Source organism: Bufo bufo, chromosome 3, assembly GCF_905171765.1.
Source record: "Bufo bufo chromosome 3, aBufBuf1.1, whole genome shotgun sequence".
In the NCBI taxonomy this organism is placed as follows: domain Eukaryota; kingdom Metazoa; phylum Chordata; class Amphibia; order Anura; family Bufonidae; genus Bufo; species Bufo bufo.
In genome coordinates, this window is record NC_053391.1 from 382,981,713 (window position 1) to 383,053,801 (window position 72,089).

The 72,089-nt window shown below is 43.6% G+C and overlaps 1 protein-coding gene across 1 annotated transcript; it reads left to right on the forward strand.

Moving 5' to 3' along the window:
• The first annotated feature begins 10,105 nt into the window (after positions 1-10,105).
• Positions 10,106-57,184, forward strand: UPK3B (uroplakin 3B). The gene is made up of 7 exons (XM_040422280.1): positions 10,106-10,172; positions 17,061-17,204; positions 17,289-17,493; positions 24,176-24,255; positions 34,217-34,346; positions 36,141-36,228; positions 57,002-57,184. Exons 1-7 carry the CDS (start codon positions 10,118-10,120, stop codon positions 57,182-57,184), a joined length of 885 nt encoding a protein of 294 aa, XP_040278214.1. The 5' UTR covers positions 10,106-10,117.
• Positions 57,185-72,089: the final 14,905 nt, after the last annotated feature.

Genomic DNA, 72,089 nt, shown 5'->3' on the forward strand with positions numbered 1-72,089 from the left:
CTCAAAGGTCCAGGAGAAAAAATAATTTGGAGCTGCCTTTGAAGCCAATAACTTGCACCTATGGTATATTTCTTTGAATCAAAACCTATTACAAAAAAAAACATTGCAATGAAACAGAAAAATCTCAAGCCAGGGAATTGTTTTTCTTATGCAGAAATCATATAGTACATGACAAGCTCTTTCTAACAAAGCTAGAACCATCCCTGTATCTCACATGGGTCCAGAGATCACTCCATTCATTGGTCCAATTGCTCTGCTAGATATACACTCACCTAAAGAATTATTAGGAACACCTGTTCTATTTCTCATTAATGCAATTATCTAGTCAACCAATCACATGGCAGTTGCCTCAATGCATTTAGGGGGGTGGTCCTGGTCAAGACAATCTCCTGAACTCCAAACTGAATGTCAGAATGGGAAAGAAAGATGATTTAAGCAATTTTGAGCGTGGCATGGTTGTTGGTGCCAGACGGGCCGGTCTGGGTATTTCACAATCTGCTCAGTTACTGGGATTTTCACGCACAACCATTTCTAGGGTTTACAACGAATGGTGTGAAAAGGGAAAAACATCCAGTATGCGGCAGTCCTGTGGGCAAAAATGCCTTGTGGATGCTAGAGGTCAGAGGAGAATGGGCCGACTGATTCAAGCTGATAGAAGAGCAACGTTGACTGAAATAACCACTCGTTACAACCGAGGTATGCAGCAAAGCATTTGTGAAGCCACAACACGCACAACCTTGAGGCGGATGGGCTACAACAGCAGAAGACCCCACCGGGTACCACTCATCTCCACTACAAATCGGAAAAAGAGGCTACAATTTGCACGAGCTCACCAAAATTGGACTGTTGAAGACTGGAAAAATGTTGCCTGGTCTGATGAGTCTCGATTTCTGTTGAGACATTCAAATGGTAGAGTCCGAATTTGGCGTAAACAGAATGAGAACATGTATCCATCCTCTGATAGCTACTTCCAGCAGGATAATGCACCATGTCACAAAGCTCAAATCATTTCAAATTGGTTTCTTGAACATGACAATGAGTTCACTGTACTAAAATGGCCCCCACAGTCACCAGATCTCAACCCAATTGAGCATCTTTGGGATGTGGTGGAACGGGAGCTTCGTGCCCTGGATGTGCATCCCTCAAATCTCCATCAACTGCAAGATGCTATCCTATCAATATGGGCCAACATTTCTAAAGAATACTATCAGCACCTTGTTGAATCAATGCCATGTAGAATTAAGGCAGTTCTGAAGGCAAAAGGGGGTCCAACATCGTATTAGTATGGTGTTCCTAATAATTCTTTAGGTGAGTGTATATTACGCTGGCAGCTGAAGGGGAGTGTCCTTTCTCAGGGGGCGTGTCTTTCTTCTGCAGCTCTCTCCCCATCACAAATCAGGAGGCAGTTGAAGGAGGAAAATGAGCAGTAAGTAGGACAAAGAAATAATAAAAACAAACAAACAGCAGGTGGCACTATACCTTTCATTGAATACCTCAGTGGCTATTCTAAATGTTTAATTACATGCAGTTACAAAAGTATTTAGACCCAAGTGCTGGTGTGAATACTATAGAATATTTTTCGTGGGACAACCCCTTTAAGACTACACCCTGTACAGAATTATTAGGCAAATGAGTATTTTGACCACATCATCCTCTTTATGCATGTTGTGTCACGGAACCATGAACCAGACGTACAACAAGAGATAAGTGAAAATAAGAAGGCTTTATTGAAAATAAAGCTGTAAAGCAAAAGTCCAAACGGATGGTGAAACCGAGCAGAGTCTTTGCGAAGCCAGAGGTCAGGAACCAGAAGGGTAGTCAGACGAAGCCAGGATCAGGAACCAGCAGGGTAGTCAGACGAAGCCAGGATCAGGAACCAGCAGGGTAGTCAGACGAAGCCAGGATCAGGAACCAGCAGGGTAGTCAGACGAAGCCAGGATCAGGAACCAGCAGGGTAGTCAGACGAAGCCAGGATCAGGAACCAGAAGCAGCAGCAGTCTTAGAAGCATGTGAACACAAGAGGACCAAGCAAGGAACTGAAGCCACAGACCTCCTATATATATGAGCTAGGCATCCAGCTCCTCCCAGGGGAAGGAGGAGCCGCAGGGTGGAAGGCTACAAGAAACCCAGAAACCAAGATGGCCGCCAGCACATGTCAAACGAAGGAGAGCAGCAAGCAGGTAAGACCATGACAGTACCTCCCCCTCAAGGGCCCCTCCTCCGCGGAGCACAAAACGGTTTCTGAGGGAAGCGTGCGTGGAAGGCTCGGAGCAAGGCAGGAGCATGGACATCTGCGGAGGGAACCCAGGAACGCTCCTCTGGACCATAACCACGCCAATGGACCAAAAACTGCAACCGACCGCGGACCAGGCGTGAGTCCAGGATATTGCTCACCTCATATTCCTCACGATTGCCCACTTGGACCGGACGAGGCCGAGGAACCGAGGAAGTGAAACGATTACACACCAGAGGCTTCAACAGGGAGACATGAAACACGTTGGAGATCCGCATGCCAGGAGGAAGCGCAAGGGCATAGGCTACCGGGTTTACCCTGCGAAGCACTCGGAAGGGACCAACAAAGCGAGGCGCCAGCTTGGGAGTGGGCACTCGAAGGTTGAGGTTGCGGGTGGACAACCATACACGGTCTCCGACCTGGTAGGAAGGAGCAGGCGCTCGTCTGCGATCAGCCTGGAGTCTCTGGCGCTGCGCAGAGACCTCAAGGGACTTCTGGATCTGTACCCAAGAAGCACGTAGGACGGAAAGGTGATCCTCCACAGCCGGAATATCCTGGGGAGAGAATACCTCCGGTAACACGGCAGGTTGGAACCCATAATTGGCCATGAAGGGAGACGTCCCAGAGGAAGAGTTCACCGCCGTGTTCCTGGCAAACTCAGCCCAAGGCAGGAGGTCAACCCAATTGTCTTGGTGATCGGAGACATAGCAACGAAGGAATTGCTCCAAGGCCTGATTGGATCGTTCTGCGGCCCCATTGGACTGAGGGTGGTAGGCCAAGGAGAAGGAGAGATGAATCCCCAACTGGGAGCAAAAGGCGCGCCAGAACCTGGACACAAACTGACTCCCCCGATCCGACACAATCTCCTTAGGCAAACCGTGCAACCAGAAGACCTCCCTGGCAAAAATCGTGGCCAACTCTTGTGCAGAGGGTAACTTCTTGAGAGGAACACAGTGGCACATTTTGGAAAACCGATCCACAATCATGAGAATGACCGTATGGCCTCGGGATGCAGGGAGGTCCACAATGAAATCCATCCCCAGGTGTGACCATGGGCGCTCCCCGGTGGCTATGGGTTGCAGAAGGCCCAACGGAAGGTGCCGAGGGGACTTACTCTGGGCACAAACGGAGCATGCCGCTACATATGCGGCGATGTCGGAACGTAGGGAAGGCCACCAGAACAGACGTGAAACAGCCCAGGACAGCTGATTCTTTCCAGGATGCCCCGCGGTCTTGGAGTTATGGTAGGTTCGCAACAACCGAGTGCGCAACTCCTCAGGCACAAAACATCTGCCGTTGGGTCTCCCAGAGGGAGCACCAGATTGAGCCGCCAAAATCTGCTCACCCAGGGGAGAGGTCAGGCTGGTGCGAATGGCGGCCAGGATCTGATTCGGAGGTATGACCGAAGTCGGAATCGACTCCTCCCTGGACAGCTCGGAGTACTGCCGTGATAAGGCATCCGCCCTGATGTTCTTGGAACCGGGTAGGTAGGAGACCACGTAATTAAAACGTGACAAGAACAGAGCCCATCTGGCCTGACGTGGTGTCAATCTCTTGGCCTCAGAAAGGTAGGTCAGATTCTTGTGGTCCGTCAGGATGAGAACCAGAACCACCGAACCCTCGAGCAAGTGCCTCCATTCTTTAAGGGCCTGCACGATGGCCAATAACTCCCTGTCACCAATCTGATAGTTGCACTCCGCGGAAGACAGTTTCCGGGAGTAAAACCCACAAGGAAGCAGAGGACCCTCTGGTGTTCTACGCTGAGACAGAAGGGCGCCTACTCCCGTCTCAGACGCGTCCACCTCGAGGACAAAGGGCAACCCAGGGTTGGGATGCGACAGAATCGGAGCCGACACAAAGGCGGACTTTAGGGCCTCAAAAGCTCGGATGGCCTCGAGCGGCCAGACCTGGGAATTACTGCCCTTCCTGGTCAGATCCGTGAGAGGCTTGGCCAGCATGGAAAAGTCCCTGATGAACTTCCGATAATAATTGGCGAAGCCCAAAAAGCGCTGCAGGGAACGAAGACCACTGGGCTGGGGCCACTGTAAGACAGCCGAAACCTTCTCAGGATCCATGGAGAACCCCTCAGCGGAAATGATGTAACCTAAGAAGGTTACCTGGGATCGGTGAAATTCGCATTTCTCAAGCTTACCGAACAGCTTGTTCTCTCGTAACCGTTGCAACACTCGTCTGACATCCAGAATGTGGGCCTCCATGGATTCAGAATAAACCAAGATGTCATCCAAATAGACTACCACACACTGCTGCAACAGGTCACGGAAAACATCGTTGATGAATTCCTGAAAGACTGCGGGCGCATTGCACAACCCAAAGGGCATAACCAAGGATTCGTAATGACCGGTCCTGGTGTTAAACGCGGTCTTCCACTCATCGCCCGCCTTGATCCTTACCAGGTTATATGCCGCCCTCAGGTCGAGTTTGGTAAAGACCGTGGCCCCTTTAAGGCGATCGAACAGCTCGGAAATCAAGGGTATCGGGTAAGCGTTCTTGATCGTGATGCGATTGAGACCCCTGTAATCGATGCAAGGCCTCAACTCACCGCCCTTCTTTTTCACAAAGAAAAATCCAGCCCCTGCCGGGGACGAAGTTTTGTGAATGTGTCCGCGTGAAAGCGCCTCCCTCACGTACTCCTCCATGGCCTCATTCTCCGCTACCGACAGTGGATAGACTTTGCCACGAGGAGGAACGGCACCAGATTGTAACTCTATGGCACAATCGTATGGGCGGTGCGGAGGTAGGGCAACCGCGCGCACCTTATCGAATACATCCCGGTACTCCTCGTATTCAGGAGGCAACAGAGAGTCCGAGGAAGTACACAGCAACTTGACAGACCCATGGATGCAACTAGCCCCACACTGCGGTGACCACGAGAGGATCTCGACCGATCTCCAATCGAAAGTCGGATTATGCTTCTGGAGCCAGGGGTACCCCAAGACCACCGAGTAGTGTGGAGACTAAATAACCTGGAGGCAGACCGACTCTCTGTGAACGGCACCAATGGCTATCCCCACTGGAAGGGTCTCATGAGTCACGTGTGGCGGCAGAAGGGGTCTGCCGTCTATCGCCTCAAGAGCCAGTGGGGAACCTCGAGCCTGCAGAGGAATGGAATTGGCGGCAGCGAACACACTATCAATGAACAAACCACCAGCACCAGAGTCCACCAACGCCTGGGTCGTCACCGAGCCCCCGACCCAGGAGAGGACAACAGTGATCAGTGGTTTGTCAACACGGGAAACCGGGGACGAGGAGACTCCACCCAAGATCTGCCCCCGACAGGATCTCAGGGTACGAGCGTCTCCCGGACGGTTCGGACATGCCAACCGAAAATGCCCACCGAGACCACAGTACATGCATCGGCCCTCACGTCTCCGGAGTGCCCTCTCCCCCTCGGACAGGCGAGCACCCCCAGCTGCATGGGTTCACCCCCAGACAAGTCATCCCCAGGAGGCGTGGGAGGAGAGGGAGGCACGGGTGGGACAGCAAACGTAGGCACCAATCTGTTAGAAGACCTCCGCAGGTTCTCCTTAAAGGAAGGTCTCTCCCTGAGTCTGGTGTCAATCAAAATCAGGAAAGAAATAAGAGACTCGAGCTCAACTGGTAGGTCCTTAGCTGCAACCTCATCCTTCAAGGCATCCGAGAGACCATGAGAGAAAGCAGCGACCAGAGCCTCATTATTCCAGCCCACCTCTGCTGCCAGGGTACGAAACTCAATGGCGTATTCAGCTACGGATCGTGAACCCTGTCTGATGGACATAAGGAGCTTCGCAGCAGAGGCAGCACGAGCCGGCACATCGAATACCTTCCGAAGAGAAGCAACAAAACCGGAAAACTCGGCAACCACCGGATTGTTGTTCTCCCATAAAGGGCTGGCCCAGGCCAAGGCCTTGTCCAAGAGCAGCGAGATCAAGAAGCCCACCTTTGATCTCTCAGTAGGAAAGGCATGTGGCAGCAACTCGAAATAAATGCCCACCTGGTTAAGGAAACCTCGGCACTGAGTTGGCTCTCCCCCAAAGCGCTGTGGAAGAGGGGCAGAACCGGTCATACCCCGAAACACCGCAGGCGCAACAACAGGTGTCGGGGTAGACTCTGGCGCAACAACCGGAGCGGCAGTAGGAGCGAGCCCAGGAGCGACAACCGACCCATCGGCAACGGGAGCGAAATGAGCCGTGCGTTCCAGCAGGGTTTGCAACGCCACAGCGAACCGACCCAACAGGTGATCCTGCTGATCAAGTCTGGCAACCAGCGTGGGTAGCGAGGATGGCCCTGTACTGTCAGAATTCATGGCTTGGTCCTAATGTCACGGAACCATGAACCAGACGTACAACAAGAGATAAGTGAAAATAAGAAGGCTTTATTGAAAATAAAGCTGTAAAGCAAAAGTCCAAACGGATGGTGAAACCGAGCAGAGTCTTTGCGAAGCCAGAGGTCAGGAACCAGAAGGGTAGTCAGACGAAGCCAGGATCAGGAACCAGCAGGGTAGTCAGACGAAGCCAGGATCAGGAACCAGCAGGGTAGTCAGACGAAGCCAGGATCAGGAACCAGCAGGGTAGTCAGACGAAGCCAGGATCAGGAACCAGAAGCAGCAGCAGTCTTAGAAGCATGTGAACACAAGAGGACCAAGCAAGGAACTGAAGCCACAGACCTCCTATATATATGAGCTAGGCATCCAGCTCCTCCCAGGGGAAGGAGGAGCCGCAGGGTGGAAGGCTACAAGAAACCCAGAAACCAAGATGGCCGCCAGCACATGTCAAACGAAGGAGAGCAGCAAGCAGGTAAGACCATGACATGTTGTCTTACTCCAAGCTGTATAGGCTCGAAAGCCTACTACCAATTAAGCATATTAGGTGATGTGCATCTCTGTAATGAGAAGGGGTGTGGTCTAATGACATCAACACCCTATATCAGGTGTGCATAATTATTAGTCAACTTCCTTTCCTTTGGCAAAATGGGTCAAAAGAAGGACTTGACAGGCTCAGAAAAGTCAAAAATAGTGAGATATCTTGCAGAGGGATGCAGCACTCTTAAAATTGCAAAGCTTCTGAAGCGTGATCATCGAACAATCAAGCGTTTCATTCAAAATAGTCAACAGGGTCGCAAGAAGCGTGTGGAAAAACCAAGGCGCAAAATAACTGCCCATGAACTGAGAAAAGTCAAGCGTGCAGCTGCCAAGATGCCACTTGCCACCAGTTTGGCCATATTTCAGAGCTGCAACATCACTGGAGTGCCCAAAAGCACAAGGTGTGCAATACTCAGAGACATGGCCAAAATAAGAAAGGCTGAAAGACGACCACCACTGAACAAGACACACAAGCTGAAACGTCAAGACTGGGCCAAGAAATATCTCAAGACTGATTTTTCTAAGGTTTTATGGACTGATGAAATGAGAGTGAGTCTTGATGGGCCCGTGGCTGGATTGGTAAAGGGCAGAGAGCTCCAGTCCGACTCAGACGCCAGCAAGGTGGAGGTGGAGTACTGGTTTGGGCTGGTATCATCAAAGATGAGCTTGTGGGGCCTTTTCGGGTTGAGGATGGAGTCAAGCTCAACTTCCAGTCCTACTGCCAGTTTCTGGAAGACACCTTCTTCAAGCAGTGGTACAGGAAGAAGTCTGCATCCTTCAAGAAAAACATGATTTTCATGCAGGACAATGCTCCATCACACGCGTCCAAGTACTCCACAGCGTGGCTGGCAAGAAAGGGTATAAAAGAAGAAAATCTAATGACATGGCCTCCTTGTTTACCTGATCTGAACCCCATTGAGAACCTGTGGTCCATCATCAAATGTGAGATTTACAAGGAGGGAAAACCTCTCTGAACAGTGTCTGGGAGGCTGTGGTTGCTGCTGCACGCAATGTTGATGGTGAACAGATCAAAACACTGACAGAATCCATGGATGGCAGGCTTTTGAGTGTCCTTGCAAAGAAAGGTGGCTATATTGGTCACTGATTTGTTTTTGTTTTGTTTTTGAATGTCAGAAATGTATATTTGTGAATGTTGAGATGTTATATTGGTTTCACTGGTAAAAATAAATAATTGAAATGGGTATATATTTGTTTTTTGTTAAGTTGCCTAATAATTATGCACAGTAATAGTCACCTGCACACACAGATATCCCCCTAAAATAGCTAAAACTAAAAACAAACTAAAAACTACTTCCAAAAATATTCAGCTTTGATATTAATGAGTTTTTTGGGTTCATTGAGAACATGGTTGTTGTTCAATAATAAAATTAATCCTCAAAAATACAACTTGCCTAATAATTCTGCACTCCCTGTATATGCACGTGATGACCATCTAAAATTTGTGGTCTGCAAACCGCTGATACTGGAGCATTTCCTAATAGAACTGCCTATTATTGTCAACAAAGCAGACAATAATAGGTCATGCTCTGTAATCTGCAGAACGGCCACATGGATGCGCACACAGGTGACATTCATGTGCTGTCCGCATATTTTAGAAATTAATTTGTCTGTGTGCAAACCACTAAAAAAATGAATATCGGGAGTGCACCTAAACAATGGTAGTGTGCAGAGGCTGTGTTTCAGGCCCCAGTCTTAGGCCCCATTCACACGTCCGCAATTTTTTTTCCGCATTTTGCGGAACGGAATTGTGGACCCATTCATTTCTATGGGGCCGCACGATGTGATGCCCGGATACGGAATTGCGGATCCGCACTTCCGGGTCTGCAATTCCATTCCCGAAAAAAATAGAACATGTACTATTTTTGTCCGCAATTTCGGACAAGATTAGGCATTTTCTATTAAGTGCCGGCGATGTGCGGTCCACAAAATGCGGAACGCACATAGCCGGTATCCGTGTTTTGCGGATCCGTGGATCCGCAAAACACTTACGGACGTGTGAATGGACCCTTAGGGCTGTTTCATCCGCAGCGTGAATGAGAGCCAAGACCTGCACTAGACAGCAGACAAACGGAGCACTAACATGATTGATAATGCTCCTTGCCTCTCTGTGATCTTTTTACTACAAAACAACAGTGAGATAAAGTTGTCACCGTGATTTTGTAGTAAAAAGGTCACAGAGAGGCACGGAGCATTATCAATCATGTTAATGCTCCGAGTCTCTGCTGTCGGGAGCGCTGCTTGTCTCTCATTCACGCTGCGGCTGACACGCACAGGATCCGCTAGTGTGAAACAGCCCTTAGGGCTCATGCACACGACCATTGCCTGGCCATGCCCGTATTGTGGCCCGCAATATGCGGGCGCCAGCTTTGTGTTCACCACATTCAATCCGGACGGTGGCACTACGGAGTGCTTCTGTGGGGTTTCTCTCTGTGCCTCCGCACCTCAAAAAAGTAGAACATGTTCTATTTTTTGCTGAGCGGACGGATCACAGACCCATTCAAGTTGAATGGTTCTGGATCCGCCTGCGGAATCTGCACGGATGTTGTCCGTACGTTGGGGACCGCAAATTGCAGTCCCCAATGCACGGAACGGTCGTGTGCATGAGCCCTTAATAAATTCTACCTATAATGTTCTGGCTGCTTACATCTGCCTTCTAATCAGAAATTTAAGAATTTGTAAAAACACAGCAGACAGAAACGTGTGAAGCTTTTCGCCCCAGAGGAGAAAAACGTTTTTAGATAACTAGACAGGTTTGGTGACATTTCAATAGAAACAAAAGAATGAGCAAATGTTAGCCCCTTGCTAACAGGACAATGGCTTGCAGAGAGAAAAACAAGTAAGACGTGTTTTTTTTTTTTTTTTTATCAATGTGAAGCATGTAGAAATGTGAAACATCTTACTAGGCGTGGGGTTATTTTACAGGGAAGCTTTTTAGCATTTATAGTTTAGCCACCGTTACTTTAGTGATTCTGCTCAGCAGGACTTCAAGAAAGAAGATCTGTAAAATGTCTTTCCACGTTCAGCTGTGGCTGCTTGTCACATTATCCACCGTGGCTGCAGGTAGTGTATTGATCACAAATTCTTATCCGCATTACTCTCTTGTGTCTCTCTTTGGAAGGGACAGACCCTACTTTTGACCCAATGTGCTAATTGTAGCCAAGCTAAAATTGATAAAACATCACAGTTTTATCTCGTTTCTCGTGCCATCTTTTGACAAAAGCCATTGAAATACATTGAAAGAGTTAGTTAACGTTTTTGTGCCATTTTTTACTTAACGTGTTAACCATCGAGATTAGCTCTCTCTCATCAGTGCAGTAGACGGAATCAAGACAGGCTCACAGACTTTCAATCAAGTCCGTCTTGCTTCCTCTCCTGCAGAGAGGTGATCAGCACTTTGTGTGAGCTCTTCTGCCTCCTCTTTTCTACGACCAGCAGGTTCTCAGCGCTCAGACCCCACCAATCAAAACCTTTGATATGTCTCTATGACATCAAAAGTTTTTCAAAGTACAGGGGTACTGTAAGTGCCATTGGTGTTATGTTATTAAGCTGTTTAATGTCTGAATTTCATAATCTAGATCAGGGATGTCTAACCTGGGGCCATCCAGCTGTTGCAAAACTACAACTGCCATCATGCCTAGACAGCCAACAGCTATCAGGGCATGTTGGGAGTTGTAGTTTTGCAACAGCTGGAGGGCCGCAGGTTGGGCATCCCTGATGTAGGTGATGTGGATTCAAATGACTAAAAATAGAATAAACTGCAATCCTGATAGAATGGCAGAGGGCACCGATAATTTAGTGTGGCCCCCTCCCCAGGGACAAGTCATATAATGCATGGATAAGTTACGCTAACAATACTTGACAGTTTCCGGGGAGAGTTGGAGGAAAGTTGGTAGAGGATGCTCTTAGAGCTCATGCACACCAATGTTCGCCGGCCAGGTTTTCTAAGAACGGGAAACCCCTTTTAAGGTATTAAGCACATTACACATAGATTTTTCATACAGATTTTTGTGCGAAAAATCCACAGTACAGTTAATACAGTTTCCTGCTAAATAGTTGCAATCATCAAACTCATCTACACGGAGTGGAAATTTTCTCTGTGAGGAAATTGACACCTGATGCAGATTCTGAAATCCACAGCATTTCAAATCTTGATGCAGATTTTCAGTGCAGTTTTCAAAATCTGCAAGTATCATGTGGATTTGGTGCGGAAACACAGAAAAACACTGTCGTGTACATGTACTCTAATAGTCTACGTATGAGTATACCTAGCATAGATGCAAAAAGTGATATTCTACATTCACGAAACATCATTTTCACACTATAAGGGCTTGTTCACACAAACGCTTTTTGCGTTCCGTATACGGTCCGTATACGGAACCATTCCTTTCAATGGTTCCGCAAAAAAAACGGAATGTACTCTGTATGCATTCCGTATTTCCGTTTTTCTGTTCCATTGAAAGATAGAACATGTCTTATTATTGCCCGCAAATCACGTTCCGTGGCTCTATTCAAGTCAATGGATCCGCAAAAAAATGGAACACATACGGAATGTACTCCCTATGTCTTCCGTATTCGTTCCGTCTTTGCGGAACCATCTATTGAAAATGTTATGCCCAGCCCAATTTTTTCTATGTAATCACTGTATACTGTATGTGCCATACGGAAAAACGGAACGGATACAGGAAAAACGGCCCGCAAAACACTGAAAAAGACATACGGTCGTGTGAACGAGCCCTAATTGGTATGTTTTTATTATTTCTTTTAATGCTGGAATTTTGCTGTGATAGAATCCAGCTTCCACAGACGTGTGTTGCTTTTTGCATTGCAGATTATATTAAATATTTAGCCTGGGCAATTTTCTACACAAGAGAATGAATTGCAGTTCAGCTGGTGGTGACATTCTGCTGTGTAGCTTCACTATGAGATCATCATTTGACACCCAAGTCTTAGTAAGAACCCCTCTGGTGGAAGATCCGACCAATTTATTAAAAGGCAAACCTCTTAATAAATTAGTGACATCTTCCGCTGTCCATGCACCAGAACAGTAATTTAATGCACCCAGGAGCTCTGCTGTAATGTGAGCACATGTTGCTAAGGCCTCATGCACACGACAGTATTTTTTCACGGTCCGCAAAACGGGGTTCGGTTGTTCCGTTATCCGTTTCCGTTTTTTCTTCCGTGTGTCTTCCTTGATTTTTGGAGGATCACCAGACAAGAAAAGAGAAAAAAAAATCTAAGTTAAGTTTGCCTTGAAAATGATAGGAAAAAAACGGACACGGATGCGGACAACAATCTTGTGTGCCTCCGTGTTTAACGGACCCATTGACTTGAATGGGTCCGCGAACCATTGTCCGTGAAAAAAATAGGACAGGTCCTATTTTTTTGACGGACTGGAAACACGGATCACGGACGCGGATGACAAACGGTGCATTTTTCAAGTTTTCAACGGACCCATTGAAAGTCAATGGGTCCACAGAAAATCACGGAAAACGGAACAACGGACACGGAACCCAACAACGGTCGTGTGCATGAGGCCTAAATTAGTCAAGCCACAGGAGGAGTGCCTCCTTCCGCCCACACCCTGACAAATTTTTGGAAAAGTGGTGAGGTTGTCGGAAAAAGCTAAATTTTGTTGTAAAACGCACTTGCGACCAACTTTGCTGCTTTTCTACACCAGAATTTATTTTGTAAATGATCCCCTATATACTTTCTGCAGAAGACAGATATATGTCCCTACTATCTATACTTTGGTTGCTTTTCTTCTGTTTCTATTAATGCAGTTCAGTTTTCTATCAACAAGATGGGGGAATGAAGGAATCCTTGTCTGAATTCTAGTTATTAATAGTGTATCAACATGTTGCTATGTAATTAACAATTTCCACTGTTAGAAGAAGTGACACCTAAAAAAGGGACATAAATAGGTCCTGACATCTCTGTTTTAGTAATTTCTTGAATTCCTTGTGAAATAACAATTCTGGAACACATTTTCTTATGAATGTATGTTGTGCCGTTCCTCTATTATCCCTGCTAGAAATGTCTGTGTCACGGCTGTGTCATGGTCTGGTGGTAGTGGACCGTGACACTTTAGCCGCGCATGCTTGTTGCTAGTGGCAACGTGTAGTTTGTAGCATGTTTGGACACTTTCCCTTTAAGCCTGGTTCCCTTCCCATTTCTGGTGTGTATGGGATTAAATTGTGAGCAGGTGGAGCTGGGTGCAGCCTCTTGGCTTGTATAGTACTGGTGTTTGGAGCATGAGGTTTTAGTTAACTTTAGCTTATGGTGAAGCTGGATTTATGCTGCCATCTTCTACCTTTCCATCTGCCCAGCTTGAGGGCCACCTTGTTGAACATAGTTTGTCATCCCTTTTGTATCCTCTATGTTCCCTACCTTATCTGTGTTGATGTTTGGTGTGGGATTATGTTCAGGGTGTGGTGTACGTCTTGTTGTTGTTTCATGTCTGGTCTTTTGGTGTTGTTTGTCCAACATGAATGCAAGGCGTTTCCCTGTGTGTTGGACCTCCACTTTTGATACTGCTTCTACCCAGGTCTCTAAACATTGGGAGACTTTACTTATAGATCCGTATTTAAGTGATGTTTTGATCTCCTGCGCAGCTATCACTTATAGAAGGGGCAGGAGCTTAACCACTTCACATCCGGGCCATTTGCCCCCTATCTGACCAGGCCTAACTTTGCAAATCTGACATATATCACTTCATGTGGTAATAGCTTTGGAACGCCTTTACTTATCCAAGCCATTCAGAGATTGTTTTCTAATGACACATTGTACTTCATGATAGTCAAAAATTTGAGTCAATATATTTCACCTTTATTTATGAAAAAATCCCAAATTTACCAAAAATTTTGAAAAATTTGCAATTTTCAAAATTTTTATTTCTCTGCTTTTAAAACAGAAAGTGATACCTCATACAATTTTTATTACTTAACATTACCCATATGTGTACTTTATGTTGGCATCATTTTGGAAATGTCATTTTAATTTTTTTAGAACGTTAGAAGGCTTAGAATTTTAGAAGCAATTCTTAAAATGTTTAAGAAAATTGCCAAAATCCACTTTTTAATGATCAGTTCAGGTCTGAAGTCACTTTGTGGGGCTTACATAGTGGATACCCCCATAAATGACCCCATTGTAGAAACTACACCCCTGAAGTTACCGTACTTAAAACTTTACAAACTTTGTTAACCTTTTAGGTGTTCCACAAGAAGTAAAGGAAAATGGAGATCAAATTTTAAAATTTCACCTTTTTGGCAGATTTTCCATTTTAATACATTTTATTTTTTAACACATCGAGGGTTAACAGCCAAACAAAACTTAATATTTATTACCCTGATTCTTCGGTTTACAGAAACACCCCACATGTGGTCGTAAACTGATGTAAGGGCTGTGTGCAGAAGAAAAGGAGCACCACATGGTTTCTGGAAGGCAGATTTTGCTGAACTGGTTTTTAGATGCCATGTCCCACTTGAAGCCCCTCTGATGCACCCTTACAGTAGAAACTCCCAAAAAGTGACCCCATTTTGGAAACTAGGGGATAAGGTGCCAGTTTTATTGGTACTATTTTGGGGTACATATGATTTTTTGATCATTCATTATAACACTTTATGGGGCAAGGTGACCAAAAAATTGGTTGTTTTAGCACAGTTTTTATTTATTTTTACAGCATTTCACCTGAGGGGTTAGGTCATGTGACATTTTAATATAGCAGATCGTTACGGACGTGGCGATACCTAATATGTATACTTTTTCTTATTTATTTAAGTTTTACACTATAATAGCATTTTTGAAACAAAAAAAAATTATGTTTTAATGTGTCCATGTTCTGACAGCTATAGTTTTTTTTTTTTTTTTTATTATTTTCTAATGCAGGGGCTAATTTTTTGCAGGATGAGGTGACTGTTTTATTGGTACCATTTTCTGGGACATACGCCTTTTTGATCACTTGGTGTTGCACTTTTTGTGATTTTGTGTCAGTTTTTATCATAATTTTTTTTAGACGGTTTTCCTCCAAGGGGTTAGGTCATGTGATATTTTTATAGACCTGGTTGTTACAGATGCGGCGATACCTAATGTATATTTTTTTTAAAAAATTCACTTTAACACAATCATAGCATTTTTGAAACAAAAAATGATGTTTTAATGTGTCCATGTTCTGAGAACTATAGTTTTTTTTTTTGGAGCGATTTTCTTATGTAGGGGCTCATTTTTTGCGGGATAAGGTGACAGTTTTATTGGTACCATTTTGTGGGACATACGCATTTTTGATCACTTGGTGTTGCACTTTTTGTGATGTAAGGTGACAAAAATGCCTTTTTTTTTACACAGTTTTTACTTTTTATTTTTTTATGGTGTTTATCGGACTGGGTGGATCATGTCATGCGGCAATACCAAATATGTCTATTTTAGAGATTTTTTTCTATTTTTAACAATTTTTTTAAAATTCCCTACTTGGGGAATCCGCCTCAGTGCAGGGCTGATCGAGGTCTGTGAAAGACCCGACAGCTCCTGCACTCTCCCGGCCCCGCATAGCACTTCCTGCTCTGTGTACACAGCACTCGGTGAGCGCTGTGTATGCAGCGATCTAGAAGGCAGGGACACCTGGGAACTGTCCCTGCCTTCTCTCTGGGTTGCCCTGCTGTCACTGACAGCGGGCAACCTGCTCTGCAGCTGCACGATTAGCGTGCAGCTGTGATCTCTGAATGGACGTTCAGAAACGTCCATCCCTTTTGATATGAATAGGCTGGTCTTACTTCCTGTCAAGAATGAGAGCTAGCTAGGCTAGTGAGGAGACAGGGAGCATGTCCATCAGCATGTGCTCCATAGGGCCACAGGACCAGAAATTGTCTTGTCTGTGAGGAACATTGCTCCATTGCTTCAATTAAGGGAAGACATGTTACCACTTCTGATGTGTCTGTTTCAGTCAAATAAGTTTATTCCACATTAAATAGTTTATTCTTTTGACTCTATATTGTGTTATTCCTCTAATATTTCTGCTAGAAGTTTATGAATAAAGGTACAACTGGTTGTTACTATTTGTGTCCCTGCACAGTCTATCACTATCCAATCAGTGCTGCCAAGTGCATGGACAGACTGTCACGGTGGGGAGTAGGGGAACATGGTGCAATCTCTGTCACCAGATGATGAAGTATGGTGGCTGGTTAGATGCCAATTGATGGCACTCAGAAATATGCTAGTTGACAAAGTCCCTTTCTGCTGATTCCCCTCACTATCGCTATAAACTTACGCCTGTGGCCGTAGATGTCTATTATATAACGCAGGCTTTCGGTTTGCCTGTCCTTAACTGTGGTGAACTAGTTATCCCCTGAGCTTGCAACAGGGACTGTACAGCTGTCATAGCTGGTCATTCCGCTAATTGCAACATCATAGCTTGATGGGTTACTGCAGCCCTGGGAGCTTTCTGTCTCTATGGAGCAATGTTCCTCACAGACAAGACAATTTCTGGTCCTGTGGCCCTATGGAGCACATGCTGATGGACATGCTCCCTGTCTCCTCACTAGCCTAGCTAGCTCTCATTCTTGACAGGAAGTAAGACCAGCCTATTCATATCAAAAGGGATGGGGGGAGAGTGGTTAGCTCCATTCTCAGTGGCTCAGTGTCACCCATACACCATCTGCTGGTGTAACAGTGTATGACATAGAAAAAAAAATATTGCAGATACCCAATCTGGAGTATTGCACACCTTCTAATGAAAGCTCAAATATGAAAGATCTGTACAGATTGTTTCAGAAAAATGTGTCATGCAACCAATGGATTCTATGTGGCAGCACATGGAGGTTATGTGGCTCCATAATAGGATGTTGTGCAACCTCCGTGTGCTGCCAAAAAAACCTATGGGTGAGGGCATGATCCTCTGGCATAATACTGCAAAATAGAAGGAAAGATGTTTATCTGTGATTTTTCTTTTTTTTTTAGATTATTCCTTTTATACCCCACAACTGACTGCCAAATCTTTACCCGGAAAGATTACAGCTACAACATTTGTTCTTGACAAGCCACGGTGCGTCTTTAACAAGACTTCAAATGATGCAGTATGGTTAATTGTAGCTAACAGTGCAGGTAAAGAATTCTTACAATCCTCAATAAGAATTGAAAGTTGAACTGTTTTATCATTTTCATTGTTTTGCTGTTATGTGTCCTTAGTTGTAGGTGAATTGACTGATATTAAGTTGTCAGATATTCCTCTTTATTCTTTATCTGCAACTTCGTCCTACTATCGCATTCTTGGAGACTCTGAGAGCACTTACCCCTGCAACAATGAAGCTGAATTCATTCGAGTTGGTAATGATGCATCCTGCTTTGGTATTTCCAACTGCAATGGACCTTTACTTTTTCCTGGTCAATACCAGTAAGTATAGACTGTTGAATGATTGTATGATACTAAAAGGGGTTGTCCTGGATTTTTATATTGGTGGCCTATCTTCACAATAGACCATCAGTATCTGAGACCCCACCCATCACCTGTTCTGCAGAAGCTGGAACTACACAGCTCCTGCTCTCAGCTAAGCGAATAGGAGCAGCTTCTCAGTAACCAGCTATGTCTGTGTTGATGTTTTTTTGGGGAAAACAGCTTTGTTCCTCTATTTAGCCCACTTATTAATGAAGAAGACATTCAAGGGTATCTGTCAGCAGATTTGTATCTATAAAACTAGCTGACCTGTTACATGTGTGCTTGGCAGTTGAAGGCATCTGTGTTGGTCCCATGCTCATATGTGCCCGCATTGCAGAGAAAAATGAAGTTTTAATACATGCCTCTAGGAGCAAAGGGGGTGTTGCCGTTACACCTAGAGGGTCTGCTCTCTCTGCAACTGCTGCGCCGTCTGCACTTTGACAGAGCCAGGTGTGATGACGTTTACAATGCCTGGCCCTGTCAATCAAAGTGGAGAGGGCACGATAGTTACATAGAGATCAGTCTCTCGATGTAAAGGCAACACCCTTGTTGCTCCTAAAGGCTCATTTGCATAAAAATAACACATTGTTTTTTTCAGCAATGCAGGTACATATGAACATGGGACCAACACAGATGCCTTCATCTGCCAAGCGCACATGTAACAGGTCAGCCAGTTTCATAGGTACAAGTCTGCTGACAGATGCCCTTTAAATGCTATGCCCAACAAATTGGCATTATTGAAATGTATCTGAAATTAACAATGAAAGTGATCTTCTTGATTACAAATGTATTCTAGCTTTGTGTCTGTAGCCTCTGCAGATCTATGCCTCTCTGTGGTAACAGCAGTGACGTGGTGTGTGGTCCACCCTGGGTGCCAGCTGTCAGGGGGATGCCAAGCCAGCTGCTAGGAGCGCTTCCATCAAAACTGAAGGACTCATTGGTAGAGTGCAGAGGAGCCGTCAGTCCTTTCATTCATAACTGCATTTCATCTCCTCGTGCTCCTTCTCTCCCCAACTGTGAAGTCATGATGTGTGCCTCACTGCTGTACTGGGCCAGAGCAGAGAAGCAGCGTGGGGAGATGTGCGCATTCAGAGTGTAAGAACCGCCAACTCCCCAGAGCTCCAGCGATGATGGGTATGTGAGGGGGCCACTGGGGGTGATTATACTGGGTGAGGGGGGCCACTGGGGGTGATTATACTGGGTGAGGTCCCCTCACACAGTATAATGACCCTGAGTGACCCCTCCCCATTCAGTATAATGGTCCCCCACACAGTATAATGACCACCAGTGCCCCCTTACAGTATAATGAACCCCAATGACCTCCTCACAGAGCATAATGGCCCCTGTGTCCCCATTCAGTACAATGACCCCTAGAAGCCCCACATATTGTATAATGAACCCTGTGCCCTCTATAGAGTATAATGAACCCCATGCCCCTCTATACAGTATGATGACCCCCAGTGAGGGGGCCACAGGGGGTCATTATACTATATAGGGGGGTACTGGGGTTCATTATACTGTATGGGAGCCACAAGGGGACATGTAAATGTAAAAATATGTTTTTTTGTTATGGGTGGAGGGGGTGCCAGAGAAATAATCCACCCGGGGTGCCAAATACAAAAGAAAACGGTGTAGTCTGATTCTGCAGCCATTTATGCTTCCCTATGGCCCCTACTTCTTGCTAATATACAGAATTTTTATTTGCAAGAGGTAGAGGTTGAATGAAAAGGATTATGGCTGTAGGATCAGATTGATTGTATAGGATTTTTGTATCCAGCAAAGGGATTGTAGACATCCTTCAGCAGCAAATACTATATTTGCTAACTTACTTTATTTTTTATTAGATGTGTTTGGACAATAACATGTATAGATTGCAAGGGTGGACATAGCCATTAAATGGAAAATCCTTTTGATACTTGGGGTACGGCCACACTATCATGTTTTCTGATGCAGTCTTGGAAGCTAAAAATCAGGAGTGGACCATAAAAAGAGAGAAAGGATAAAAAGGACAGATACCACTTCTCCTCTTTTTTAATTCACTACTGGTTTTGGTTTCCAAAACTACATCAGAAACCTGACTGTATGGCTGTATCCTTAGTAAATTAGAGGGATATATATATATATATATATATATATATATATATATATATATATATATATATATTTATTGTGGGGGGTTAGCTCTTCTCCGGGGGTCATTCTCACAGATACGCCTTTAGGACACCAGGTTTCAGGTCCAAACAGTGTATTTATTGTGCAACACCAGCAACAACAAAATGACAAAATAATAAACACTCGCCCGTCCAGGCTCTAACTAAACATAAAGTTTCCTGACTCACCTAGGTCCCAGTTCACACCCTGTGAACTCATGCGGCTTTGTCAGCCAATGTCCTACAGCCTCCTGGCTGTACAGAGCACAGTACGCACACTGTCTCCAGTTCAGTATTTCTTGTGGGCTGGGAGGTGCTTTTATGCCAGGCTGATTACATCCAGCTTGTCTCACCTGTGGTGGAACAGGGGTGTGGACCGCACTATCCACCCCTTCCTTGCCTCTAACCTGCGTGAGACCTGTCACGGTCTCACAATATATATATCTATATATATAAAAAAACAAAAAACTCTGACAACAGAAAGATAACTGCACCTGCACATATCACATAATTCAACTGCTGCTGTTGCTGTTTCTTTTATTGACCTCAATTTGCCTGATTGCAAATTGGGGAGTCTTGCGCATCACACTGATGCTGGGACAGTGCCAGAGCAGCATCAGGTATTCTTGATGCATGCTTATTCCCTAGATAGAGCATAAGGTTTGCGGCAATATGCCTACTTTATGTGGTGGTAATGATTTGTACATTGCTCTTTGCACCTGTTTTGAATGGTGCTTGTCAAAGTCAAGAGATTCTTGTTAATTAGGGGATCTGGACACTTACCTGGCTGCTGTGCTGGAACAGATCCTCTTCCATCCACGTCTGGATCCTTTTCTGCTTCAGTCGCCCCCTGACGTTTATTCCCACTGGTCTGAATGGCAGTAAAGCCCATCCAGAGGATGCAGAGAGTGTGGTCTTGTGAAATATGCAAAATATGCCTTCTCTCTCAAAGTCATGCTCTCTGCGTACTTACTCTAGTGCTCCCCCCCCCATGTATTGTACAGCATCAGAGTGATGCATAAAACTTACAGACAGGGCTGGTGCAAGGATTTTTGCCAACACAAGTAAAGCTACATTTTAGCGCCCCCCACCCCCCCTCCTCGATGCTCACCTGGCCCTGGTCCCGCCTGCAGCAGCTGGCTTCTCCTCTGTGTGGTCCTGGTATCCTCTCTCTGCTTCAGACAATCGCTGGTTTGAGGACCGTATTTTTCGCCCTCTAAGACGCAACTGCCCATAAGACGCACCTAGGTTTTAGAGGAGGATAATAAGAAAAAAATATTTTCCATTGCACCTCAGGTCACACCAGCAATCAGACCCCCAATGTTAATCAGACCTCAGATCAGCCCCCCAATGCCTCAGATCAGCCCCCCATGTCAGCCATCATGCCCCCATGTCAGCCATCATGCCCCCATGTCAGCCATCAGGCCCGCCATCAATCATGCCCCCCATGTCAGCCATCAGCGCAAAAAAAAAAATACCTCTCATGCTTCTGGACGCCGCCGCTCCTCACCACCAGTGCTCTCGCTCTTCTTCCTGGTTCTCAGCTGTTAGCTGTGAAGGCTGCCCTTTACAGCAGACAGCCGAGCGGAGGACCAGGAAGCAGTGAGTACAGATCGTTCACCGCTTCCCGGTCCTCCGGTACTAATGCAAGGGCTAGTTTTTTGCAGGAAGAGTTGACGTTTTTATTGGTACCATTTTTGGGTACATATGATTTTTTGATCATTCATTATTACACTTTATGGGTCAAGGTGAACAAAAAATTACTTTTTTTGGCACTTTTTTATTTTTTTATTTTTTACAGTGTTCAGCTGAGGGGTTAGGTCATGTGATATTTTTATAGAGCTGGTTGTTACAGATGCAGCGATACCTAATATGTATACTTTTTTTTTATCCATTTCACTTTAACACAATAGCAATTTTTTAACAAAAAAAATGATGTTTTAATGTCTCCATGTTCTGAGAGCTATAGTTTTTTTTTTTTCGAGCGATTTTCTTATGTAGGGGCTCATTTGTTGCGGGATGAGGTGACTGTTTTATTGGTGCCATTTTGTGGGACATACGCCTATTTGATCACTTGGTGTTGCACTTTTTGTGATGTAAGGTGACAAAAATGGCTTTTTTGACACCGTTTTTAAATTTTTGGGTGTTTATCGGACAGGGTGGATCATGTTATATATTCTTAGAGCCGGTCGTTACGGACACGGTGATACCGAATATGTGTGTTTTTTCCTATTTTTTATTAGAAAATCAGGGGAAAGGGACGTTTTTTTTCTTTTTTTACTTGAAACCTTTTTTTGCTTTTATTTTTTAACTTTATTTCTGTCTCACTCTGGGACTTCAACTTTTGAGGGTCTGATCCCCTCTACAATGCATTACAATACATCTGTATTGTAACACATTGCCTGTTAGTGTATCACACAGAGTAATACACTAACAGGTTGCCTAGGAGACCCAGCCTGAGACTGGATCTCCTGGGCACCCATAGAAGGCAGGTCCTGATGCCGTGCAAGGCATTGGGTAGCCTGTGCAAGGCATCGGGCTGCCTTGTCACCCATCGAGTCCCCGCCACAGCAGCGCGGGGACCAATAGGCTCCCTCACCCACCGCATGCACCTTCTATGCCGCGGTCTATGCCGCGGCATAGAACAGGTTATTCAGCCGGCATCGGTTTTAACAGCGATGCCGGCTGATATAGTAGGGGCCCGGCTATCAGGGACTGCCGGGCCCCTGCAGTGATCGGTGCCCGTCTGATCTCCATGACGTAATAGTACGTCAAAATGCGGCAAGTCACTTGCCGCCATGACGCACTATTACGTCATATGTCGGGAAGGGGTTAAAGGTGTTGTCTCACTTCAACAAATATTATTTATCATGTAGAGAAAGTTAATACAAGACACTTACTAATGTATTGTGATTGTCCATATTGCTTCCTTTGCTGGCTGTATTCATTTTTCCATCACATTATACACTGCTCGTTTCCATAGTTACGACCACCCTATAAGCCATCAGTGGTGGTCGTTCTTGCACACTATAGGAAAAAGCGCCAGCCTACGTGCACTTCCACGGTCCCAGAGGCCAGCACTTATTCCTATAATGTGCAAGCACGACCACCGCTGCTGGATTGCAGGGGGGTCATAACCATGGAACGAGCAGTGTGTAATGTGATGGAAAAATCAATCAAGCCAGCAAAGGAGAAAAAATTGATTATCACAATACATTAGTAATTACAGTATTACATTGTAATAGCTTTTTTTACATGATAACTGCCACTTGCTAAAGTGACACATAGCTTAAAAAAGCATATCACTTAAAAGGGTTTTCCAAGATTTTTATCCTCAGGATGAGAGGTCATCCTGGGACCCCCGCCGATCGGCTGTTTGAGAAGGCATCAGCCATCTCTCAGCTCACCAAGCACAGCTCCGTATATTGTACAGCGGCTGGACTTGGTATTGCAGCTCAACCCTCACTTCAGTGAGGATGAGCTGCACCGAGTCCACGTGACAGATGAACATGTCGTCACTCGACCTAGGGAAAGAAGCGAGAAGGCCGAGGGGCTACTGCGAGCTCCACTGCCTTCTCGAACAGCTGATTGGCAGGGTCCCGGGTTTCGGACGTCCACTGATCACATACTGATGACCTATTCAGTGTTAATATCTCTGAAAACCCCTTTAAAGTTAAATAAAACTGCAATGGCATAAATATAGGGGTACGGTGGTTGCAGTCTGACTGAGGCCCTTCAGTCTGAAGGGGCCAAAATGTTCCCTTTGCCCTTTATGATTAGACCAGTACTAACTAGTTTCCTGTTATAAAGTTTGGATTGGAGCAATAAATTATGGCTCTCCACTGGTATCTCCACTGGTAAGGATGGTCCTGTTTTCCTCTTTGGCAGCTATGGTATTATTTTAGCAGTAAGGCCACGTGTACACGACGACATGTGTCGAGCAACATTTTGTCGCACCAATGTCACTTGACAATTTTTATAATTATAGTCTACGGTGTCGGAATGCGACATGCGACATGCTGCGACTGCGACGCAACAGTCACAGAAAAATCCATCTCGAATGGATTTTTTGCGACTATCGCGTCGTAGTCGCAGCATGTCGCATGTCTCATTCCGACACCGTAGACTATCATTATAAAAATTGTCATGCGACAAATGTCGTCGGGTAGACCTAGCCTATAGGCTCATGCACACAGACGTATTACTGCTCCATTTTGTACAGAGCCATTATAGGACTGCCACAAAATTTCATGACCCCTCTACTGTACCTCCTTATACCTCTGATACCATACAAAACTCAGTTCAGTATGTACAATGTTTGTTTGTTTTTTATCTCCGAAGCTCCAAACCAGGAGCCATACAGCAACCATGCAGTTGTACTAGCTTTGTGCTCACTTGGTTTCTGGTAAATAAAACAGTATTTGCTCAACATTTCAAAATGTCATAAGAATAGATAACAATAGATGTTTTTTGTATTTTTTTCTTTTCAGAGTTAAGTTTATTGTGGTCAATTCTATAGGGGTCCGAGTAGATCAAACTAGCTGGTCTCCCATAATCACACTCAGCCAAGGTAATATAATGTAATGACTGGCTATGAATATGCTGTATTTATTCTAGCGCACTGTTCACATCACGTTGTAGCTCTACGTTTGCCTTTTGGGAGGGCCTGGGACTTCCTAATATAGACCCAGTCCGGAGGTCATGGGTCATGGAGCTAACAGATCTGAGAATTGAGCATCTGTGTAAGAGAATGCCTGGACATCTTATCTAGGAAGTGCTGTCCTGTGTGCAGACTTATCCTTAATACAAGTAAAAAGGTGTAACGTACTAACCACGTTGTCCGGGTTCAGAGCTGAACCCGGACATACCCTTATTTTCACCCAGGTAGACCCCCTGAGGCTAGCATCGGAGCATCTCATACTCCGATGCGCTCCCTTGCCCTGCGCTAAATCGCGCAGGGCAAGCGATCTTTAATTACAATAACACACTGCTGGACAGAAACTTCCGCCCAGCAGTGTGTTCGGTGACGTCCAAGGCTCTGATGGGCAGGCTTTCCCGCCCATCAGTGCCAGTGACGTCACCGGGCAGCCCCAAGGAGAGCCCCGGTACGTCACCGGATCTCCAAAAAATGCCTTTACCCTGCGCGATTTAGCGCAGGGCAAAGGAGAGCATTGGAGCATGAACTGCTCTGATGCTCCTGTCAGGGGGGCTGCCGGGGTGAAAATGGAGGTTTCTGCTCTGAATCCGGACAACCCCTTTAAATGTTGTGATTTGTTGTAAAAGCGCTTATTTCTATATGCACTGTGTATCCCACATGGTTATGTATGGGCAACAAATAGTTAACACTGGCAGCTTTAGCCTAGTTTCCCCAGTGTAATGGGCTTATCCTGCTAATGGTTAGGGAGTCTTAGCTGAACAGAGCTAGAGGCAATATGTGAATGTGTGAGCCACTGTGGAGTAGACGTTAAGAGAAATCTAGTCTAGAGAACCATGAACTCTGAGATTAAAAGCTGCCTGGATAAGCAGCCGAACTGAGACAACTACCTCTGAGAGAAAGAAAGCCAGAGATCCATAGAAAAGGTGTAGGACCAAGGTCGTGCCTGGAAAGTCAGTAAGGTACTGCACATTTATGTACTAATGGGGTCATTTATCAAACTGGTTAACGTTGAACTGACTTAGTTGCCCATAGCAATCAATCAGATTGCACTTTTCATTACTGACAGCTCCTTTGGAAAATGTTATAAAGATACACTACTGCGCTCCCGTGTGTGCAAATCCTATGTAATGTCTATACTGACAATAATAAGATGCCGCTGCTGGATATAAATGCTGGTCCCCCTGATATGGCCAGAAAAAGAGTGTAATATCTGTATAAGTATTAGTATATCCGCGCAGGCTAGTGGTGACAATACATGCAGACAGTGTGCATCATTTCCTTCCAAATTCCCTACAATTCGCATAAAGAGTCGCACAGGTCTCCTACCTCACACTGTTGCTCTCTCCGATTCCTTTCTGCGAATATGCGCCGGGAGCTCGTTGTGGAGTCCTTCTATCTTCAGCTCAGCTGCTACTTCACGTGCCGCCCCGGCCGATGGCAGACACGCGCGCAGGAGCCACTGTGTACTTGGGAAGCGTGTGACGTCACACTTACTCCTACTGATGCCTCCGTGGACAATTTTCACCAACGCGTTTCGGGGCCTGCGGGCTCCTTCGTCAGGGATGTTCAGCTCTCTTGTCCTGCGGAGTATATAGGCATTCCGTTCCCATAGTAACTGCATGATTTACTGGTGCTCCCTTTGCATTCAATCATTTGATTACAACCAGTCTTCGTTCATTCTGTATCCATTCCTTTTTTATTTTTTATTATTAATATTTAGTGTCCATTCTCATTTAACTCTCTTTTACTCTTCTCGTTTTATTGGAAAGCAAACAGTTCCATTTCCTGATTTAACCCCTTTGGGGCCAGACTATCTAATCTAAAAATCCACTTGCTTTCACTCCTTGACATTTGTTTTATGAAGTCACCACCCCTCATGTCCTTTTTTACCTTTTCTATTCCCCCCAAAAATGAGCCAGCAAATCTTCCATCATGAAATTCTGCATAATGCCGTGATAGCAGATGGTCCTTGAATTTTTTGTGGATATTGTTAATATGTTCATTGATGCGGATTTTCAATAAGCGTTTAGTCCTCCCTACATAGGTTTTTTTGCATGGACACGTAATAAAATAGATTACCCCCTTAGTATTGCACGAGATATAATCCTCTATTATATATCTATCCGTGCCCTCATTTATCTCTAATATCGGATTTAGTTTTTGATTTTTCATACTTTTACAGTTTTTACATATTTTACATGGAAAAAAAACTTTTTTCCTATTCATATCCATATTATTTTGATGTTTTTTCAAATTTATAGAGGGTGCTATTAGGTTGCCCAAATTTCGTGCCTTTTTAAATGTAAAAGTGGGGTGTATGGGAATTTTGTCTCCAATCAGTTTGTCCTGTCCAAGTATGTCCCAATGGTTTTTCACAATTCTTTTAAAGTGGCCTATGCCTTCACTGTAATTGGTTATTATTGGGATTTTAAGTTTAACCTTTGTATCTTGTACATATAGCTGATTCGTACCATTCCCCTCTCTCTTATCCTTCAACAGTTCATTACGGTCTATCACTTTAACTTTTTTTACTATTGGTGTTAGATCTTTTAATTGGTATCCTTTTTCCACAAATTTCTTATTCAATTCTACCGTTTCTTCCTCAAATTGTGTTATGTTGCTACAATTTCTCAGAATCCTTATATACTGGCTACTGGGTATATTTAGTTAACCAAGTGGATAAATGACAGCTATCCAATGGTATATAGCTGTTACTGTCCGTAGGTTTGTGGAACGTCTTAGTTTGAATTTTCCCATTCTCAATAAATATGGTCAAATCTAAAAAGTTGATCTCTATATAACTCAAATTGCAAGTAAAATCTAGATAAAAATCGTTTTTATTTAAATTATTAAAAAACTGTATCAACGTAGTCTCCCCTCCCTTCCAAATAAAAACAATATCATCTATAACTAGAGGACCAGATCCGCACCGAGCTCGCCAGATGGAAAGATGATAGGCTCCTCCCATTTCCCAACATAGAGATTAGCGAAACTCGGTGCGAATCGGGTCCCCATGGCGGTCCCCCACGTCTGGAGGTAATAGTTATTTTCATATTTAAAATAATTATGTGTTAAAGGCCTAATAGTCTTTAAAGCACTGACTAGTTATCTGGGAGATAAGGAAACTCTGGAAGAAAGGGGGAGTCTATTCAATAAATTCTCCAGAAAGACTGTTCAATTTATTATAGATAAATGTAAAAGTGCGCTGAGAAAGAATAATGTGGAAATTATGAAACTGTTCCAGATTGTATGTCCTTATAAAGATCACCCAGAAATAATTAAGATCTCAAATTCAATAAAAAGAAGGATTAGGATAAAGGAAGAAGAAATAAGGGATAGACAAAATAAAAAAATTGAGAGAGACCAGAATATACAAAAAACACAAAAAATACAAACATAATTCAAAATTCACATGATCAAGAAACAACATCAAGAATACACAAAAGCCATTATGAAACTATAGATGACACTATATGTGGGAAAGAAGACACTCGATCATTTGAAATATCAATATACGAGGAAAGTAGTGAGGATATGATCACAGAAGCACCAATGGCAAATAAACAAAATTCAATACCAAGAAATTGAAGTATAGTTAGTAGTAATAGATACGAAGTATTACACTCGCTAAATGAGGAAATAACCAATCAGGAAGATTCAGAACAAAAGGACGATAATCCAAGAGTGGATGACCCAGATATCTCAATAAAAAGGGTTGAAAATGTGGAAACATCAAAAAGGGGGCTAAATAAAACCAGTTATAGCTCAGTTGTGAGAAGGAACATAAATACTCAGAACAAAGAAATAAAAGTAAAAACTAACACTAAGAAACAACCAATGAAAGATGGAAAGAGAGATACCTTGAATATACCATTAAAAAAGACAATAAAAAAGACAGTAAGGAAGGATTTTTTTCAACCAAAAACGTCCACAAAAAAGAAAAAACAAAGAGGAAGGAGGGGGAAGGGATTAAAAAAAGAAAGCAATGACCAAAATCAATGAAGTAGGGGAGCAAGGTATTTTTAACCTTAGCAGATATACTTTAAAAAGGAATGAGGCTTTGTTACTAAAGAAAGGCCTGAAATTTTCCCCGACATCGAAATTTTGTCCCTTCAATGCCTTTATAGGCCTAAAGAAATTCCTTCGCAAGCTAACATTAAAGAAATACTTTTTAAAAAAGGAGTGGAGAGAGAACCACAACAAAAATAAGAAAGAAAAAAATGGAGGAGAAACACAAAAAGAGGTAGATATTAAACAAAGGGAATCATTAAAACAGATAGATGAGGAAATGGATAAGTATACCCATACCCCGCTGAAACCAATATCCCATTTCAATCCTCTAGTAGAATACTCAGATGAATTTATTACGTTCCAAATGCTAGTTTTACGTGATCTAAGGAAAATGAATCTGAAAAGGAAAAGGGGACCGCAAAATTTATCAAATAAAGAGAAAGCAGCTATCACCACTCTCCAGAAAAACAATGAAATTGTGATTAGACCTGCAGATAAGGGAGGAGGGATAGTAATTCTAGATCAAGAAACTTACCATAAGGAAATTATGAGATTACTAGAAGATAAAAAAACGTGTAAAAAATTAGGCCTTAATCCAACTGAAAGCTATAAAAATAAGCTCGGTACATTAGTAAAAAAAGGGAAAAAGAGTGGGATTTTGTCATGTGAAGAAGCCAAATATATAAAAAACCAAAATCCAAGACTACCGATGTTCTATTACATCCCTAAGATCCACAAATGTCCCATTAACCCCCCAGGGAGACCAATAGTCTCAGGAATAGAAGGTCTAACTGCGAATCTCTCTAAATACGTGGACGTTCGCCTTCAGAAATGTGTATTCAAATTACCAGCGTATATAAAAGACACCAAACACATTCTCCAACTATTAGAGAAAGTGCAGTGGGAGGAGGGATACATAATAGGAACTATGGATGTAACATCATTATATAGAATTATAGAAAATACCAAAGGACGGGAGGCGGCCGAGTACTTTCTTGGAAAAGAGGGAAACCTCCCTGAGACACAAATTAATTTTATAGGACAGTGTATAAATTTTATTTTAACACATAATTATTTTAAATATGAAAATGACTATTACCTCCAGACGTGGGGACCCGATTCGCACAGAGTTTCGCTAATCTCTATGTTGGGAAATGGGAGGAGCCTACCATCTTTCCATCTGGCGAGCTTGGTGCGGATCTGGTCCTCTAGTTATAGATGATATTGTTTTTATTTGGAAGGGAGGGGAGACTACTGTACGTTGATATAGTTTTTTAATAATTTAAATAAAAACGATTTTTATCTAGATTTTACTTGCAATTGGAGTTATAAAGAGATCAACTTTTTAGATTTGACCATATTTATTGAGAATGGAAAAATTCAAACTAAGACGTTCCACAAACCTACGGACAGTAACAGCTATATACCGTTGGATAGCAGTCATTTATCCACATGGTTAACTAATATACCCCGTAGCCAGTATATAAGGATTCTGAGAAATTGTAGCAACATAACACAATTTGAGGAAGAAACGGTAGAATTGAATAAGAAATTTGTGGAAAAAGGATACCAATTAAAGGATCTAACACCAATAGTAAAAAAAAGTTAAAGGGATAGACCGTAATGAACTGTTGAAGGATAAGAGAGAGGGGAATGGTACGAATCAGCTATATGTACAAGATACAAAGGTTTAACTTAAAATCCCAATAATAACCAATTACAGTGAAGGCATAGGCCACTTTAAAAGAATTGTGAAAAACCATTGGGACATACTTGGACAGGACAAAATGATTGGAGACAAAATTCCCATACACCCCACTTTTACATTTAGAAAGGTACGAAATTTGGGCAACCTAATAGCACCCTCTATAAAATTGAAAAAACATCAAAATAATATGGATATGAATAGGAAAAAAGATTTTTTCCATGTAAAATATGTAAAAACTGTAAAAGTATAAAAAATCGAAAACTAAATCCGATATTGGAGATAAATGAGGGCACGGATAGATATATAATAGAGGATTATATCTTGTGCAATACTAAGGGGGTAATCTATTTTATTACGTGTCCATGCAAAAAAACCTATGTAGGGAGGACTAAACGCTTATTGAAAATCCGCATCAATGAACATATTAACAATATCCACAAAAAATTCAAGGACCATCTGCTATCACGGCATTATGCAGAATTTCATGATGGAAGATTTGCTGGCTCATTTTTGGGGGGAATAGAAAAGGTAAAAAATGACATGAGGGGTGGTGACTTCATAAAACAAATGTCAAGGAGTGAAAGCAAGTGGATTTCTAGATTAGATAGTCTGGACCCAAAGGGGTTAAATCAGGAAATGGAACTGTTTGCTTTCCAATAAAACGAGAAGAGTGAAAGAAAGAGTTAAATGAGAATGGACACTGAATATTAATAATAATAAAAAATAAAAAAGGAATGGATACAGAATGAACGAAGACTGGTTGTAATCAAATGATTGAATGCAAAGGGAGCACCAGTAAATCATGCAGTTACTATGGGAACGGAATGCCTATATACTCCGCAGGACAAGAGAGCTGAACATCCCTGACGAAGGAGCCCGCAGGCCCCGAAACGCGTTGGTGAAAATTGTCCCACGGAGGCATCAGTAGGAGTAAGTGTGACGTCACACGCTTCCCAAGTACACAGTGGCTCCTGCGCGCGTGTCTGCCACCGGCCGGGGCGGCACGTGAAGTAGCAGCTGAGCTGAAGATAGGACTCCACAACGAGCTCCCGGCGCATATTCGCAGAAAGGAATCGGAGAGAGCAACAGTGTGAGGTAGGAGACCTGTGCGACTCTTTATGCGAATTGTAGGGAATTTGGAAGGAAATGATGCACACTGTCTGCATGTATTGTCACCACTAGCCTGCGCGGATATACTAATACTTATACAGATATTCCTTTGGAAAATGAAAGGTGGAATCTGATTGGTTGCTGTGGGCAACTAAGCCAGTTCTACAGTTTACACCAGTTTGATGAATGGCCCCATTATGACTGCTGGTAGTGTTGAGTGAATCGAGCTTCAGCATAGATCCAAAGTTGATTTGTTCAAACACTTCATTTTAATGCTGTACGGAGACCTGTCTCCGTACAGCATTGAAATGTATTGCCTTTGTGGAGGCCAAATTCATTTCACCCGAAGTCGCGCGAGACTTTGGTGAATGAATTCAGTATTTATTTGTACATCTTTAAAAGCAGTTAAAATTCCGAATCCAAACTTGCTACCGACTGGTGCCTCGGTACCAAACCTCAGATTGTGGATCGCTAATTTGAAATGTTTTTAAAGATGTAAAAATGAATACTGAATTCATTCACAGAAGTAGTGCGGGTGAAACAAATTTTGCCTCCACAGAGACCTATTAAAACGAAGTTTTAGAACAAATCAATTCGCTCAACGCTAACTGCTGGGTTATGTGTCATTGACTTCAGTGGTGCATGTAACCCTGTCCATGCAGAAGGTGAAAGGTGGGAACCAGAAGTCCATGGACGAGAGCCAGGGAACTCGAACAGAGCAGTGGGGAGTGAGTATGGAAAAAGAAACCTAGAAAACCGTTTTAAGTGTGATATTGCTATCAATAATGCTCATATAATATAGTACCTGACTTACAGTAGTACCAACTGCAGTTAAAGTGTACCTAAACCTTTACACATAAAAAAAAAAAAAATCCTAGTAAAATAGGCACCTTAAAAAGGTTGTTTCACTTCAGCACGTAGCATTTATTATGTAGAGAAAGTTAATACAAGGCACTTACTAATGTATTGTGATTGACCATATTGCCTCCTTCGCTGGCTAGATTCATTTTTCCATCCTATTATACACTGCTCGTTTCCATGGTTACAACCCTCCTGCAGTCCAGTAGTGGTGGCAGTGCTTGCACACTATAAGAAAAGGTGCCAGCCTCTCTGGTGGCCGAGACTGCGGGAGCACACATAGGCCGGTGCTTTTTCCTATAGTGGGCAAGCACAACCTCCATTGCTGGATTGCAGGGTGGGGGTTAATAACCATGGAAACGAGCAGTGTATAATGTGATGGAAAAATGAATACAGCCAGCAAAGGAGGCAATATGGATAATAACGATACATTAGTAAGTGCCTTGTATTAACTTTCTCTACCCCTTTAAGTTCAGGTTCCTATTGCACTTAGGAATCCATACCCTGCTACACTGCAGTGTACAAGGTTATGGATTCCCCTCTGGCCGCACTGAGCGCTGTACACAGTGAAGCATTGCTGCTCCTCTCTCTACCAGAGCTGTTCTTCTAAATCCTGGCTGGCATACATGGGTCTGGAAGTGTTTGTAGACCAAACAGCTAACATCTATTTTAGGACTCATTCACGCGACCCTATCCGTTTTTGCTGACCACAAATTGCAGATCCGCAAAACACAGATATCGACTGTGTGCCTACCGCATTCTGTGGAATGGAGTGTCCTTCTCCATGATAGAAATGCTTAGTCTTGTCCGCAAATACAGACAAGAATAGGACATCTATCTTTTTTTGGGGGCCAAGGCACGGACATACTGATGCAGACAGAACACGGTGTGCTGTCTGCATCTTTTGCAGCCCGGTTGAAATGAATGGCTCCGCATCCGATCTGCAAAATTGTGGAGCGGATGGAGACAGAAATATGCGGTCGTGTGAATGGGCCCTCAGTCTGTGACCGATACCTCTGGAAGTCTTTGACCAGTCTCCTCCACCAGCTGCCTAGTAAAATCCATAGCATCCGAGGCTTTAGAAGAGCGGGTGCAGGCAGAGCAGAGATATATACTTCACTCACTCTGCGCTACGAATAGTCTGCAGGCCACATCGGTACAGGCTGTAAGCAGCAGAGAGCAAGCGCAGGGCAGGAGCTTTCATATGAATCGGTGCTCTGCCTGAGCCCGCTTTGCTAAAGCCTCAAATACTAGGGATTTTACCAGGGAGCCAACAAAACCCCTCCAGAGGCTACTATCACACACACAAAAAAAAAAAGTAAGCTTTTTTTTTTGCTGCTGCTGCACAGGAATGGGACAAGCTATCTCGGTGCCTGAAAGCTGTGGTTTTGGAATGGGCCCCCGTCCTTGCATTTGAACATAATGGGTCTTGAATGGATTAACATGGATCTGTCAACTTACCATGCCGTCCTATGTAAGGGCAGCACAATACAGCTACAGGTCCATACTACTAGTAGACAAAACAGCACAAATGAATGGTGTGTTGTTTGACTATTAGGAATGCTGAAACAATACAAAGGTCCCATACTTTGAATTTGGTGTATTCATGTGCAGAATGTTTCCACTGCCTCTCCCCAACCCTCAGGGCAGATATTGATAGGCTGCATACTCAGCAGCCTGTCAGTCATTGCACAGTTAGGCTCGGCGAGCATTCTCCTCTTGAATACAATGTGTCAGGTGTATGCTTTCAACATGCTGAATAGTCATACAGCACAACATTTTTATACTAGTAATACAGACCTGTAGCTGTAATATACTGCACTTACATTTACACCATATAACTGACAGTTCTAAATCATACAGTACAGTACATGATAAAACCGGCTACCGGCAACACCACTAGGGGAAGTTCATTGTATGTGATTTTATTCACAACTATTAAACTCAATGGAAGCTGTGAAAATCCCTATGTGCTGAGCTCCACTAGTGGTGGCTCTATATCTTAAAGCAGGAGAAATAGTATAGCACTGACCCCCTTATCTCCACAAGCCACATAGAAGTTGAGTGGTCTGCATCTATGGTGAGTGTATAGAGGGGTGTATAGTGGCATCATTAATTTTGGATGATTTTTAGTGAACATATATATTTTCTTGTATCAATTATATTTTTTCTCTCTCTACTAAACAGGAAAGGCATCCTCATCAATTGACACATGGCCTGGGAGGCGTAGTGGGGGTATGATTGTCATTACCTCCATCCTTTCAATCCTGTTAGCTACCTTTGTGGTTTGTCTTATTGGGACATTCATTGTGGGAAGGTAAGTAAAGCCTTTGTGCTAAATATTACATTTATTGCATATGATTAATGACAAGAAAATAATTCCATGTGGTAGAACAGCCTCTAAGAGCCAGTTCACAGTTGGCACTGACTTTAGCATATTTCAGCCTCAGAAATCAGTTCCTAAAAATGTCTCAAAACATTTCCATGGGAAGCAGCACTTGCCTATTGAAAATAATAATAATAATAATAATAATAATAATAATAAGTAAGCAATAAAGGCAAGAGCCAGGCACCAGTATAAAGTTTATATAATATTCTGTCCTGGCCTTGTGATGGACACATGGGTGCTTGGCTCCTTACAGTAAAGGTAGGTTCTGCTGTTGGATTTGCCATTTGTTTAAAGGGAACATGTCACCAGTTTTTCTGTTGCTCTAAGGCTGGGTTCACACTTGAGCGTTTTACAGCGCGTTCAAACGCGCTGTAAAACGCTCAACACATGAAAACCAATGCTTCCCTATGGCCCTGGTTCTCACTTGAGCGTTTTACAGCGCGTTTGAACGAAAAAGAAATGAGACCTTAAAGAGGTTATCCAAGACTAAGCTTTTTGAACAGACCTTTTCAGAGTGACAGGACGCACGGTGGGGTTTATACTTATCTGGTTCCCAGCCTGGATTCTGGCTGCATTGCTCCACAGCCATCTCTGCAGGGCTCGGGTCTCTAGGAATCAACAGCCTGTTGCAATGCAGCTAGAATCCAATGGCAGGGACTAGGTTAGTATGAACCCAACTGCAGGTCCAGCCACTCAGAAGAGGACTTTTAAAAAAGTTTAGTCTTGGAGAACCACTTTAAACTTTTGGTATGGAGACATAATAGGACTCTTAGCCTTTGCTAGTTGATAAATGGTGATACAATGTATGATCACTGGGATTCTGTGGTGAGCCCAAGGTCTGATACAGTAATGGACCTGTAATAAAACAGAGTGCCTAAAGGTCTAGCAGAAGGCAATTTCAATTACAGCTGACTTGTGAACCAAATCTCACGAGAACAGGTTTTATAAGTGAAAATAGTACTCACTGTACTTACATAGCCTATTCTCATGAGATTTACCAAATCTTGCAAGAACAGCTCGTCTTCTCCCAATCTGTGAAGCGGTCCACTGTGGCAGCGTCACAGACAGGCAGCGTCACAGACAGGGAGAATAATACACCCCATGAGGAGAGCTGAGGTCTCTTCCTCCCTGTACCTTTGCTATTCATTAGAATATTGCCAGAACAGAGTGGGGGGCATAGCAGCAGAATGAAGAGGCTAATCTAACAAAAAAATTAAAAAAGCAAAGGCATCTGATGGAGGAGGACTACAGATGAAGGCATTCGTTTTAGAAAAAAAAAATCCGGTGACCAGTCCTTTCACGTGGATTTTAGCACCAAAATGAATGGCAATAAACTATATTACAAGCTGATCATTGCTTCTTCAAAGGAATGCTTGTTCTTGACATGTTCTGCTGACAATAGGGTTTTTAGGCCAGCTTAAAAGATATGATCTGCCTTCAAATGCTGCCATGCAATGGTGTCAAACAAGCTTTCTTGTGAATGCCGATTCGGCCAATTATAACACCAGTGTAAAACGGCCACACTCTAAAAACACCAGGAAAGTTTTAATTGGTAGGAAAAAAAAAATCTGTACTACAAGGTGCATCTGATACATTTCATTCATTCATTAATTAGCTTTACTTGAAAAAAAGAAAGCTTTATTACACATGAATGAAATTAGAAATGAAAACTCCATAACTCCTTTGTAAAATTATATTTTTTGACTTCTTTATTTTCTTTAGGAAAAACATAATTTGTTGCAAGAAGACTGAAAACAAAGAATACCCTGTTCCTCAAGCATTGAATATGAAGGATTATAGAACACATAAAGTACCTGAAAATATTCAGCCAGTGGCCTAATTGACAGCTTTACTGACAGTCCCTTAAAGGGGTTGTTCAGCTATAGATAACTATGACCTATCAGAATAAAGCATAAACATCAGATTTGTGTTGTTTTAACACTGATTATCCCATTGATCGGCTGTTTCAGGCAGCCGCGGCCCCAGAAACTATACATTCTACAGAGTTGGAAGCAGACAGCTCCATATACACATAATGGCCATGCTAAGCAGGTAGCAGCGACTGGGAGCTGAGCAGCAGTATGCGAATGTGCCAGAAACTGCACAACGCATGGAGCCTTTTGCTTCCGCTTTGTACACTGTATAGTTTCTGGTGCCGTAGCTGCCTAAATAAGCTGATCGAAAGGGTGCTCAGTGTCAGAACAACACAGATCTGATATTGAGGACCTAACCTGAGGAAAGGTCATCAATATCTGTAGCCCGGACAACTCCCCTAACATTTACAATATGTTCATTTTCTTATAGTGTCTCCTTGTATCTTATCAATTCTTATAGTTGGTTATGATCCTGCATGTAATATAGAAGTATGAATTTGTGCTAAAGAATTTGTAACGTTCAAAACCAAACTTTTTTTTTTCTATTTTTTACTGCTATTTTTACGTTACGTTATATTGAATAAACGATATGTATTCCTATATGAGAGCAATGTACTGTATACACACCTTGTGGGCATCACAGATGTGAATTTGCTCTATTCTTGTCACTTTGGGAAACTGAAAACTGAGAAAGAGACTGCAGGTAGATCTTGCTATAGTGCCAGCCCAAAAAAGGCATTCTATCTTTGTGACTTGTCCTATCCAGTAATTTCAACACCCAAAAAAGTGACATAGCCACATTGTGTGGCCAAAGTACACACAACTATTGGATATATACCAAGACCTCATGCCAGATTTAACCATTTTAAAAACATGTATTTTTTTATGACAATATACTATAATTTATATTGAAAAGGTATTGATCAATTTAAAGAAAAAACAATAAATAAACTCTGTGCACATATAGTACTACTCATATGGACAAGTATCTTGCATACACTCCCTAACCAATGTACTAACCAGTATTTCCCAGTAATTCAAATCTAAATAAGCAGAAGATTAAAAAGTAAAACATTTAAGGAGTTTTTCCGGGAGTTCAATATTGCTGACCTATCCTCAGGATAGGTCATCGACATCTGATCGGCACCCTGCTGATCAGCTGTTTGAAGAGTCTGCGGTGCTTTGGTAAGTGGTAAGGCCAGTGATGTCATGGTGATTAGTCACATGACCTATTTCAATCAAGTGAAGGGGCCTGAACTGCAATACCAAGCAGAGTCGTTATACAAGGTATAGTGCTGTGCTTGGCAAGGTGCAAGGATGCTGCAGCACTCATTGAAGCACCACAGGGTCTTCAAACAAATGATAGGCGGGGTGCTGTGTATTAGACACCCACCAATCAGATATTTATGTCCTATACAGAGGACAGGCCATCAATATTTATCTCCTAGAAAACCCCTTTAATTCAACATCTCAGTATGTTATAATAGTAATTTTGGTAGCTTTTTATGGGTGCTACCTAGAAATATCAACATGAAAGTTCAATAGTTACTATCCGCAATATGTTAAACTTCACCCAGAATATTATTTCAAGCACAATCGGGGCTGTTTTCAGTAGCAAAAGCAATATTTACTGAAAACAATTATAGTAGTGCTTCAAATATCGGCAACATCCAACCTGATGCTGGTGCATACACACTACCGCAAGCATCAACATAGCACCATTCTCAGAACTCATGAGTAAGATTTAATTCAACCACTTGTCAAGCCATTAGGCTGCCAAAGTGGCGCTTTTTGTTGCTTAAAAAATGATTTATGCAACTGACTAACCTAAAGGATAAACTACATCCATAACTTGCTTGTCTACCTCTGCTCAGTGCAAGTATAATCCAGTCAATGGCTTCACGGTGTAGCCATGTAGTATGATGCCATTAATGCATTTGGTTTAATCAGGACTTAAAGGAAAAGTACAAACACAACCATGGTTGTGTGATCATTGACCAAGCACCACCAGCATTCCAGAGTCCAGAATAGGGTACTTGCAAATTGTTCTTATAATTTAAAAGCTATTTAATGGTCTAGTGTATTGTATTGCGCACACATAGTTTTGTATGGATTAGTCGGGGTTAACTATCCTGACTGTCCAGGAAGCTAGGAGAGGAACATAGGTCCGCCCTTAGTTCAGTCTTGTGTTAGCGGAGTAAGTGCGGAGGAATGTGTTCACTTCTCAGAGGACTAGGCCTACGTTCCAGAGAATCCCTATCTCTGAGAGATCCACAGAAAGATCATCTCTGCTTTACAGTACTCAAGAGAGAAAAAAAGAACTAAAAACTCCAGAATCTGCATGGCCAAGCACTGGAGTCAGTCAGTAAAGCATTTGCTGTTGGAAGCTGAGAGACTTTACTGCAGTGAGAGGGACATTGCTAATATAACCTTCTACACTTTGACACAGTCCTGTATCTTAACTCTGCACCCCGCAGTTGGGAATAACAGGCAAGTTTGCCAGCCTTAGATACTGCAAAGAGAGACTTTGGAAAGATAAAAGAAATGAGTACTACAACCCCATTCTTGTTTTTATCCACAGATAATACAACTTCTATTTTCTATTTTCAGACTTTTAGAGACTTCTATTTTCTTGTTGTAAGTATATTCCATTTGTTTTGTGCCATTTTTTCAAATATACTACGGCATTCACCTACTATAGCTCCAATCTTTCACTAAGTGTCAACTGGTTTTAAATACAGAGGGTACATATGCCATGCACCAGCCTGCAGTACGAGGCATAAGGGTGGAGAGGATAGGAGTAGCACACCCTGGACTTTTGCACTCTCTGGGCTGGTGGTGCTGGGATGCCCTTGATAATAAGTAGGAATCAGCAGCATGGTGCAAGGCAGTAGAACAGGAGGCAGATGATGATCCGATATAGAGACAAAAGATCAGGCTGGCTTGATTATAGCAAAATATAGTCTTTCCTTTACTGAATAGATGATAGGAGTTCAGAATACAAATACATGCAGCAGGCACAGTACTGAAGTATTTCACAAAGTAGGCTTTTGCCAAAAGGCAGCTTATTGAAGATGGCTATTATGATGGTAATCCACCCTGAGTTGCTCTCCTTATAGTTACTAGCAATCTTCCAAACATGACCTAAGGAATGCAATTCCTCAATATTTCTATGCAGTACCCAACTGCAGAGTGCAGTCCTAGATCGGATGGCCAGTCCATCTTAGAAGTGGGGCGGGTACCAGATTCAAGTAACCCAAACCACGGACAATAAAGTCTTAAGCAGTTTGACTGCATTACCTTTACTGACTAAATCCAAGCATGGCCTCCATGGTCCTCAACAATCTGCAAAATTCCAATGGTTCCTTCTCTCAGATGCTTAATCCTTAGTAAAGTTGATTTTTCTGGCAGCTTTCAGTCACAGGAATAGCGTTTTCCTGGAGCAAAATTTGCCCTGGCCTACTTGGCAGGAGCACACACCACAGGTCTTCACTTTAGCTTACTAGCAGACTCTCTGATAATCAGGGGAAAATGGGAACAGTCCATAACCCGACAACTGTAACAAAGAAACTGTCAGTTAATTGTTTCCTAACTGATAAGTAGCTTTTTTGGCTTACATAGTGCTTAGATCAGGGTTTCTCAACTCTGGTCCTTGGGACCCACCTATCGGTCAGGATTTGAGAATATCCCACAGAATGAATACCTGTGGTAAGTCCTGATGCATGGACACTAATTATATCACCTGCTCAATACTAAGGAAATCCTGAAAACATGACTGGAAGGTGGGTCTCAAGGACCGGAGTTGAGAAACCCTAGCATAGATTATAGTCAGTATCACAGTGAACACTTTAACCACTTTAGTAGTGAACTTGGTTTTAACCCTTAAGCGGTCAATGTGGTAATAACCCCTTTATTGTCCGATTTACCAACTCTTATTATGGGTGATTTGGACATCCCCATTGATGATCCAATATCCCAATTGGCCTCTCACATTCTTTCTATAACATCCTCTCTTGGTCTCTCACAACTTATTACCTCTGCCTTAACCTCAAAGACAGCAATTTTCTTGCTTTAGCCTTCTTCTGCATCTGCTCAGACTCTGACTTTATGAACTAATCCGTCTTGCTTTCTGACCACAATCTTCTCTTCTCATGACATTCCTACCTTTCACACATACAGAAACCTACACTCCATTATCTCCCAACAACTTGTCAACACAGGTCCCAATCTTTTCCCTCTCTTGTCCAGATCTGGCTGCAAATCATTATAACTGCACCCTCAAAAGCGCCCTGGATGAAACAGCTCCCACTACCTTCTGACCTTCTCAACACAGACTGCAGCAACCCTGACACACACTTGAAAAAACGGTTTCTTCAGTGGTGCTCTAGGTTAGTGAATGTTTATGGAGAAAATCACGAATATCTGCAGAATTTCTCCACGATAAATTTATGCTCCAGACTCCTCTCTTCTTCTCAACCAACCACCTGCAGTAGTGATTCTATTCCCTCACACCTTCTCCAATCCCTCTTCCCGGCTGTCATTAGTAACTTAACTACAATATTTAACCTCTCTCTTCTGGCATCTTTCTGTCTTCTTTTAAACATTCTTTTATAACCCCACTGCTTAAAAAAAAACACATCTCTTGACTTGACTTGTGCTGCTAACTACTGATGTGTCTCTAAATTCTACTTAAAGGGTTTCTATCACTTCGTTGCACATATTTAGCTGTCAGACACTAGCGATCCGCTAGTGTCTGCTCTGCCCAACCATCCTAATATAATAGGTTTTGGGGCAGCCGTTTGGCTAAAAAAAGAACTTGTATTAATATGCTAATGAGCCTCTAGGTGCTATGGGGGCGTCATTCGCAGTGAATGTCTGACAGCTTCCCTGCTCAGACATCTCCACTGCGCCTGCGCGATGACGTCATAGTGCTCCGAGGAACAGGCGCAGTGGAGATGTCTGAGCAGGGAAGCTGTCAGACATTCACTGCGCATGCGCCGAATACAGGCGCTCACAAGGAGGATCGCATTCAGGAGGAGATGGGCGGGCTGGAGGGACGCGCTGGGCGGTGGCAGTTTCTGAAGGTAGACGGAGCCTCTAGGTGCTAATGACGCCCCCATAGCACCTAGAGGCTCATTAGCATATTAATAAAAGTTCTTTTTTTTAGCAAAACGGCTGCCCCAAAAGCAATTATATTAGGATGGTTGGGCAGAGCAGACACTAGCGGATCGCTAGTGTCTGACAGCTAAATATGTGCAACGAAGTGATAGAAACCCTTTAATCTCTAAACTCCAGGAACATTTTGTCTATTCGTGCCTATTAAGTTACCTTTTTACAAACTCCCTTCTCAACCCCTTTCAATCTGGATTTCACCCTCTACACTCTACAGAAACTGCCCTTACCAAAGTGTCTAGTGATCTCCTGACAGCGAAAGGAATGGCAACTACTCTCTACTGATTCTTCTGGTTCTCTCTGCAGCATTTGATACTGTAGACCACAAAATTGTCCTCACCATGCTCCACTCTATTGGCCTTATGGACACTGGTCTCTCTTGGTTTTATTGCCATCTCTTTGGCCGCTACTTCACTGTATCATTTGCCAGCTCTACTACTTCTTCTCCTCATCCCCTTGATGAGGGTTCAGTTCTAGGTCCTCATCTTTTCTCTCTACAGAGCCATTATCAGACAGACCATCAGTGGATTTGGTTTTCAGTATTTCCATCTCTCTGATGATGACGTCCAACAGCGATGTCACTCTAATAGTACTACAAAACACTAATAGTTATCTGGCAGCTGTTTTTAACATCATGATCTCTCTCTTTGGGACACTGAATCAAAAATGTAAATTTCCTCCATCTAATAACCTACCTAAACCTGATATTTCATTCTGTGGTACTATCATAACTCCTGGGCAACATTCCTGCTATCTTGGGCTTGTGCTTCACTCAGATTAGAGATGAGCTAATCGGATCCGTTCATTACAAACTGGGTTTGTTACGAACTTCCCAAAATTTATTCTGGCAGGCGAACCAGATGTTTTTCAAGTTCATTTTGATCAAATCCAGTAAAAAGGCGTGCAGTGCTATTTTACTGCACATGTCGGCGGGAAAATCACTAGTGAGCAAAAAGGAGGATGCTTACATAATCCTAAGAGGAAGTGTGGGGGAGACTTGCCCTGATTGACTCACAGGCTAACAGACAGCATGGATGAGCCAATTAGTACTGCAGCAGGCAAGGAGGTGCCCTTGTAGAATGAGTAGAACGTAATTCTTTGTTCATCTGTGAATGGGGGTGGATGGGTCTATGCAGTGTCTGACAGAAAACGATTTTAGGGACAGTGTACAGTCACTATTCTAGTGTGAGGGACAGTGAAGGGAAAGGCTAGAAAGAAGAAGAATTGTGTAGAATAGGGAAAGCCATCAGGCACTGTGAGGAGCTGAGGCTGGGTGTGCCTGTCAGTATCTTCTAGCTGCAATTACTGCCCTTACAACACAGCTGCTGCAGAACTTCACTTCAAAAGCAGCTACCTGCAAGAACATTTTCCCCCCTATTGTAAAATAAATACTTTTTTGTGTGGGGGGTGTGGGGGGTGTGGGGGGGGGGGGAAGCTCAAAACTGTACAAAATGTTATACTATCCAGAAGATAGATAGCATTTGAAATCTCTGTGAAAACACCTGAAATACTAGTCCAAAATCTGTGTCAGGGCATCTTAAAATTTTTGGCAGGGGTTTGGGAATAAAGCAATATACGTGTGTCTTACAATACAGAGCGTAGCAGTTTAAATCTCTGAGTGAAAACATGGCCTACCGGTTCAAAATCTGGGTCGGTGCATCTCCATACAGTGCAAAATTTATATATTTTTTGGGGTTTGGAAAAATAATCTACGTGTGTCTTATAATACAGAGCATAGCAGTGACAGTGTGAAATACTCGGCCAAAATCCGTGTTGGTGGGGGAATAATCTCATAGTGGGTTGATACTAGGTTGACAACTTGCGTTTTTACACTACCGAAAACATTTTTCTGAATCTGCATATTTGAACCTGCACACATTAGGCCCAAATCCATTAGTGGTGCCGATACTGCATTATTTCCAAAATCAATTGTCTTTAGCAGTGTCTTCAGTGTGTTGGTGGAAAGGGAAAGACATTTTATTGCGCCTCCCTGTCTTTAAAGTCTATGTAAAACTTTGGGGGCAATTTTATTAATTATTGCATTGTACTCATTTTGAGCTAAAAATATATTTTTTTAATTGGTGTGTGCATAGCCGTCATGCTCTAGTAGCACCCTTTGGATTTTCTGTATTTTCTGTCAGACCAGGAGCAGACAGATTCCTTATCTCTGCTCTCTGACCTTATAAACACTGATTACAGCTCAGTTCTTATCTTACTGATAAGAATGTGGCTTAAATAAGCCTTTATGACCTCTCAATAGTTTAGAGATAAGGTTTATTAGATGACCGGCACAAAGTGAAAGTACCAATCAAACAGAAAAACAGTTAACGGTTAGTGACAGAATGGCTCAATATAATTTATAAAGCTGAGTGTATGTATGTGTGTGTGTGTGTGTGTATGTATGTCCGCAAAAGGAATCTGCGCCGTCGCATTTACAATCACGAAATTTGGCACAAAGGTACATCAGGTGTCCGGGAATGTTTTAGACCGGGTCTAAGATCTCTAGGACATACTGTCATGCCTTCAGCAGTTGTTATTGTTAATTTATTCACAGTTAATATGCTTTATAATTCATAATTCCCTGTTCATTGTGTAACTGCACTATCTAGTGGCCATTTTATATACACTGCAGCTCTTCACACTAGAAGTTTGACCCACTTCAGCTTCCATTACTTGTAGCCTATAAACTCTAGTGACATCATCAGCCCTGCACATAGCAGTCATTCACAGCCACCATTACAGATGTATCCACACGGTCTGGTAGTGTCCTGATCCATCCTCTACATCTAAGCTTACAGTAGCACCGCCGGTATGTTTCACATGGTTTGCATCTGTATGCATATTGCATTATGTGTACTGTCTTATGTCAGACTACATTGGTAAGTGCATTATTTTTCTGTTTCTCAGTTTTACCATATACCTTGCAATAAAGACGAAGTTGGACATTACTCCATTGTCAATTCATTGCTGGGAAAGGTTTAGCTGTCTGTCAAGCTATGTACCTTCACACATAAGGAGGACAGAACACATACCGTTCCTGAGATATTCCCAAAAGATGCATTAGCCAATAGAAGCCTGCTCACATGACTCTTATCAGCCAATAGAAGCTTGCAGGCCCTTAGTCTCCACATACACAGTTTTAAACCAGGTTTCCATAACAAACAAGCCATTTTTCTTGACTGCTGTAGGTCACTTTAACTACTTCACATCCGGGCCATTTCCCCCTTTCCTGTCAGAGCCATTTTTTGCAAATCTGACATTTGTCAATTTATGTGGTAATAACTTTAAAATGCTTTTACTTATCCATGCCATTCTGAGATTGTTTTCTCGTCACATATTGTACTTCATGACAGTGGTAAAACTGAGTCCAAAAATTTCATTTTTATTCATAAAAAAATTCCAAATATATCAAAAATTTGGAAAAATTTCCAAATTTCAATTTCTCTACCTTTTATAATAGATAGTAATCTCCAAAAATAGCTATTACTTTACATTCCCCATATGTCTACTTCATGTTTGGATCATTTTGTGAATGTCATTTTATTTTTTGGGGACGTTAGAAGGCTTAGAAGTTTAGAAGCAAATCTTGAAATTTTTCAGAAAATGTCCAAAACCCACTTTTAAAGGATCAGTTCAGGTCTGAAGTCACTTTGTGAGGCTTACATAATAGAAACCCCCCACAAATAGATTTGACAAACATTTTTAACCCTTTAGGTGTTCTGGACTTTTTGTTGACACCATGTCCCATTTGAAGACCCCCTGATGCACCCCTAGAGTAGAAACTCCCAAAAAGTGACCCCATTTAAGAAACTACACCCCTCAAGGTATTCAAAACTGATTTTACAAACTTTGTTAACCCTTTAGGTGTTCCACAAGAATTAAAGGAAAAAGGGAGATGAAATTTCAGAATTTCACTTTTTGGGCAAATTTTCCATTTTAAGCCATTTTTCCAGTAACAAAGCAAGGGTTAACAGCCAAACAAAACTCAATATTTATTGCCCTGATTCTGTAGTTTACAGAAATACCCCATATGTGGTCGTAAACTGCTGTACGGGCACATGGCAGGGCACAGAAGGAAAGGAGCGCCATGTGGTTTTTGAAAGGCAGATTTTGCTGGACTTGTTTTTTGACACCATGTCACATTTGAAGATCCCCTGATGCACCCCTAGAATAGAAACTCCAAAAAAGTGACCCCATTTTGGAAACTACGGGATAAGGTGGCAGTTTTGTTGGTACTATTTTAGGGTACATAGGGCGTCTTTAATATTGATTGTACCCTGGGCAAGAATTTACCTGGGCCCCCTGGATCCCGCCTTCCCACACCCTAGCAGGCAATCACACCCTCCACCACAACACACATACAACCTCATCAATACAATGTACAGGAATGTGCAGTGTGTGAGTATATCATTGCCAACCCACTGCTTTCCCCTTAGGGAAGCATTGGCAGGCTATTGCGCATGCGTGGCTTCATAGAGATGCTTTGAAGCAATGCATTTCTATGAGGAGTGTTTAGCGTGAATGCCAGTGTTGCAAATTGTGCAACACTGGACTAGGAAGCACCTCTAGTGGCCACTAGAGGTGTTCCTTGGCAGTAATGTAAATAATGCCTTTTTTTCTGAAAAGGCAGGGTTTACATTAAAAAGCTTGCAGAGACATGCTATAGACACCAGAACTACTACGTTTAGCTGTTGTGGTTCTGGTGACTATAGTGTCCCTTAATATAGAGAAGAAAAAAGAATCAGCACAAAAGTATCAAATAATATGGCCGTATCATTATTCTAAAAATTAAAAAAGCACAACTTCTGACACAAATATACAGTATTTTTTTTTTACAATGTGCAGATAATACTGTGCTACTAACCCCTCCATCCACTCCTCCACCCACCATCTCCAACCACCCAGCACCCTTACTCACATAATACAAGTAATATATATAATATAGCTTACAGTGACTTACTGTACATACTTACAGTTCTGAAGACACCAGTAGGCTCCGGATGAGTGCTCTGGGCAGCTGGGTTCAGGGCTGGAAGTGGGCACCGCTCTGCAGTTCAGGAAGGAGACCGGGGCTCGGGTCACCCTAGCGTTGCAGTGCCTCTGTGCAGTGTCAGACTGGGGTACTTAGGGCCCACCAGTGTAACTGATTCTTGGGGCCCACCTTAGGGCTCCTGAACACTAACTTATTTTTTTCCCCACGTGTCTGTACAGTTCAATTCACTTCAATGGGGCTGAAAAAAATAAAAAAAAAATAAAGACTCAGTGTGCATTCTGTGTCTGTAGGTCTTTTCCATCACATTATACACAGCACATATTCGTGATTATTATCACCGTGTAATCCAGCAGTGGTGTCCGTGCTTGCATACTATAGGTAAAGGTGTTGGCCTATGAGTACTTCCAGATTTCCCTATAGTGTGTAAGCATGGCCACCGCTGATGGATTACATGATGGTAATAACCACGGATACGTGCTGTGTATAATGTGATGGAAAGGAGGCAATATGGAGTATCACAATACATTAGTAAGTGCCTTTTATTAACTGCATGATAAATGCTATTTACTGAAGTGAGACAAACCATTTAACCCATTTAAAGAGGACCTTTTATGGGTCCAGACATTATAAAATAAGTGGCACGTTAGGTAGGGCATCAAACAGGGATCTAATAGAGCTTACTATTATTCCTGGGCGCGGCTCCGTTCACCGGCTGTGCCCCTGTTTAATTATCGCACCTGGTATGCAAATTACTAGCATCGGAACAAGGAGCAGATGCCAGGGTTTCTCAATTTGCGTCTCCTTCTCCCTGGCTGTAGCGATGTCCAATCACAGCCAGGGAAAAAATACCTTCAGAAACATTACATCATATGTGACCGATATCAGCCGCTCCTCTTATAACGCTCCAGTACTGATATAACTTCCAGAGACATTACATCCTATGTGACCAATATCTGATGCTCCTCTTATAATGCTCCAGCACTGATATAAACTCCAGAGGGCAGGGGGTGATGTCAGAAAGTGAGATGGTTGGTGGGCAGGGATCTGTGATGGGGCAAGGACACAGGGGAACACTAGAGTTGCAGGGGCTCTGTAAGGTCAGGGGGGCACAGAATTGGACTTGAACACAGGTGATAGGCAGCACCTTCAGGACTGACCGCCCCCTATAGTAACTTACCCCCCTGCTGCTGTATGTAAGAAGGAAGCAGGGGCCAGTGAGGGGACTTCATACTTGAACTTCCAGCACCACAGTACCACACATGAGGCGCACTAACGTTACCTGAGGTGAAGCCTTAGAGTCTCTGCAGGCCAGCTCTGGTCTTTTCCTGCAGCCACTGAAGGTCTGGGAGGAGTCCCCGCCCCCTCCTCACACAGACTATCACACTGCAGAGAGGAGGGGGAGCTGCCTTCTCTTGGGGTCAGTAAACTTTAATATAGTAACATAGTACATAAGGCCGAAAAAAGACATTTGTCCATCCAGTTCGGCCTGTCATCCTACAAGTTGATCCAGAGGAAGGCAAAAAATACCCTGTGAGGTAGAAGCCAATTTTCCTCACTTTAGGGGAATAAAAAATTCCTTCCCGACTCCAATCAGGCAATCAGAATAACTCCCTGGATCAACGACCCCTCTCTAGTAGCTATAGCCTGTAATATTATTATGCTCCAGAAATACATCCAGGCCCCTCTTGAATTCCTTTATTGTACTCACCATCACCACCTCCTCAGGCAGAGAGTTCCATAGTCTCACTGCTCTTACCTTAAAGAATCCTCTTCTATGTTTGTGTACAAGCCTTCTTTCCTCCGGACGCAGAGGATGTCCCCTCGTCACAGTCACAGTCCTGGGGATAAATAGATGATGGGATAGATCTCTGTACTGACCCCTGATATATTTATACATAGTAATTAGATCTCCCCTCAGTCGTCTTTTTTCTAAAGTGAATAACCCTAATTTTGATAATCTTTCCGGGTACTGTAGTTGCCCCATTCCAGTTATTACTTTAGTTGCCCTCCTCTGGACCCTCTCCATCTCTGCTATGTCTGCCTTGTTCACTGGAGCCCAGGACTGTACACAGTACTCCATGTGTGGTCTGACTAATGTGTAGTAGGAATATGTTCTCATCACGGGCATCTATGCCCCTTTTGATGCAACCCATTATCTTATTAGCCTTGGCAGCAGCTGCCTGACACTGTTTTTTGCAGCTTAGTTTGCTGTTTATTAAAATTCCTAGATTCTTTTCCATGTCAGTGTTACCGAGTGTTTTAGCATTTAGTATGTACGGGTGACTTGCATTATTCCTTCCCATGTGCATAACTTTACATTTGTCAGTGTTAAACCTCCTCTGCCACTTATCTGCCCAAGCCTGCAATCTATCCATATGGGCTGCCCGATGGGGGCAGCTGTGAGTGGCCGCTATTTTGCCTCTTTAAAGCAGCCAGCAGGGTCCCTGACAGCACTCAGTTACTGCCCTGATGGTGACCCTGCAGCGCTGCTGACATCCACTTGATGATAATGTGGACCTGTCTGCACTGACTACACAGACATCGCGAGCCACCTGCCCCCCTCACTTTCTCATTATTATGGTGACATTGGTTGGTGAGACTAGCGCAGCAGTGCCGGAAGCTTGTGATGTCAGTGTCACATAAGCAAGAAGTCCTTCACTATGCGAGCCATGCCTCTCTGCTCGCATAGTGAAGGATAGGGTTAGGATCGGGACAGGGAGCTGCCTTGGGCCCCCCAGGAGCAACTGGGCCCAGGGCAGCTGCCCCTTTTGCCCCGCGTTAAAGACGGCCCTGGGTACATATGATTTTTGGTTGCTCTATATTACACTTTTTGTGAGGCAAGGTAACAAAAAATAGCTGTTTTGGCACAGTTTTTATTTTTTGTTTTATTACAGTGTTCATTTGACAGGTTAGATTATGTGCTATTTCTATACAGCAGGTTGTTACGGACGCGACAATACCAAATATGACAACTTTTTTGGTTGTTTGTTTCAGTTTTACATAATAAAGCATTTTTTTTTTTTTTTTTTTTTTTGTGTTTCCCCATTCTGAAAAACATTTATTTTTTTGTTTTTTGGGCGACTGGATAATTTTTTTCTGTATGAGATGATGGTTTGATTGGTACTATTTTAAGGTGCATATGACGCTTGGTATTACACTTTTTGTGATGTAAGGTGACAAAAAATGGCTTTTTTGACACACTTTTTTTTTCAATGGTCACCTGAGGGGTTAGGTAATGTGATATTTTTATACAGCAGGTTCTTACGGACGCGGCGATAACTAATATCTATACTTTTTTGTTATTTATTTAAGTTTAACACAATAATATCATTTTTGAAAAAAAATAAACATTTCAGTGTCTCCATAGTCTGAGAGCCATAGTTTTTTTTTTTTTTTCTGGGCGATTGTCTTAGGTACAGTATCATTTTTGCTGGATGAGATGACAGTTTGATTGGTACTATTTATTATTACACTTTTTGTGATGTAAGGTGACAAAAAACAGCTTTTTTGACAGCTTTTTTATTTTTATTTTTTTACAGTGTTCACCTGAGAAGTTAGGTCATGTGATATTTTTATAGAGAAGGTTCTTATCGACGCGGAGATACCTAATATGTATACTTTTTTATTTACTTAAGTTTTAAACAACAACAGCATTTTTGAAACAACAAAAATTATATTTTAGTGTCTCCATATTCTGAGAGCCAGTTTTTTTTTATTTTTTGGGTGATTGTCTTGGGTAGGGGCTTATTTTTTACAGGATGAGGTGACTGTTAGATTAGTACTATTTTGGGGGGGCATACGCCTTTTTGATCGCTTGGTGTTGCACTTTTAGTGATGTAAAGTGACAAAAAAAGTGGGGTTTCTTTAGCACAGTTTTATTTTTTTGACGGTGTTCATCTGAAGGGTTGGGTCATGTGATATTTTTTTAGAGCCGGTCGTTATGGACGTGGCAATACGTATACTTTCTTTTATTTATTTAAGTTTTACATAATAATAACATTTTTGAAACAAAAAAAAATCATGTTTTAGTGTCTCCATAGTCTGAAAGTCATATTTTTTTTTATTTTTTTGGGTGATTGTCTTAGGTAGGATATCATTTTTATGCGGGATGAGATGAAGGTTTGATTGGCACTATTTTGGGGTGTATATAACTTTTTGATTGCTTGCTATTACACTTTTTGTGATGTAAGGTGACAAAACATTGCTTTTTTGTGGCACTGTTTCTATTTTTTTTTTTACGGCGTTCACCTGAGGGTTTGGGTCATGTGATATTTTTATACAGCTGGTTGTTACGGACACGGCGATACCTAATATGTCTACTTTTTTATTTATTTCACTTTAACACAATAATAGCATTTTTGAAACAAAAAATAATGTTTTAATATCTCCATGTTCTGAGAGCTATAGTTTTTTTTATTTTTTTATTGATTTTCTTATGTAGGGGATAATTTTTTGCGGAATGAGGTGAATGGTGTTTTTTTGGTACCATTTTGTGGGACATACGCCTTTTTGATCACTTGGTGTTGCACTATTTGTGATGTAAGGTGATAAAAATGGCTTTTTTTGACACAGTTTTTATTTTTTATGGTGTATATCACACAGGGTGGATCACGTGATATATTTATAGAGCCGGCCGTCACGGACGAGGCAATACCAAATATGTCTATTTTATTTATTTTTTCCAATTTTTTTATTTTTTACACTTTGTGTTCCCCGTAAGGTCATACAAGACCTCTGGGGGACATTTGACTTCATTTATTTTTTCCAACTATTGATTTCTCCTGTAACTGGGGCTGACATAGTAGCCCCAGTTACAGGGGAAATACACCCCCCAGAGAGCAGAATACAGTGCTGTACAGCCTCAGTGCCGGGCTGATTGAGGTCTGTGAAAGACCAGACAGCTCCTGCATTCTCCCGGCAGGGACAGGAAGCGCATAGCTCAGTGAGCGATGTGTATGCAGCGATCTAGAAGGTAGGGACACCTGGGAACTTTCCCTGCCTTCTCTCTGGGTTGCTCTGCTGTCACTGACAGGGAGCAACCCGCTCTGCAGCTGTACGATTAGCGTGCAGCTGCGATCTCTGAATGGATGTTCCAGAATGTTGATTCAGAGTCAAACATCCTCCACCCATAGGACGTTTATATCCTATAGGTGGATGTGAAGTGGTTAAAGGTGCAGGGCGCTGTGGATGACACTGTTGAGGGAGAAGAGTGCTGTGGAGGTCACAATTCAGGGGCAGTTAGGGTGGACATTCAGGCCACCCTCAAAAGACGGACTTAAAAACCCTACCCCCACTAATCCACGTCCCTGACAGTTAAACCACGCCCCTCCCACTCCGCAGCTGACGGGGAATGAAAGAATGAAGGTAAAAATCAACTTCTGTCAGCTGTATGGGTGGGAGGGCTGCTGTCTGAGAGTGAGCTGTTCAAAAGGACATCCCTGTGTCCGTCCAGGCCCTGCTCCGGAAAGAGGACAGAGTCTGAAAGTCGGACTGTCCGCCCTAAAACCGGACCTCTAGCCACCATAGGGGCAGGCTGCTGTGGAGGTCACAGTTAAGGGGACGGTCCATTATGGAGGTCAGTGTTAAGGGGCAGATTGCTGTAGAGGCCACTGTTAATGGGACGAGGTGTTGTGGAAATCACCATTAAAGAGCCTGTGGAGGTCACTAATAAAGGGGTGGCTGCTGTGGAGATCATTGTTAAAGGGGCGGGCCGCTGTGGAGGTCACTGTTAAGGGGGCAGGATGCTGTGGAGGTCACTGTTAAAGGGGCGGGCGCTGTGGGGGTCTCTGTTAAGGGGGCAGGGAATGGTGAAGGTCAAAGTTAAGGGGATGGTGCGCTATGGCGGTCAGTGTTAAGGGGAAGGGTTCTGTAGAGGTCAATGTTAAGGGGGTGGGGTGTTGTGGAGGTCACATTTTAAGGGAACGGAGCTATGTGGAGGTCACTGTTAAGGGGGCGGGATATTGTGGAAATCACTGTTAAGGATACAGGGTACTGTGGAGGTCACTAATAAAGGGGCGGCCGCTGTGGAGGTCACTGTTGAAGGGGAGGGTGCTGTGGATGTTACTGTTGAGGGGGCATGCCGCTGTGGAGGTCACTGTTAAAGGGGCAGGCACTGTGGAGGTCACTGTTAAGGGAGGAGGGGACTGTGGAGGCCACTTTTAAAGTGGCAGCAGGATACTGTGAGGGCACTGTTAAGGCAGTCGGGTACTATGAGGTCACTGTCAAGGGAGCGGGGTACAGTGGAGATCACTGTTTAGGGAGCGGGGTACTGTGGCAGTCACTGTTAAAGGGGCTGTCGAGGTCTCTGTTAAAGGGGCCGGGAATGGTGGAGGTCACAGTTAAGGGGACTATAACCTATGGTCAGTGTTAAGGGTTGGGTGCTGTAGAGGTCACTGTTAAGGGGGCAGGCCCCTGTGGAGGTCACTGTCAAGGGAGTGGGGTGCTGTGGAACTCACTGTTAGAGGCTTAGGCTGCTGTGAAGGTCAAAGTTAGGGGGAGGGGGGCTGCTGTGGAGGTCCTATTTTAAGGATATGTGGCACAGTGGGGGGGCCAGTGTTAAGGGTGGGGGGCTGTGGAAGTCACTGTTAAGGGGGTGGGGTACTGTAGATGTCACTGTTATTGTGCATACTGTCGATATCTTTTAATAACCCACACAAACATTAAATGAAATAGATGTAATATACCCGTGCAAAGCTGGTTCCTTTAGCTAGTATTTTCAATAAAGGCCAATTGAAAAAAAGATTTTTAGCAAAAAATTAGTAAAATGTAAGAACCACAGTAAGGGTACTTTCACACTTGCGGCAGAGTGATCTGGCAAGCAGTTCCGTCGCTGGCGATCTGCATGCAAACAGACAGAATTTGTAGATGGATACGGATGCAGCTCCGTCTCACAAATGCATTGAAAGAACGGATCCGTCTGTCCGTTTGTCATACGGACAAACGGATCAGTTTCTATTTTTCTTTTTACATTTCTAAAGGTCTGCGCATGCGCAGACCGGAATGCCGGATCCGGCATTGCAGTATTTTGAATGCCGGATCCGGCCCTAAGACATTCCTATGGAAAAAAATGCCAGATCCGGCATTCAGGCAAGTGTTTTCTCCGTCCTAAAATGTCAAAAAGACTGAACTGAAGACATCCTGATACATCCTGAACGGATTACTCTCCATTCAGAATGCACGGGGATAAAACTGATCAGTTCTTTTCCGGTATAGAGCCCCTAGGACGGAACTCTATGCCGGAAAAGAAAAACGCTAGTGTGAAAGTACCCTTAGTGTGAACTGAGTCCAATAGCAGACACGGTGGTGAGAAGTGGGCAGAAGCTGAAGCGTGGTCAGAGACAAGCCAGAGGTCAGAAGCTGGTATCAGATAGTAGAGCAGTACAGAGGATCAGACCGGCTTAGGGTCAGACAGGTCCAGTAGACAATTCGGGCGGCAGGAAAACAGAATGGTCAAACAGGCTACTGTAGGTCAAACACAGAAGATCAGAACAAAACACCTTTGCTATTACTGATAGTAACTCAATGTTCAGGAAACTTCTAGGAGAGGGAGCTACTATTTAAACCCCATCCATGGGCCTTGCTGGGATGCAGGAAGCACGCACCTCTGGAAGCATAAATGACAAAATGCGGCGGGCGTGGGTCCCTATCGGATGCCAGCATGGGATAGAGCACAGAGGCAGCATGGCCGGAGGATGCATATTGAAGGCGCACGCCTGCCTCATCTGGCAGAGACAGCAGCATGCAGAAGGGCAGGAAATGCTGAGGGTATGACAGGTGAGACAGCGGGAGATATGACAGAAGGCCTAGGCCTAACAAGGGGGATGGAATCTCCCTACCGTACCGGAGCTGCTCCTTGCTGCTCTGAAGTGGTCTCTCCTTGGCAGTCAGCCATTAACTCCAGAAATTTCCTCCTAGAGAGGAAGGGTGGAGCGAGTCCTGTCTTGCCTCATGGGACATCCCACTCCCTATACAACCTTATGGGATTTGTGGTACATACACATTATATATGCAATGCAGTGATATTAACACTTTCAGTGCTTTGCAGTGTATTTAAGAACACTGCACAAGATGACGTGGAGGTGACTTTTGAAACTGACACCATGCCGTGGAGCCAGGGGTCACAGCATTCCTCCTGCTCCTTTAATTGCAGCCCCAGAGAAGCTTTTCACTCTCTACTGCTCTGTTTTCACTGCCCCTTCCTAGTGGAGTGCCTTCCTTTTTTAAAAGAAGTGGCAAGAAAACCCCACCATGCCCTACGGCATATAGTCAAGAAAGTCTCTGTGTTGACAACTTGTGTTATAGCAGTCAGCATTTCTACTGCCCTGAACAGAAGGTTCAGGAGGAGACTGGAGACCCCATGCATAGCTGTGTTGATGATGGTAATAGTAGCACATGTAGTTATGGTATTGGTGGTGGGGGCAGAGACAGTAGCAGTCTTCCTTGCGGCAGTACGGTGTCTTTCACATTGTTGTTCTCGCTTTTTTCCTCTCCCACTCAGACGCCTCCTTCTCTGCTCAATCAACAGCCATCGATAACAGAATGCATGACCAGAAAACAACTCTACATGCCCGATACGGAAGGTTAATTCCCAACTGACCAAGTTGCTGGCGGTGCAGTCGTTGCCATACCAGTTAAAAGAGTCTGCTGCCTTTAGGGAGTGGATGGTGTGGCAGGCGCAGCACTATGAAGTGCCTTTTGCGCTGTGGCATTAGAAGAATTTTGATATCTCTGACTTTTAGTCTAACCAGACTATCTATTAATCTGTAATTCCCCTAGCGCCGTTCCATGGAAACAGTAGGTTTAAAGAGCACACCAAATGCTTGAAATAACTTATTTATTAACTTCAACTTCTCTTCATATAACACTGCCGCCTCCACAGCAGATAGTCCATGTACAAAACACGTGTTGAATAAAGTATCACAAAATGGTGGTATGCATAAGATAGTGGTTCAACTGTTCAATCATGTCATTCAACATAAAATGGTGGATATACAGTATTTCTCTCTTCAGTATCTGTACTCTCACTTTAAGTTATTTAAGCACTTTATGATCTCTCTGAGAGGTATATCTGAGGTCTAACTAATAGTTCACTTGCTGAATTTGGTCGCAATTTGCAGTATGCAGTTAGCAGTAACTATTTGCAGATTGGTTGAGTATGATCTGGTATGGTTGTATGCAATTTGGATTGCAATATGGAATTTGAATGGTTGCAATTGTTTGTATGGTATTTATAGTTTGCAATTGGTGGAACTGTAAGTAAACACACATATAACTGGTTCAGTATACAGTTCTAATCACTATATTAACACTAGGAACATTATATAACTGTTTTAAATACCTATTTTGGCCTCTCTGCTTCCATAAAACACAGCTCTTAGTGGAGTGAATGTCTGTTCAGCTTCTCTCCTCTGGTGTAATGATTATAGCAGCTCCTGCTAGGGAATTTTCCACACAGGCTGTGTGTGAGGTTGGCTGTGATTAGTCAAGACTCCTGCCCAGCAACAACAGTTTAACTCTATGCTTTCTGTTGTTTATGCTGTGTCATTGAGCTTACCTCACATCCATATAATGAATCTTAAAGGCATATTATCTTTTCTGCTTCTGTGAACACAATATATAACAGTTATATGACATCCAAACATGAAGTCACCGTAAATAACTCTGCCCTTGTCTTTAACACACAAAAATAGGAACTGTATTAAGATTATTGGCAGGTTTAGCTGTATAAACATATAAGCTATATTAGCAACCTAGGACAGGTCTTAGCTGGCCAGGTACAGATGGCATGCGCTCAGCGTAGAAAGATTCCTAGTCAGTATTATTTCTCCCAAAAAGCCATCCCTGCACTCTACTCTCACATGGTGGAGAATGTGGGCCGCTCTCTGCGATTATCACTGTGCTGCAAGGTTCATGCCACAGTGGACACCTGGAGCAGCTGTTACGGGGAGGGAAAGTTCATATCTTTCATGGTCCATTGGGTCAATCTTTTTTTGCAGCAGCATCAAGGCAGCACCCTGGCAATAAGGCCAGGTCCTTTTGACCCCCCCCCCCCATGATTGTATCAGCCTGGTTCCCACACCAGGCACTCATCCGCCTTCTCCACCTCCTTCTCCATGGACACGCTCCCATCCCCAACAGCAGCTGGGTATATTGTTGCACGCAGTTGCTAAAGTACATCAAGCAGCAAACATTCCGCTTGGTGTCACCCTGCTAGCTCCAACTGAGCAAGGTGGTTAGCGACAATAGCGGCAACATTATGGTCACCCTGAACCTGTAGGAAAGAACACATTGCTTCCTGCATGGCGCACATCATTAACCTAGTCACTTTTTCAAAAAGTACACTGGCTTGTGCTGGCAATGTATAGGAGACTGTCTTCGCATTTCAGCCATTGTTATTTGGTGAGGAACGCTCTTCTGGACCTACAGCAGCAAAACAGCCTGTGGAGTGCTAAAGCCCTTTGAATAGACCACAAAGTTTATCAGGGACAACTGTAGCATGTCCAATCTCATTCCCCTCATATTTTATGAAGCTTTTGTTTACATAGAAGGCTACGACAGTGGAAGAAGAACAGCTAAAGCATCTTGCTGCTTGCTCTGTAGCTGTTGGGGACCCACTAAGAGAAACTGCCATGGAGGAGAAGGAGAATGAGGGCCTCCTACTGGAAGAGGTAGAGGAGAAGGTGCAGGAGCAAGAGGATGATGACAAGGTCACCAGGCAGGACACTTAATTGTCTCAGTGTGGGAGTTGTGGCAGAGCCAGAAAGAACTCCTTGGGCACTCTGGCCAGAATAGCGAGCTGTATGCTCAATTGCTTATGTGGTGACAGGTGTATCATTGACATCAAACAGTCTGATGATTTCCGGATAGCCATGCTTTTAGACCCTTGCTATCAAACTAAAATGGTGGAATATTTTTCTTCATCCGAAAGAGAGGGCAAATGATGTTATTACCAGGAAACACTATGTACGTAACCTGCGTGTCTGAAAGGGGGAACCTCTCCATTCCCCGCATACACCCACCTTCTGTCGCCACAAGCAGCAGCAGCAGCAGCAACCAGTTCAGTCTCCTCAACATGATGAAGCAGTTTTTCCCTCTTTCTTACCCAGCCTCCAGTGTCATCTCTGAGAGGGTTTTCAGTGCTATAGGGGGTAGGGTGTCACCCAAACAGACCAAGTTGTCCTCCGCCAGTGTCCAACTCATCACTCCAAGCCTGGATTCAAGAGGATTTTCACACTCCTCCAGCTGAGGCTGATGAATAGATCGGCCTTGCTAACGGTGCCCCATCTTGACACTGTTGCTGTCTGCCTGCCGTCCTGCCTACAATCATATTGCCTTCCTGCAAACATGTACCATATGGCTGCTGCTGCCGCGACCGCCCTCAGCTGCCACTCCACATTACTAATCCCCTACTGCCACCATTATTAACATTATGCATCTGCCACTACTACCACTACCATTACTATTATTACTACCTAAAGACAGCCGATCTACTGTCTTGAATGTTCCATATTATGGTGCTTCTGCTGCCTCTACTATTGCAGCCACATGTGTCTAATACCCTACCCTTTCCACATGCACACTGCAGTGCTGCTGTTCACAATTAAAAGGGAGATGTATGTATGTCAGTGTCAATCAGACATGATATATGTGAAATACAAATAGGAAGAAAAGGGCGCCGCATGTGCGGTATCAGTTATTAGACAGTAGTTAGAAAAGCAAATGATTCTTACCGAATAATGTTGTGAGAAGCCACAACAACTGTAGAACGCCTGGCTGGTTATTTAAAATCCCGACCAGTATGTGGTTGTCCTAGACTGCAGCCATGGTCCTCTATAGTGCTCAGGAGCATACGACAGGTATGGCAAATAATTGGAAAAATAATTCAGGATCGCAGGAGGCGCTGCCAGGACTGAGATCAATGGCACATCAGGGACGATGTGGATGATGAAAGATAATCTTTATTAATAGGCAGTCTTCATGTTTCAAGGGCTGAATCGCCCTCTTCGTCAAGATTATATACACCCAATACAATTTTATACCTATGTTCCATCTATGCTGATTCTTGGGAAGGCCACAAAAAGCCTACAACAACTGCGAATCCCAGCAACAGTGTACCCAACATTCACTCACAGGCGCTGTTGCAGTGGATACAATACCCCATAATAGGCTGAACAAAGATGACGGCGCTCCTGGTACCATCAAGGAGGAAACATTCCCGCAAGCACTCTCTCTACCACAGAAAAGGCATAGAGCGACATCTCCCCCACTAAATATTATTCACTCTCCCTAATGAAACCAATAATTTATTTTTGGGGCATGCATTTCACTATTAATATACAAAAGACAGTTTGTCATCTCCAGAATAAAAAGGGGGGGGGGACCCAGATAGAAAGATATTTGAGAATAAAACTTTATTGCAGAATTAGGCTGTCACTGACTTTCCCTGCGACAGGTGGCAGGAGATCGGTGAGACTGGCAACACGTGGTTTGATCTGACATGTTTTCCGTTTGGATCACATGAGGTCTGTGTTTCTGGTGCTTGCCACACCTTCTTTCCCCAGGTGTGGCTATTATGATCATTTAACCTTCTCTATTTATTGTTATTCCTCCCACTATGCTATCTGGTTTATAGCTTCAGTTTGAGTTGTGGATAGCTGGTGTGTGGATCTCGGCTGAGTTCCTGGTGCTGCCATAGCCACTTGAAGTTAATAGTTTTTTTCCCTTTTGTATTTTGTTTGGGTTGTTTTGTGTGTTGCATTTCCCTGTGATTTGTATTAAGGCCTGAAGGAGGCTCCTGTTCCTCCTCCTCCTTTTTGGAGGAACAGGTTGTCTCAGTCCTGACATTAGTACCAGGGTCCTATAGGGTGAGTTAGGACATTAGTTATTCCTGTGTATGAACTCACCTACCTCTGAGGTCTGTTCATACTGGTAGTTAGTCAGGACTTTGATTAGGGTTTTACTAGGAGGTGTTCGTCTCCTTTTCCTAGTTTCCAGGCCTTATTCCCTCACCCCTTTCCCTCCTATGTTCGGTGTGGTGTTTCCCTCCCACACCAGAATGAGACATAGGCATATGATAGCGACATACAAACCCTCGGGAGGGAAATGTCAATGAAACCCCCAAGCAACGCCTGCGATCCTCCCTCTGGGATGCGCGCCAAAAAATCTCTGCTTTAAATGTGTTGTGATTTTTTTAAATGTATATAGTCCTGACGAAGAGGGTGATTCAGCCCTTGAAATGCGTAGACTGACGTAGATTATCTTTCATCATCCACATCGTCCCTGATGTGCCATTGATCTCAGTCCTGGCAGCGCCTCCTGCGATCCTGAATTATTTTTCCAATTATCAGACATGATTTACTGTATTGCGTTCAAGATGGAGGGGAGAGAGAGAGAAAAAGCAAAAATATATAAAAAAAATTAACGAAAAGAGATAACATGTTTTCCTAAAAAAAAATCTGAGTTCTAGGAGACTAGAGGGTCGGCCCACTCCGAATCGGGTCCAAAAAGAACTTTGGCGCACCTGAACAGAATCGCAAGAGGTTCACTCATCTCTAAATCAGATCTTTCCTTTACTTCCCATAATAAATTACTGGCACACTCTTGTCATCTGCACCTCAAGAACATTTCCAGGATCTGCCCTTTTTTCACAGTGGAAACGGCTACAACTGGTGTTCTTGCTTTCATCCATTCTTGTCTTGATTACTGTAACTCAGGAATTTATTTTCCGTCCTGCATAATGGAAACCAGACAGATCCGTTATGCTTGCCCATAGACATCTATTATGACGGATCAAAGCGGAATGCCTCTAAACGTTTACGTTTTGAATTCCATTTTACAAATTCGGTAATTTCCATTATTACCATGTTATAATAGAAAGCAATAACGGAATTCATAATAGTGATGTGAACTCACCCTAACTCCCATCTACAAGACTGTTTCTTGAGCTCCAGCTCTCTGGAATGCACTGCCCAAGACAATCAAGTTAATTCCCAACTTAAAAGCAGTTTTTTTTATGCAGGCTTATCATGTTCACTAAATTTACTTTTCCCCCTTGACCCTCATACTTCAGAACCAAACTCTCTGATCCTACAGTAATTCCCACACTCATTGCATTAGCCCATGCAGCTCCTCATGCACTTTCCCATTTAGTACAAAGGTGGCAGGACCAGAATTTAACTTTTTGTCTCACCCTATTTCCTCATAGATTGTAAGCTCGTGCAAGCAGGGGCCTCGAACCTAGTGTCTCATTTGTATATGAGCTGCTATCCTGTGATATCTATTTTGATTTGTACATGTACTTGTGAATTGTATAGCACTGCAGAATATGGTGGTGTTAGATAAATAAATATTATTATTATTATTATTATTATTATTGTCACAATGACTACCAAGCAGATAATATCATTCATTCACAGCAGCAGTAAACTGACAATAGATTACCTATCTATAGTGTTGAGCGAAGCAAAGCATTCAAAGCGGAATTCAGTCCAAAGTATAGGAAAACATTGATTTGCAATAAATGCAAATGTCCTTGCGCTTCGTGGCAACGAATCAGGTTTTCCTAAAATGGCAGCTGCACGTGTTACAAAGCAAAGCTAAGTGTAGAGGAGACAAGCCCGGAAATGCAATATCACCTATAATGCCGTGCAGCCAGCTAATCCACAGATAGCTATCCCCTGTGATGTCACAGCACTAAAAAAATACTCAACCCGCACGGTCTCCACCATTGTTCTGTGAACTGACCATAGGGAGAGACGTGGCAAGCACTCATATGCTAGAGACACTGTTGCTGAAAATGATTAATAGATGAATTCAATACCAATGAGATGGAGGCCTTTATTATTCTACTGCCCAGCGTGCCAACCAATACCATCCAGTCTGCACCCCTTAGGGGGGCCAGCTCTTATTGATGACCATCCTCATCATTTGCTGGGCTGCAGAGCACTGGGGTTGGAGAAGTATGCCAGCATATTGCGCCCCCACCTAACCATCCAAACCCTATACTAGCAACAGCCCGGTATATCAAAGGTGCCGCTCAGCCATTAACAATAAAGACCGAATATACAGTGTGGTCCTCATTATTAAATGAAAGGCAGGCTAATTGACAGTGCAGTTCTTCACTGCATCATGGCCGACAGCCGCTCCGTGTGGCCGTAAAGGAAGAGTAGCCTAGGTACTCCTGATTTATAACGATTGATGACAAATTAATTCGTAACGAATCGAATTTCTTGCCAAGCTTCGGCAAAGCTACCAAATCTAATTTTTGAAAACTTTGTACATATCTATATAGAAACTTTGGGGCACATTTATTAAACCCTATACCTGGCGGTGGATCCACCGAAGTTATGAAGAGGCGACGGCCTCTTCATAACTTTGACGCATCCACCGCCACATCTAAATGTAAGACAGCTTCCAAATTGTCTTACAGGCGTACAAAATGGTAAATGAGATGGGCCTGCCAGCCCGTCCCCTTCCCCACCCACGCCAAGCGCACTTTTTTAGACCTGTTGTGAGAGGGGAAAAAGTTGCAGATTGCAGCGCAGCTGACCGCTGCAATCTGCACCTGAAATACAGTCAGGTCCATAAATATTGGGACATCGACACAATTCTAACATTTTTGGCTCTATACACCACCACAATGGATTTAAAATGAAACGAACAAGATGTGCTTTAACGGCAGACTGTCAGCTTTAATTTGAGGGTATTTACATCCAAATCAGGTGGACGGTGTAGGAATTATAACAGTTTGCATATGTGCCTCCCACTTGTTAAGGGACCAAAAGTAATGGGACAGAATAATAATCCTAAATCAAACTTTCACTTTTTAACACTTGGTTGCAAATCCTTTGCAGTCAATTACAGCCTGAAGTCTGGAACGCATAGACCTCACCAGACGTTGGGTTTCATCCCTGGTGATGCTCTGCTAGGCCTCTACTGCAACTGTCTTCAGTTCCTGCTTGTTCTTGGGGCATTTTCCCTTCAGTTTTGTCTTCAGCAAGTGAAATGCATGCTCAATCAGATTCAGGTCAGGTGATTGACTTGGCCATTGCATAACATTCCACTTCTTTCCCATAAAAAACTCTTTGGTTGCTTTTGCAGTATGCTTTGGGTCATTGTCCATCTGCACTGTGAAGCGCCGTCCAATGAGTTCTGAAGCATTTGGCTGAATATGAGCAGATATTGCCCGAAACACTTCAGAATTCATCCTGCTGCTTTTGTCAGCAGTCACATCATCAATAAATACAAGAGAACCAGTTCCATTGGCAGCCATACATGCCCATGCCATGACACTACCACCACCATGCTTCGCTAATGAGGTGGTATGCTCAGGATCATGAGCAGTTCCTTTCCTTCTCCATACTCTTCAATTCCCATCACTCTGGTACAAGTTGATCTTGGTCTCATCAGCTTTTTTGGATGTCGTTTGGCAAACTCTAATCTGGCCTTCCTGTTTTTGAGGCTCACCAATGGTTTACATCTTGTGGTGAACCCTCTGTATTCACTCTGGTGAAGTCTTCTCTTGATTGTTGACTTTGACACACATACACCTACCTCCTGGAGAGTGTCCTTGATCTGGCCAACTGTTGTGAAGGGTGTTTTCTTCACCAGGCAAAGAATTTTTCGGTCATTCACCACAGTTGTTTTTGTGACTTCCGGGTCTTTTGGTGTTGCTGAGCTCACCGGTGCGTTCCTTCTTTTTAAGAATGTTCCAAACAGTTGTTTTCGCCATGCCATATGTTTTTGCTATCTCTCTGATGGGTTTTTGTGTTTTTTCAGCCTAATGATGGCTTGCTTCACTGATGGTGACAGCTCTTTGGATCTCATCTTGAGAGTTGACAGCAACAGATTCCAAATGCAAATAGCACACTTGAAATGAACTCTGGACCTTTATCTGCTCATTGTAATTTGGATAATGAGGGAATAACACACACTTGGCCATGGAACAGCTGAGAAGCCAATTGTCCCATTACTTTTGGTCCCTTAACAAGTGGGAGGCACATATGCAAACTGTTGTAATTCCTACACCGTTCACCTGATTTGGATGTAAATACCCTCAAATTAAAGCTGACAGTCTGCAGTTAAAGCACATCTTGTTTGTTTCATTTCAAATCCATTGTGGTGGTGTATAGAGCCAAAAATGTTAGAATTGTGTCGATGTCCCAATATTTATGGACCTGACTGTATGCCTAATATAGGCAGATTTCATGTACGTAAATGACTCCCTTTATCTTTCTGTGCTGTTTGCTATAGAAGGACAATATTATGTATTTCGTTTTCAATGGCATAGTACTGCAGAAATAAAAAAGAAAAACAACCAGAAATTCTAAAAAAATAAATGCTTTCACTGAATATTGAGCTTAAAAAGTATCCCTGTCGGATGGAAATGTCTCTTTAAACACCTACTTCTGATGAGGTGTTGCTGGCGCATCCATACCACTCAGGTTCCTGATTTGGTGGCATTTGAAAGGTGGGTATGCTTCCCTGCTACCTTACCAAGTACAATAATTGCCATATAGTGTTGCCAAGGTTGTCAGAGTACTCCAAATCAATATATTAGTCTCCCAGTTTTAATGTGGATCTATTTTAAAATGCTCGATTATTATTATTATTATTAACCACTTCCCATCTGGGCCATTTGCCCCCTTCCTGACCAGGCCTAATTTAGCAAATCTGACATATCTCACTTTATGTGGTAATGACTTTGGAACGCCCTTTCTTATCCAAGTCATTCAGAGATTGTTTTCTCGTGACACATTGTACTTCATGATATTTATAAATTTGAGTCAATATATTTCACCTTTATTTATGAAAAATCCCAAATTTACAAAAAAAATTGAAGAATTTGCAATTTTCTAAATTTCAATTTCTCTGCTTTTAAAACAGAAAGTGATACCTCAGAAAATATTTATTACTTAACATTCCCCATATGTCTACTTTATGTTGGCATCATTTTGGAAATGTCATTTAATTTTTTTAGGACGTTAGAAGGCTTAGAAGTTTAGAAGCAATTCTTCAAATTTTTAAGAAAATTGCTAAAACCCACTTTTTAAGGACTAGTTCAGGTCTGAAGTTACTTTGTGGGGCCTACATAGTGGATACCCCCATAAATGACCCCATTGTAGAAACTACACCCCTCAAGTTACTTAAAACTGATTTTACAAACTTTGTTAACCCTTTAGGCGTTCCACAAGAATTAAAGGAAAATGGAGATCAATTTTTTGGCAGATTTTCCATTTTAATCAAATTTTTTCTTTAACACATCGATGGTTAACAGCCAAACAAAACTCAATATTTATTACCCAGATTCTGCGGTTTACAGAAACACCCCACATGTGGTCATAAACTGCTGTATGGGCACACGGCAGGGCGCAGAAGAAAAGGAACTCCACATGGTTTTTAGATGCCATGTCCCATTTGAAGCCCCCCTGATGCACCCTTACAGTAGAAACTCCGAAGAAGTGATCCCATTTTGGAAACTAGGGGATAAGGTGCCAGTTTTATTGGTACTATTTTTGGGTACATATGATTTTTTGATCATTCATTATAACACTTTATGGGGCAAGGTGACCAAAAAATTGGTTGTTTTAGCACAGTTTTTATTTATTTATTTTTACAGCGTTCACCTGAGGGGTTCGGTCAAGTGACATTTTTATAGAGCAGATTGTTACGGATGTGGCGATACCTAACATGTATACTTTTTCTAATTTATTTAAGTTTTACACAATAATAGAATTTTTGAAACAAAAAAATTATGTTTTAATATGTCCATGTTCTGAGAGCTATAGTTTTTTTTATTTTTTGAGAGATTTTCTTATGTAGGGGCTCATTTTTTGCGGGATGAGGTGACGGTTTTATTGGTACCATTTTGTGGGAAATACGCCTTTTTGATCACTTGGTGTTGCACTTTTTGTGATGTAAGGTGACAAAAATTGCTTGTTTTGACACAGTTCTTTTTTTTTTTTTTTTTAAGGTGTTCATCCGAGGTTTTAGGTCATGTCATATTTTCATATAGCTGTTTTTTACGGACGCGGCAATACCTAATATGTATACTTTTTTTTTATTTCACTTTCACACAATAATAGCATTTTTGAAACCAAAAAAAATGATGTTTTAGTGTCTCCATGTTCTAAGAGCTATATTTTTTTTTATTTTTTGAGAGATTTACTTATGTAGGGGATAATTTTTTGCGGGGTGAGGTGACGGTTTTATTGGTATCATTTTGTGGGACATACGCCTTTTTGATCACTTGGTGTTGCACTTTTTGTGATGTAAGGTGACAAAAATGGCTTTTTTTGACAGTTTTTTAAATTTTTTTATGGTGTTTATCGGACTGGGTCGATTTTGTAATATATTTATAGAGCCGAACGTCACAGACGTTCTATTTTATTTTATTTCTTCTATTTTTTCTTTTTATTTTTTTATTCCTTACTTGGGGAATTAATTTTTTTACATGTGAAACCTTTTTTTTATTTTATTTTTTTAACACTTTATTTTTTAATTTTTAATTTTACACTTTTCGTCCCCCATAAGGTCATACAAGAACTATGGGGGACATTTACTTCACTTTTTTTTTTTTTCACAGTTGATTTCTCCCGTAACTGGGGCTGACATAGTAGCCCCAGTTACAGGAGAAATACACCCCCTCCCCCCCCAGAGAGGCTGTACAGCGCTGTACAGCCTCAGTGCAGGGCTGATCGAGGTCTGTGAAAGACCTCACACAGCTCCTGCACTCTGAGGTCCCGGCGATCACATGACCGATCACATTCCTGCTCTGCATACACAGCGCTCTGCGAGCGCTGTGTATGCAGCAATCCAGAAGGCAGGGGCACCTGGGCACTGTCCCTGCCTTCTCTAAGGGTTGCCCTGCTGTCACTGCAGCTGGCCGGTTCGCCAAATTTTTAGGAAAAATTCGCTTAGATCCGAATTTATTTGCAGTGAATCGTGTTAAAAAACAGCTATTTCCTGGCTGCTGAGAGCCTTTATAGTGGTATAGAACACTGTGCCTTGTAGTAACACGCATAGGGAGTCTGTTTTAGTAGTGAAATAATACTGTGAGTCCATATGACATGCAGATGACAGGCGTCGCTCTTTGAATTACTGCACACTTCACTTATTAGAGCAGTCACGGGGCCAAAACTGACTAAATAACTCAAGTATGAACTCAGCTTTACAGGTCGATGTTAGCGTCAAGAAGAAGCACACTCCTTTTACACCGTCGCCAGATGATTCCACATAGATGTTATTAGAACCTGTTCTATTAAACGCGTATACAAGTAGAGCTCCCCAGACACTGATTAATTTGCCCTTCCTCTGATCCGTCAGAACAATAACCCACAAAAAACAAATCCTGTCTGTGGAGTATACACCTTCACTCGATCAGCATTTGCTCAATAATCCATCAGTATTGCTAATGCCCAAAAAAAAATCAGGAGTGGATGTAAAACAGAGATGACACGTGAATGGAATATTTGCATGTCTTCTGTGTTTTCTACCCACTCCTGCTTTTGGCTACCAAATCATAAGCCAATTCTGATGGGACCATACAGGCCTTACAGCTGCTACACAGACAGGATCCATTGTGCGTCTCATTTTTCCTTCCTTCTGACAGATCAGAAGACAGGTCAAATAAATGATGATGTCAGCCAGGCCGAAAGCCAAAATAGTGGACCAGTCATGCAGTGGGGAATCAGCATGAGGAGACCACAGAGTGGCCCAAGGACAGAGTCTGGATTTGGCAGCAGTATGAGGAGGCCACTAAGTAGCACAATGACAGAGTCTGGGGTTGGCAGCAGTATGAGGAGGCCACCGAGTGGCACAATGACAGAGTCTGGAGGTGGCAGAAGTATGAGGAGGCCACCGAGTGGCATAATGACCGAGTCTGGAGGTGGCGGCATCAGGAGAAAGCCACCAAGTAGCACAATGACAGAGTCTAGAGGTGGCGGATGCAGCAGCAGCATCGGGAGAAGGGTACCAAGTGGCAAAATTACAGAGTCTGGAGGTGGCAGATGCAGAAGCAGCATCATGAGAAGGCCACTGAGTGGCACAATGACAGAGTCTGTAGATGGCAGCCATATGATGAGGCCACCAAGTGGCACAATGACCGAGTCTGGAGGTGGCGGCATCAGGAGAAAGCCACCAAGTGGCACAATGACAGAGTCTGGATGTGGCAGATTCAGCAGCAGCATCATGAGAAGGCCACAGAGTGGAACAATGACAGAGTCTGTAGATGGCAGCAGTATGATGAGGCCACCAAGTGGCACAATGATAGAGTCTGGAGTGGCGGCAGCATCAGGAGGTTGTCATTGTTTTCATGTACTTTTTGTATATTTGTTGTTTCATAATATATATTTTCCTCACACTTTCAGATGTCACACGCTCACACAACGTCATTCTGTCCATACAGCAAAAGGAGTTTTTCAGTCACCCATCATTTTTACCGGAAAAAAAAAACACTTTGAAAGAGTGGCACAATGACAGAGTCTGTAGATGACAGCAGCATGAGGAGACCACAGAGTGGCAAGGTGACATAATGTGGAGATGGCAGCAGCAGGATACCACAGAGTGGCAAGGTGACATAGTGTGGAGATGGCAGCAGAATGAGGAGACCACAGAGTGGCAAGGTGACATAGTGTGGAGATGGCAGCAGCAGCAGCATGAGGAGACCACAGAGTGGCAAGGTGACATAGCATGGGGATGGCAGCTGCAGCAGCAGGATACCACAGAGTGGCAAGGTGACATAGTGTGGAGATGGCAGCAGCATGAGGAGACCACAGAGTGGCAAGGTGACATAATGTGGAGATGGAAGCAGCAGGATACCACAGAGTGGCAAGGTGACATGGTGTGGAGATGGCAACAGCATGAGGAGAACACAGAGTGGCAAGGTGACATAGTTTGGAGGTGGCGGCAGCATCAGGAGGCCACAGAATGGCAAGGTGACATAGTGTGGAGATGGCAGCAGCATGAGGAGACCACAGAGTGGCAAGGTGACATAGTGTGAAGATGGCATCAGCATGAGGAGGCCACAGACTGGCAAGGTGACATAGTTTGGAGGTGGCGGCAGCATCAGGAGGCCACAGAGTGGCAAGGTGACATAGTGTGGATATGGCAGCAGGATACCACAGAGTGGCAAGGTGACATAGTGCGGAGATGGCGGCAGCAGCATGAGGAGACCACAGAGTGGCAAGGTGACATAGTGTGGAGATGGCAGCAGCATGAGGAGACCACAGAGTGGCAAGGTGACATTGTGTGGAGATGGCAGCAGCAGCAGCAGCATCAGGAGACCACAGAGTGGCAAGGTGACATAGCATGGAGATGGCAGCTGCAGCAGCAGGATACCACAGAGTGGCAAGGTGACATAGTGTGGAGATGGCAGCAGCATGAGGAGACCACAGAGTGGCAAGGTGACATAATGTGGAGATGGCAGCAGCAGGATACCACAGAGTGGCAAGGTGACATGGTGTGGAGATGGCAGCAGCATGAGGAAAACACAGAGTGGCAAGGTGACATAGTTTGGAGGTGGCGGCAGCATCAGGAGGCCACAGAGTGGCAAGGTGACATAGTGTGGAGATGGCAGCAGCATGAGGAGACCACAGAGTGGCAAGATGACATAGTGTGGAGATGGCATCAGCATGAGGAGGCCACAGACTGGCAAGGTGACATAGTTTGGAGGTGGCGGCAGCATCAGGAGGCCACAGAGTGGCAAGGTGACATAGTATGGATACCACAGAGTGGCAAGGTGACATAGTGTGGAGATGGCGGCAGCAGCATGAGGAGACCACAGAGTGGCAAGGTGACATAGTGTGGAGATGGCAGCAGCATGTGGAGACCACAGAGTGGCAAGGTGACATAGTGTGGAGATGGCAGCAGCATGAGGAGGCCACAGAGTGGCAAGGTGATATAATGTGGATATGGCAGCAGCAGGATACCACAGAGTGGCAAGGTGACATAGTTTGAAGGAGGCAGCAGCATCAGGAGGCCACAGAGTGGCAAGGTGACATAGTGTGGATATGGCAGCAGCAGCAGGATACCACAGAGTGGCAAGGTGACATAGTGTGGAGATGGCAGCAGCATGAGGAGACCACAGAGTGGCAATGTGACATAGTGTGGAGATAGCAGCATCAGGATACCACAGAGTGGCAAGGTGACATAGTGTGGAGAGTGGGGCGGTGGGTGGCAATACCAGTACCCGCTGATGAAGGTGGGTGCAAGAAGGAGCACTTGGCATCAGATGTGTGGCATCAGGAGGGTTGCAGCATCAGAGTAGTAGCTGAGGCAGGTAGTCGTAAGAAACCGGTCTCTTATCAGTGTTGGTGTGGCACCATGGATTATCTAGTCTGATGCATCAGGAATTGGTTGTTGGAAATCCTGACTGATCCACGCCTGATTCATCTTGACAAAGGTCAGTCTCTCCACATTTTGGGTGGACAGGCGAGTTCTCTTTGGGGTAACTATGGCCCCCGCCCCACTAAACACCAGCTCTGATGCCACACTACTGGCCGGGCGGACAGCTTTTCCAGGGCAAACTCTGCTAGTTGCGGCCACAAATCCAGTTTGGCTACCAAGTAGTCCAGCGGATCTTCAATCTGGGGTGGCAGGGTGCTGTCTAAGTATGCCACCACCTGCTGCTGCTGGTGAGTAGTTTCTTCACTTAGCGAGTGAAGAAAGCTACTCATCAGCGACTGTAGATTCAGGCTGCTGCTGATGGAGCTGGTACTGCTCCTGCCACCCCACCCCTCCCCAGCAGCCATGGCAGTGGAACGTGAGCGCAGAGGGCCCCCCCGGTCAGACCTGCAAGAGGATGGCGCAGATAGGCAGCGGCCAACTGACTTTTACCACATATGACTGCAGCGCTGAACGCTGCATAAAATTTGTTTTTCCACCAAAATAAGTCAGAAACGATTTTACCACATATAACTGCAGCACTGAACGCTGAATGAAATTAGTTTTTCCACCAAAATAATTCACAAAAGATTTTAACGCATATAAGTGCAGAGCTGAACGCTGAATAAAATTTATTTTTCCACCAAAATACTTAAATAAAGATTTTACCACATATAATATATCAGCACGGAAATGGAAAGGGTCTTCGGATTCCCCCCGCACTATACAGACGTCTCAGAAATTAACCGCTGCTCCCGACAGCAGCTCCTGGGAAGGTCATGTAGAGTCCTGATCATCCGGTATCTATTCGCTCCGCTAAAGGATTATTTTGAAAGTGTGTAGAAGCCACACGGGGCCCCCACGTGGCAGATTTATCATGGAGACATCATGGAGATTTAACCACATATAACCGCAGCACTGACTGCTGAATAAATTTTGTTTTTTGACTGAAATACTTCAATAAAGGTTTTACCACATATAACCACCGCACTGACTGACTACTGCTCTACCCCGGGCACGTTTGGCTCCCAGGCTCCCACCCTACTGAATCCCAGCCATGCTTTTAACATATAACCGCCAACGTAAACTGAGAATGCATTTTTCTGTTTGTACTGAAATAGGCCACTAAACGCTTTCAACACATATAACCGCCGCCAACGTGAGCTGAGAATGCATTTTTCTGTTTGTACTGAAATAGGCCACTAAACGCTTTCAGCGCATATAACTGCCGCCAACGTGAACCGAGAATGTATTTTTCTGTTTGTACTGAAATAGGCCACTTAACCCTTTCAACACATCTAACCGCCACCGCCGTGAACTGAGAATGTATTTTTCTGTTTGTACTGAAATAGGCCACTAAATGCTTTCAACACATCTAACCGCCGCTGACATGATGTCACGGGGTTCCGAAGGTGCACTCGGTCCCCCATCGCCCGCAGATCTGTTGCTTAGCTTTGGGAATGAGGATCTGTGTTTGACCTCATTCCCAGGGCGGCTTTACTAGTTGGGTGGCTCCCTGCTCCTAAGTCTGCCTTGAGCGCCGAGCTGATCACTCGGTGCTCGACTGGTTGGTCTGTCGGTCATGTGACGCTGGCCACGTCACATGACCCTCACTCCCCACTATAAATACAGGCAGCCTGCTGGCTACAGGTTGCCTGTTAATTTTCTAGGTTAATCTGTTGGACTGCTGAATACTTACCTAATCCTGTTCCTTGACCATCCTTTTGCCTGATCCTCCTGTACTGCGCATCCGACCTGGTATTGTGACCTCGGCTCCCACCTGACTACTCTCTTAGGACTCCTCTTGTACTTCTCTGCTCTCCTGGTATTTTACCCCGGCTTCTCCTGACCATTCTTTGCTTAATCCTTTGTACTTTGTAGTTTTCCTGGTATTGACTCGGTCCGTTCACGTCCTGTTGTTTGTCTGTCTGTCATCCCTGCACTTATTCCAAGTTAGGGATTGCCGTCCAGTTGTCCCCTGTCATTAGGACTCGCGAGGCAAGTAGGCAGGGCCAGGGGTAAGGGTGGAGCGCAGTGGTCACTTCCCTCCCCCCCTGTGTACGTGACCGTTACAGATTAACAGGCCCAATAACCACTGTATTATGAATCCTCTGGTGACCCTGACTGACTATGTCTCTAATCTGACGCAGATGGTGCAGGAGTTAGGGGAAAAACTCAGCTCTTTTGAGTTAGGGCAAGGCTCTTCCACTCCTCAGGCCTCCAGTCTGCATTTTGAGCCCCAGATTAAGCTCT

Coding starts and splice junctions, on each gene's coding strand:
- UPK3B (XM_040422280.1), top strand. CDS start 10,118: ATGTCTTTCCACGTTCAGCTGTGGCTGCTTGTCACATTATCCACCGTG. Junction 17,205..17,288: donor AATTGTAGCTAACAGTGCAG/GTAAAGAATTCT, acceptor ATGTGTCCTTAG/TTGTAGGTGAATTGACTGAT. Junction 36,229..57,001: donor AGGATTATAGAACACATAAA/GTACCTGAAAAT, acceptor TTGTTTACATAG/AAGGCTACGACAGTGGAAGA.